At 38.2% G+C, this 60,396-nt stretch overlaps 5 protein-coding genes across 5 annotated transcripts; 3 read left to right on the forward strand and 2 right to left on the reverse strand.

The window, feature by feature from the left end:
- Window positions 1-9,451: 9,451 nt before the first annotated feature.
- Window positions 9,452-10,252, reverse strand: LOC131018616 (uncharacterized). The gene has a single exon (XM_057947330.1). The coding sequence runs from the start codon at window positions 10,250-10,252 to the stop codon at window positions 9,452-9,454; it is 801 nt and encodes a 266-aa protein (XP_057803313.1).
- A 4,909-nt stretch (window positions 10,253-15,161) lies between these two features.
- LOC131014004 (uncharacterized) lies at window positions 15,162-25,186 on the forward strand. The gene is made up of 4 exons (XM_057941940.1): window positions 15,162-15,689; window positions 15,849-16,185; window positions 23,106-23,645; window positions 24,772-25,186. Exons 1-4 carry the CDS (start codon window positions 15,229-15,231, stop codon window positions 24,865-24,867), a joined length of 1,434 nt encoding a protein of 477 aa, XP_057797923.1. The 5' UTR covers window positions 15,162-15,228; the 3' UTR covers window positions 24,868-25,186.
- Window positions 25,187-38,171: 12,985 nt separating this feature from the next.
- Window positions 38,172-39,320, forward strand: LOC131018617 (uncharacterized). The gene has a single exon (XM_057947331.1). It carries the CDS (start codon window positions 38,172-38,174, stop codon window positions 39,318-39,320), a length of 1,149 nt encoding a protein of 382 aa, XP_057803314.1.
- Window positions 39,321-40,092: 772 nt separating this feature from the next.
- Window positions 40,093-45,106, forward strand: LOC131018618 (uncharacterized). The gene is made up of 2 exons (XM_057947332.1): window positions 40,093-43,846; window positions 43,983-45,106. The coding sequence occupies exons 1-2, from the start codon at window positions 40,093-40,095 to the stop codon at window positions 45,104-45,106; spliced, it is 4,878 nt and encodes a 1,625-aa protein (XP_057803315.1).
- Window positions 45,107-51,841: 6,735 nt separating this feature from the next.
- LOC131014005 (protein RETICULATA-RELATED 4, chloroplastic-like) lies at window positions 51,842-56,705 on the reverse strand. Its single transcript, XM_057941941.1, has 8 exons — window positions 55,940-56,705; window positions 55,684-55,752; window positions 53,847-53,978; window positions 53,711-53,764; window positions 53,577-53,621; window positions 52,962-53,101; window positions 52,660-52,785; window positions 51,842-52,201 (listed from the first exon to the last, which is right to left on the reverse strand). The coding sequence occupies exons 1-8, from the start codon at window positions 56,507-56,509 to the stop codon at window positions 52,165-52,167; spliced, it is 1,173 nt and encodes a 390-aa protein (XP_057797924.1). The 5' UTR covers window positions 56,510-56,705; the 3' UTR covers window positions 51,842-52,164.
- Window positions 56,706-60,396: the final 3,691 nt, after the last annotated feature.

Genomic DNA, 60,396 nt, shown 5'->3' on the forward strand with positions numbered 1-60,396 from the left:
AAATACTGATTAACGGTAAAGGGAAACCTAAGACCAACTACGTGCTCAACCGAGGCTATTGCGAAACTAAGTTTAATTTTCGCTGCTTATGATATCAGTCTGACTGATCTATCTTTTGATAGTCAGGAAGAGTGTTATCATATATGTTTTAGCAAACTCGACTGAAGCCCATAAGTGCATCAGTTAAGTTCCAGTAACTTAACTGATAACTCCTTACTGAAGAGCTTTCAGTATCAGTCGTCAACCCTGTTTGGTCAAAACTGTTTTCAGTCAACAGGTGTCTGTGTTTGCGTGTAAAGTTTCGTTTAGATCTCTATCTTGAGATCTCTCTGATTGAGGAATTTGTAAAAATAGCCCATAGGTGTATTCCCCCCCCCCCCTTTACACCTATTCGAGACCCCCGGGACCTAACAACCCTAAAATAAAAATCAGTCACTACAAGAAAAATGGATTCTTTAGCAGTAATCGAGCAAAATTAGATACATTCGTCACACAATATAAAGATCACATCATTATGAACACGGTATAACGCGATTTGCAAATTTCTGATTTTTACAAGTTCTAGAAATCACAATTTATTCATGGGCAAATAATTTCAAAAAAAACACAAGGCTATAGAAAGAACCACAATATCAACGCTCATGTGGTCGGAATCGAATTTCTGAGAAGAAAGTATGGAAGAAGAAATTTCTATAGCATAAAATTCGTACCTGCTTGACGGAACCCTTCCTCCAGAAAGACGAAGAGAATGGCTGATTGTCATTCCCATTAATATTTTAGAATCCCAAATTAAATTTTGGGAGGGCAAGTTGGAATTTGAATTTTTTAGTAGCACCAGATTAAAGTTAATCGGCACCAATCGCTGGTTTATTAAACGAGACGAAACCCAAATTTGGATGCGGGCCTGTGGGCTGCCATGGGCCACAATAATTATTTGCCAAACCTACCAAACACCGAGTAGATGCCAGAACAATAAACAAACTAATGTAACCAAGGCTGCCTTATTTTTTTATGTGGGCTGCGAATTTTTTTCAAAAAATGCCTCTTATTAATTTAATTTGGGTTGCCTCACTTAATTAAATTTGGGCTTTCTTAATTATTTAATTGGACTATAAATTACTTTAATTATTTATTTTTGATGAATGATTGTATATTATTATTATTTTATGTATAATTATGTATTATATGGTTAAACAAGAAATGAATTTGCATTTGCATTATGCAATAAAAGTATTTATGATTTAATTGATTCTATTTATAGATTCAAAATTGAGTGAGGATATTGTTGATGTCTTTAGCTCAAATATTTTTGTTTTTAATTTTTATGATTAAATTTTGGAAACCCGGCGTGTTGAATCAAAAATGTTTATCACTTTCACTATGACTTAAAATTAGCTTCACATGACCTATTAAAAATTGAATTTCTTGTAGACTTTGTAGATTAGGAGGATTGTCACTGTTATTCCAAGACATGTTATGATTAAACTACAGGTTTTGCCTAATTAGATGAACTTACTTTCCAAATGTGTGAATGAGTTATATTAACTCTAAATATTTCACAAAATGCAAATTGTTTATCAAATAATATTAGTACTGATAATATCCTAAATTGTCTTGTCACATATATCTAAATCATCTGTTTCGTGATTCCAATCCATTAATTAGAATTCCTCGCCCATTTTTTTAATAAAAAAATTGCAAGAGAAGATATGCTTAGTCAACGCATTTGACAATATCATTCCGGAATATACTGTATCAATATAGTACAAAGGCGGCAAAGTTTAATTGCATACAGAAAAGTCAGCAACAATATTTTACATTAATATTCTGTATAGGCTTCCCAATTACTCAAAGATCAGATGACCATGTGCATAATGGTTGAGTTATCACGTTAATCACATGTTATCGTAATCTATTGAGTTAAGCTACCTCCATCTCACGAAGCACAAATAGTTGCCATTAGGTATTTGCATATACTCTAGAGAAAGATTTCGTCATTGAGAATTCTCAATGATAAATCGGTTGAAAATTCAGAATTCGTTTAAATATTAGCAAACCAGTCAATAATTCTGATAAATAAATCATTAATTTTTATAAACAAGCATTTTTGTATGAATTAAAATTCTAAAGATGACGAGATTTTCACCATATATATTAAATAAATACGTTTGTTCATGTAACACCCCGTACTTTTCCTTATGTTGGAAAATAGTGTTTTAACACTATTGAGAATATTGAGATGACGAGATGCGAGATTATTTTTCTTTTATGACCAGATAACACAGATTTTCTTTTAAATAGAGTTATGAGGGGACAAACCAATGATGAAGTTAGAGTGATGAGATTTGAGAAACGAGTCGAGTTAGAGATGCCGATTGAATTGAGTCGAGATTTTATTTTACTTCCGACTACCGGGAATAGAATTTCCGGATACCGAGTTATCAGAGATTGACTGTCCTATTAAGAAAATAGGAATAATGAGTTTGACATAGAGTCGAGGAAGAGAGGGAGAGAACCCTTGAGTTATCAATGGATGGTAATATGAGTAAAATAGAGACGTTTATAGAATTGAAAATGATGATAGAGCTGAGATGAAGATGTAAATTGATTTCTGATGTTGAGGTGAAAGATGAGAGTTAGAGTCGAGGTAGTGTTTGAGAGTCGCTATAAAGAGGATTAAGCTAGAGTGATGATTAGATAAATGACGAGTGATGATCCGTCTTTAATGTGACAACTTTGTGGGCTTTTTAATTGACGTTATGTGATTTACCTCATATGTGTGTACTTATAATTGAGTAATTGTGGTAGTACACGATTTAATTCCCGCAACACATTCCTACACTCACTCCCATTATTTTAATCTTTCTCACATGTGTGATTTGACAAGTGGCCAAGTGGGGAGACAAAGTACTATTTGAGTATTTAATGCTTTCTAGATTAGAGTGTAAGAATTGTGATTAAAACAAGAGACTTTCTCTCTCTTTCCGTCACTTTCATTTTTTTCGGCCCTTCACCTTCTTCTCTCCCTCTCACGTCATTCCTTCTCTCCTCCATTGGAGACTAAGCTCAAGCTTCTCAAGACGTATCTATGGTGAAATTCTCCACTAAATCTAGTCCTTAAACACTTTCTACTCTTGATTTAAGAAGATTAGTGGAGTTTGATGCTTGAAGAATAGAGAGAAGATTTCCTTTTTCTTGAAACTACTTGAGTAAGTGTTTCAATCTTTTGGATCTAGACTTTATTATGTGAGATATGTGTATAGAAGGATGATTGAAGCATGAGAAACTCCCCCTCCGCCTGTTTCGTCATTTTCGAAAATTAGGGTTCATGCCCTTTGAAAATCTTTCTGGTTCTTTTCTTAAATTGGGGTGAGAAATGTGTCTTATGTGATCATTTGAAGTGATTAAGGTGTGTTTTGCAAAGCTTAGTCTTGAGATCTGAGTTTTTACAAAATTTAGTTTGATGTAAGAAATTGGGAAAAATCTGTAGGTTATGTTTTGAACGATGTTTTGATGATGAGCATGAATATATGAAATGATTAACGTGATGTTTGATGAATGTAGTGTTTAGATGAGTTTTTGAGTTGGCTATGATGTTGAGTGATAGTACTTTTTGATGTTTGGTAGTGTTTGATGATTTTCGGGAATAAAAAGTTGATGAGTTTTCGAGTTTGCTTTTGTCCGCACTGTTTTGTCTTGAGTCTTGCACTACTTAGCCGAGAGTTCATTCCGCTGTAATGCCAGCGAGTTCATTTCTCCGCTGTAATGCCAGCAAGTTCATTTCACCGCCCTAACCCGAGAAGTCATTCCTCTGGTATGACAGAGAGTTTGTGATTCCTCTAAAGTTTGATTCCTCTGACGTTTGATTCCTCTGACGTTTGATTCCTCTAACGAGTGATTCCTCTGCTAGTGATTTCTCTGCCCTGGCGTGAATTTTCCTCTACTGGCGAGCATTCCTCTGCTCTGGCGAGTATTTCTTCTCTGCTCTGCCGAGCTAGTCTGCTCCGCTCTGCTGAGTTTTTCCACTCTGACCATCGAGCATTTCTCTGCTCTGGTCACCGAGTCAAACTTATGTCTGTTTGTTTGTATGTTTATATGTGAGTTGTATGCTTATGTGTTGTACATGCCTATGTGCTTGTCTGCTATGAGTATAGTCAGAGTTGAGAGTTAAATCGAGAATAGGACGTGTGAATCCTTAGAGGTTGAGTATACCTAGGGATTTAGTTTTATTGGGAAAATAGACGTTGAGTGAGAAGTTATTGTTGAGATGAGATTGAATTTTAGTAATGAGTTCTAACTAAGGTTTGTTTTATCACATGAACTTTCGTGATGATGTTGATGATTTATGAAGACCCGAGCAAGACGAAGAAGTAAGTCACCTATTCCTATCCGAGCTTAAGCGAAGGACTACAGGTGGGCAATATTTTGAGTATACGTTTATCGTATGAGCTTTCTAAAATGATTGATGATGATATTTATGAGTTTATCAAATATTGAGTTTAATGATGTTTAAGAACTGTTTGACTTGCCAATTTTCGATGTTGAGCTTGTATGTTACCCTCTACTGATGAGACGAATTCGGATCCTGCCACAAGCGGGGTTGTGTACACAGAGGTGACCGTGAGCCGTCTTCGGGTCGGCCGGTCACGGTACTTGAGAGGGAGGCCTACTTCTCAGTACCTTTAATGATGATGAGTTGTAGATGTGGTACATACATGATGAGTATTTTGATAGCGCTATCGTTTCTTTATGATGTTATGATTATTAAAACTGCATGCACAAATTCATTTATGCTGACGTATTTCTGTGTATTGCTGATGATGTGGCAAGTTTCAAACATATAGCTCTAAGAGCGCCTTTCATGTTTTTCGGCGTTTGCCCACTGAGTATTATTGCTCACGCCCTGCATATATTTCTAAATGTGCAGGCTAAGCAATGGAGCGAGATTGGACTGGTGCTAGTGGGGATTGTTTCATCGATGAAGTTTCTTTGTTGTTTTCCCTCGATGTTAGAGTTTTAAGGATGATGTACTTTGCTTTCCTTCTGATATTGATAAAACCTTAGCGAGATGATACCTTATTCCTTCTTAATCAAGTAATATACTCGCGGTTATATTTCTTCATACATATAACTATTACGCCTTTTGCTGTGATACTCTTGATTTTATGCTTCTTTATGGAAAATAAGTTGTACCTGCTTTGCTTTTCTTCTTGAAATTCCTAATATTCAAGAAGTTATAACGATGTCGACGTATATACCTTTGAGCCGAGTTATAATACTTTACCTTCGTATGTTTTGATGTAAGCTTCCGCCCGATGTTTAGTTTAGTTCTATTGTTCTTTATTCATTTATATTAGTCGTATCGATACTCGTACCCCGCTATCACTAGCGTTTGGGAATCGGGCTGCGACAGTTCATCACTTATATTACTTTATTCGTAGAATTTATTGATATGTTCATTTTTCATTTCTCACGAAAAATAAAATTTTCAATAAAACCACAAATAAGTAGATATTCATTATTTTCATTTCTCATTAAATTTCTCACTAAAATGTGAGATATTAAAATCTTATGACTGATATTTACTTAGAGGGGGCTAAAATTTCACCTAGGTTAATTTGAATCTTCGATGGAGTGAAAATATCACCACATTGACTGAATACGTTATTCGTGTATTACAAGCAGGTTATTCGTAAATTTATATTGACTTATTCTTTATTCTCATTTTTTAAGTAGGTTATTTTTTTTCGCAGGTTACAATGAGTTTATTTTTCAAGCAGATTACAAGCAGATTAATTTTTTTTCCGCATTTACTCTCTTTCTCTAGAGTTATAGTGAAAATGATTATTTTCATGAGAAATGAGAATAATAAATAAATTAATATAAATCTATGAATAATATTGTCGTATTCGTTATTCACATTTCGCACAATAAATTTGAATAAATATCGGCATATGATTTGGATATCTGACGTTCCAGATTTATTTTCATTCTTACCACATTTAGACTTCTCTCTCTCTCTCTCTCAATATATATATATATATAGGGGAGAGTTCAACAAGAACATAAATATTTGCAAAGTCTAGAGTCATAATCTCGTTCGTTAGATCGATATTAATCAAGGGCTGAGATTAAAAGCTAATATAATTAATATAATAATTTTTTAAAATAAAATTGGTAAGATCCTTTAAATTACTCACTTCCCTCTCTCCTATCTCCTCTCTCATCTCTCTCTCTTCCGTCACTTTTTCCCACTTCCCTCTCTCCTCTCTCCTCTCTCATCTCTCTCTCTCTCCCGTCCCTTTTTCCCTATCTCTCTCGTCTCTCACACAGAACACACACACACCGGCAGAACACACACACACACACACACACACACAGAACACACACAAAAGGTGGCGCTGCCTCCTTCCTCGGCGCCGCCCAAGTTCAGCCCACAAGTTCAGAGCCACCGCCGCCCTCAAGTTCAGAGCCACCGCCGCCTTCGAACGCCCTCAAGTTCAACCACCGCCACCCAAGTTCAGCCACCGCCGCCTTCGAACGCCCTCAAGTTCAGCCACCACCGCCGCCTTCGAACGCCCCAAGTTCAGCCCACAAGTTCAGAGCCACCGCCGCCCTCAAGTTCAGAGCCACCTCCGCCTTCGAACCCCATCAAGTTCAGCCACTGCCGCCCAAGTTCAGCCACCGCCGCATTCGAACGCCCTCAAGTTCAGCCACCACCGCCGCCTTCGAACGCCCCAAGTTCAGCCACCACCGCCGCCTTCTGAACTCCGGCCGCCGCCCCCTTCTCCATGCATTGAACATTCGCCGGAGAAGAGGAAGGGGGCGGCAGATTTTGTAAATAATTTTATTGAACTTATACGTATAATTCTGTGAACTTTTGAATTTGTGGTCTTGAACTTCTGAACTTGTGTTGAACTTGTGTTGAACTTGTCTTGAATGGTGTTGAAGTTTTCTGGTGTTTAATGGGGGAAAATCGTGAGAGAGAAAGAGGTAGATGGGAGAGTAGGATTGAACTTGCAGATATAGTTTTATGAACTTGCAAATACAGTTTTACGAACTTTCAGATATAGTTTTATGAACTTAATTATGTATTTTGATTTTAAGAGAGAGAGAGAGAGAGAGGAGAGAGGGGACGAGAGAGAAAGAGGAGAGAGGTGAGGGGTGACGGGAGATAGAGAGAGGAGAGAGAAAGGAGTAAATTAAGGGATATTATGAATCTTACCAATTTTAATTATATTAACTTCTAATCTCAGCCTTTGATCAAGATTGATCTGACGAACCAAATTGCGACTCCATTCTCCATCTAATATTGTGTTTCCGTAGAATGCAACCCTATATATATATATATATATATATATATATATAGGGGAGAGCTAGAATAAAAATAATTTTTTTTGTATAAACTATAAAATAGGAACAATTTTCAACCCTTAGATTATCAAGATCTACGGTTGATTCATCACCTTATTGGATGAATTCAGGTCCTGAGTTCGAATCCCAAAAGTAGCGAAAAATAATTCATACAGTTATACAGCCAATTCATATGTGTTCTACATAAAATTCGTACATTTTAATTTGTATATAGTTTATAGAAAAATATGTGTTTTTATTCTAAACTACCCCTATATATATATATATATATATATATATATATATATATATATATAGTGAGAGAGAGAGAGAGAGAAATGTTATGCTACATACCTTATGTGAGCACCACTCATGTTTAGCGCTCGTTAGCTTTATCTTTTGTGTTTTAGGCATTTATTTTTATTCTAATACTTTATATATTGTTATTCAGATCATTAATTTTATAAATTACATAAAAATTAAAGTTTGATTTGTTCATATTTATTCATATTTTATACTCCAATAGTTGTTTTTAGCCTACTCCTCTCTCTCTCTCTCACACACACACACACACACACACACATAAATGTTCCATGGAGAATGTGCTAAATATTTAGACAATGCAGAATGCGTGAGAAAATGGGGAAAAAAGTCAATAATTTCTATGAATAAATCAATCTACTGTATGAACAATAATTTTGGTTTGGATTTAAATCCTAGAGGGGGCAAAATTTTTACCATATTTACTAGATACATTTGTTAATGAGTTATGTTGGTTTGTTCGTAGAATTTATTGATTTGTTTGTTTTTCTCCATTTTCTCTAAAAATATAATTATTCATAGAACCTAACCCTATATATATATATATATATATATATATATATATATATATATATATATATATATATATAACCCTTCCCTTATGTCGTATATAGGTCCAGTCTGGACCACAAATTGAGTAAATTCAGACTTTACGGACGATTGAGACATGGAGCGCACATTAAAGACGCAGTTTTTCAAAAAAAAAAATACGAAGGGCATAAAGTTCATTTGACAAATACAGTAACTTTATACCTGCAAATTGTAACACATAATAATGTATATTTTTAATATGAACCATGCATATGTCAGCACAGAAAGATGCATAATGTGAAAAGGCAATCATAAAGAATTAAAATAGAACAATGCAAATATTAAAAAGGAACCCTGCAAATGTTAATACTGAATAATGCATATTTTGTATATGAACCATGCAAATGTATATGAGGAACATTGCATAATGTGACAAGGAAATCATCATGAATCAGAACAGAACAATGAAAATCTTAAAAAAGAATCCTACAAATGTTAACATGGAACGATGCATATTGTGTACATGAAATATCTAACAACACAAAATTAACTCTGGATTCGATAAAACATACAAATCAACTCTATACACATTCTAAAAATATAATTAATTGTTATATACAACTAAAACAACAAGAAATATAAAATTGTTACTCAAATCAAATGAAACAAATGGTTATAAAAAATAATACTAATCTGATACAGGTTCTTCATCACAGTTATGCATATCATGATGTCGCATTTGTTTACATTTGCTGCGTTTTCTCAATGGCTTATCAGCTTTCTTCATCTCCTTCTCTTTTATTGGACTTGATTCTTTTTCCACTTCCTTTATCCTTCACAACATCAGACAACTAACATCAAGATCCCCAGGAACTGAGCCTCCATAAAATTCATCAAACATTTCATTGTTTGACCTGCCATCATTGGAAACTCTACATGAATCATGCAGCTCTTCAAAAGCCTGCAATAATTCCTCCATCTTAACACAATCACCATGAACCAAAGTAATGCAATTGTTAGCCTTAGCATAAAATATTACAATATGCAGGGTTCTGTTAAACAAGATGCATGTTTCATTAAAATAATATTTAATTAAAACATATGCATGGTTCATTAAAACAATGCAAGGTTAGTTGAAAAAATATGCAGGGTTAAGTTTTACATGTATGCATGGTTCATATTTTTTTTTTTATCAGAAAAATTGAAGCTTAAATAAAACGGTACCAGAGGTACCAAGGCAAAAGCCTTAAAGCAGTTTACAAATCAAGTCATTGGAGCACCACGCATCCAAATCCATCGCATCATCAACAATCTCAAAAATCCTATTCCAAGACCAAAGCCTAATCTTGATCTTCAAAACAAAGTTTTTGCTATCCCACTCTATACCACTGAAGCGTCTCTCATTTCTTTTCTTCCACAGGATCCAAATACAACCCACCCAAGTAGTCAAGAGAAGGTTTCTAATCTTCTTTTCTTTTCCAAAAGTAGTGAACATACCTAAGTGTTTTCCAAAATGGTTTGGGCGTGCTGTTGCAATACCCAGCCACTTCTGCAATTCACTCCACACCTCATCCGTCTGCGGGCAAAGAAGAAAAAAATGGTTGGTCGATTCTTCCTGCAACCCGCATTCACAGCATTTGGTCACTTCATCGCTCATCAAAATCTTCATTTTCCTCAAGTTATCGCACATCGGAAGTCGATTTTTCAGCATTCTCCACGCTGTCATGGTTGCTTTGTGAGGTGTTTTTGCCTTCCAAATCAAGTTAAGAAACTCTGCATCGACATTCGGTCTTGGAAGATCAATGCTGCAATCTTTGAGTTTTGAATATGCCGACTTTGTGGAAAATTTTCCATCCGGAGAGGCCATCCAAATCCAGCAATCTTCTCTATCTGCACAAGGAGAACACTGAGAAATAAAATTAGTTAGCCGATCCACCGCCTCCTGTTCACTCGCCCTTATCTCCCTCCGCCATTTGAACTCCCATTTCCATTCCCCATCAACCCATTTCCCCCATTCACCCACGGTTGCCTCTTTATTAGTATGCATGGTTCATATTAAAACATTGGATTAGTAATATCTCAATTGATCAATCCAAAAACACATACAATTGATCAAACGAAAAACACATACAAATTGAAACATAAATCAAACAAAAAACACATACAAATTGATAGCTCAAACTCAATTGATTTGAATTCCAAGTTATGTGTAGTACCAAATTATGTGCAGTACCGGGGCGCCAAATTTCATTAATTTCACCCATTGGAACGATACTGTCTCAAGTGAATTAATAAGAATTACAGAGAAAAAGAATAAGGAAAAAGTAATCACGTATATATTGCAAGAATAATGGAGAAGGAAAAAGAATCTCACGAATAAAGGAAACAAAATCTAAAAATCTATTAAAAAGGAACTCAGCGCGCAACACACGAGAATTAGAATTACAAAAGGAAATGACTGAATTACCTGTACTAAAGATTCAACGAATAAAAACGGTTAAAAAAAGGGGCCAATATCACCCATTAGATCAAATTGATGGATGAATGAGATTGAGTTCAATATACTATCTGAGGAAATTGGTTCTATATGATCATATATATATATATAGGGGAGGGTTAAGGTATAAACACTTAACATATAAAATACGAACTTGCTAAAATTTATGATTTATATGTAGAACATGTATGAATTGCGAAAAATAATTTTTTTTGCTACTTATGGGTTTCGAATTCGAGACTATGAATTCATCCAACAAGATGATGAATCAACCGTAGATCTTGATGATCTAAGGGCTCAAAATGGTTCCAATTTTATATTCTAAGAGGTGTTTTTATTTTAATTAGCCCACCTCTATATGTGTGTGTATATATATATATATATATATATATATATATATATATAGTTGGTTCTAGTGAGATTATATTAATTAATGCCACCGCTGTTAAAATTAATGTACTAGAAAAAAAATTATTCCCCCTAAATTTAATTCAAACCCAAGTTATGCATTCATCAAATAACATGATACATCCAACGTAAATCTTGATGATCGAAGATCTGAAAATGATTCTCCATTTTTATTTTATTTAATGATTATTACTTGGATATATATATATATATATATATATATATATATATCTATGTGTGTGTGTGTATGTGTGTGTGTGATTCTAGAGAGAACTACATTATTTGTGTGAACGTGAGAACCATCAAATCTAATGCATCCACTGTAAAAATTAATGCATTCACTGTTAAAATTAATGTACTAAAAAAAATTGTTATATATGGGAGGGCTACAGTATAAACACTTCTTAATATATAAAATACGAACTACCTAAAATGTATGAATTATGTATATAACACGTATGAATTCATAGTGTAAATGTATAAATTGCGAAAATTAATTTTTTTTGCTATTTATGGGATTCGAACTCGGGATCATGAATTCATCCAACAAGGTGATGAATCAACCGCGGATCTTGATGATCTAAGGGCTGAAAGTAATTCATATTTTATATTCTAAAAGGTGTTTTTATTTTAGCTCACATATAATAGGGGTATGTTCCAGTGAGATTGCTATTTTTCGTGAAATCGTGAGACTAGTGAATAATGCAATATATAGTGTTGAATAACGATATTAAAAAAAATAGTAAAATTTTCTTTCCCTCCATGATTCGAACCTATGTAAATATTTTTTCTCTCCAGATAAATATCAGTCATAAAATATATTAAATCAACACTTACAAATCAATCTAAGATCTCACCACATGTAATTCATTTTAAATAATGATTCTCATTTGAACTTAATCTCATATATACATATGCAGAATTGATATATCAAAACACTCTCATTTTACAATTATAAACATAAAAATAACCCCAAAGAAAAAAGATTTAAAATATTTACTCCCACTATCTCATAAGACTGTTCGTGCCCTTATTTTTATTTTGGGACGTCCTATAAGAGTATGCATTTGCCATTTTTGGACATTATCTCATCACTAACTCCTTATCTCTTACTCTAATTTTATATATAATAAAGTGAATCACTTCTTCAACTCCCAATACACTCATATAACATTTTATTAAAACTCATGCCACCAAAAGTGATGCACACTCTTGTGGAATGAAGAGAGTATTTTTTACTTAAAATAATATTTTATCCTTATTTCAAATTAATTATCTTTAATTCATGAATGAAAACCTTGTGATTAAGGATTGTATGCAAAATTAATAGAATCAATTTACATGTCGGAAGTCATATGATTGTGAATTATAGTGAAAATATGATCAATTTACTATTAAGAAGCTTTGTCAATAAATTACGGTCAATTTATTACTAATAATTATTGTGTTCGTGAATAATAAATAAAATATAGTCAATTCACGACTAAAAATTATTTTAATCAAAAATTGTATATAAATTATGGTCATTGCACAACTAAAAACTTTTTTGATGATGAATATTGTAGGTAAAATAAGGTCAATTTAACGACTAAAGAGCTTTGTCGCTGTGAATTATTATAAGGGTTAATAGCCGGAAAATACACGAACTATCACCGAAATTGTATATTGCACATGACCTTCAAAAATAGCTCCACAATACACCACCTTTTGATTTAATTGCAATTTGCACATGCGTTGACCATCCCTAAAATCTTAGATGACGTGTCTCCCGGAATTTGCAGACGTGGACGCACCGGCGATCATGTAAAACGACGTCGTTTTGTCAAGCTTTTTTAAATAAAAAAAATTAAAAAAGAAAAAATTGTTGTTGCTTTACGCCCCCGCCCCCGCCGCCAGCTGCAGGTGTGCCGGGTGGTCACGAATCTCCGGCCATCACAACATCACCGCCGCAACACCACCACAGATCTGCAAACCAAAATGGAAATCCCCAAATCCTCAACCACACAAAAAAACCCTAGATATGCAAATCTACAAACATCAAATCCACCCAAAAATTCAGAGATTGGAGATTTGAAGGTGGAGAAACAGATTAGAGAGAGAGAAGAGGACGTCTATGACACTGGGATAGGGAGAGGTAACCGGCGGCCTCGTCGCCGCCGGAAGATAAGAGAGGCCGAGGGAGATGGAGCTTTCGCGGCGGCGGACTCTTAATGGGAAGAGCCGAGAGAGGGATGAACAGATTTGCAGGGAGCAGCGGCGGCGCTGACCTGGCCGAGAAAGAGAGGAGGGAGAGATGAGGCGGCTGGGAGGCGCCAGATCTGGAAAAGAGAAGAGCGGCTGCGGCGGTGGCTGTTAGGCTGCTGTTCCGGCCGAAAGATGGGAGACGATCGCTGGCGAAGGGAAGCAGACGGCTTGGAGGGGAGGAACTCCGGCGTGGGTGTGAGGATGTGAGAGGGTGTGCGTGTATGTGAGTGTGTGCGTGAGATTTGAGAGAAGAGAGAGAACAGAGATTTGAGAGAAGATGGAAGAAACAGAGATAAGAAAAGAAAATTCAGTTTCTGGGCAAAACGACGTCGTTTTGCCCACGTGGCTGCCATGTAATGTTAAATAATGTCCACATCATCGCCGGTCAAACTTAAGGGTAATCGAAACTTTCGCCGTGTGCAAATCACGAATAAATTAAAAGGTGATGTATTATGGAGCTATTTTTGAAGGTCATGTGCAATATGCAATTTCGGTGATAGTTCGTGTATTTTTCGGCTATTAACCCTTATTATAATAAGAGTAAAATTGAAAGTGTAGTTTTTAATTTTAATTTTATTTTTATTTTTGGAAGGGTTAAGTACCAAATACCCCCCAACGTTGGGGCCCTATCGCGTATAGGACCCTATAGTCAGGGTAGGCGCTGTTTACTACCTCAACGTGGCTAAACCTAAGCAAATCCCCTCCTGTGTTTTAACACCGTTAAGTCACCGTTAAAAAATTTATTTTTTTTTTAATTTTTAATTAAGATGCTCTCTCTCTCTCTCTCTCTCTCTCTCCAGTACACGAACAATCATTTCCGAAGATCTCTCACAGATTAAACATAAGCACAGCTTCACCATCAAAGCAGAATAGACATAGCTACACCAGATTAAACATAAGCATAGCTTCACCATCAAAACCTTAATTTTACAGTATTTAAATAGGAAAGCAGATCAATAACAAAAGAAAGGTAAAAAAAATAGAGTCTTGAGCAGTAGACGGGCTGCCTCGCCGGAGACGTCTGAGCCATCGATTCCTGAAGTAAGAAATAATTAGAGATTTATTAATTTGAGCAGTAAACGGGGTGCTCGATGGCCGCCGATAGCAGAGAGAGAGGGAGATTGAGGGAGTGAAGTAGAGAGGAGACAGAGAGATAGAGATTGAGCGAGAGAGAAAATGACAGAGCGAGATAGAGGAAGAGAGAAGAGAGCAGGGCGGCGACCGCCAGCACTGCATGCGCAGCGGCGCGACATCATGAGAGAGTGAGGAAGGGAGCTTACCTGAGACAGAAAAGGTGGCGGCGCGACAAGCAGCAGCAGCGGCGGCGTTATTCGCTGGAGAACAAGAATTGTGGAGAGGAAAACCATAGATCTATTTCTGATTTGAGGAAAAGGGGAAGAAAAGGAAGGAAAAGAGGGGAAAGAAGGGAGGCGCCGGCCTTGCCACGCCAGAGGCGGCGAGAACCGGCGACGCTCACTGGAGAAGGAGGGAGAGAGACGGTATAGCAAAGAGGGAAAGAGAACGCAGAGGAGAGTAGAGAGGATGCTCGATGGGGGGGAGAGACCATCTTAATTAAAAATTTAAAAAAAATAAATTTTTTGACGGTGACTTAACGGTGTTAAAACGCAGGGGGATTTGCTAATTAGGTTTAGCCATGTTGAGGTAGTAAACAGCGCCTACCCTGACTATAGGGTCCTATACGCGATAGGAGCCCCAACGTTGGGGGTATTTGGTACTTAACCCTTTTTGGAATAACAAAATAAATATTTTAATAGTTCATTATACATGTATATACACACATGGACACATATAAATTGAAGGTAATCCCAGCTCTCATGATTTAGTCAAGCACCAATTTTTGTCAAAGGAAAAAAATGTCGTCGTCTCCAAAAATGGATGTTTCCGGCGGCCCATGCAAAACCCTTGCAATTCTGTTTGTAGTCTTTTACTTCATCTTCGTGGCCTTCTCCAATCAGTACCCCAACTGCCCAGCCTCCGCCGACTTCTTCTCTCCTTTCCTCAAACGGCAACCATTCTCACCCTCTACGGAGAAGGAAACACAATCCTCGGCAACTCCGACCACGCTCGAGCACCTCGTATTCGGCCTCGTCGGGTCGGAGCGGGCGTGGCACCACCGGAAGGCATACATCGAATCATGGTGGCGCCCGAATGTCACGCGCGGCTTTCTGTTCCTCGACACCGCCCCCACCGGGGATCTCCTTCCGTGGTCGCCGGCGTCGCCTCCTTACAGAATCTCCGACGACATCACCAAGCTGCTCCACAAGACCAACGTGGTGGCGCAGCGGATTATACACGCCATCATGGAGGTGTACAGGTACCCATAAAAGATTCTCAATGGATTGGGGCAAATTTTGATTTCCAATTTTTTACAAAACATCTTTTCTATAATTTGATACGAACTATCAATAATTTGGTGGTATTTTAAAAAAATGAAATTGCTTCCTCTCCTCTTACTGTTGCTGTGTCCGTACAGGGAAGACCACGAGAATCTCCGGTGGCTGGTGATGGGCGACGACGACTCCATATTCGTCGTAGATAATATCGTTCACATCCTTGCAGGGTACGATCACACAAAGTATTACTACTTTGGTGGGCAGTCGGAGTTTATTTTGTCGAATTATTGGTTCTCATTCAGCCAGGGATTCGGCGGCGCCGGATTTATTATGAGCTACCCTTTGGCCAAACTTGTGGCCGCGGACATGGAGAAATGCCTGCTCAGATATCGCCATCTTAATGCTGCTGATCGCACTACTATGTCGTGTATTGCGGATATTGGAGTAAACCTCACGCCCCTCAAAGGAATTCATCAGGTAATTAATTTCATGCATATTCACTTAATATATTAGAATACTCATTTTCGTCAAAATTAAAAAATAATCATAAAGAATAGAAGAAAGTGATAAAAAAAAAATTGGTTAATTTTAGGCTTAAACTAATTTTTTGCCCTTGATGAATTCACAGCCAAAATTATTGTTGATTGTTAATTGTCTATATAAAGGATAATTCACAACTAAGTGTATTTTTTTTTTTTGATAAATTTACAATATTAAATAATAAATAAAGAAATTAAATGACCGCACCACAAGGGACTCAAACCCAATACCTTTGGCCTTAGGCATTAACCCTTTACCGCTTGGCCAACACACGCACACTTAACTAAGTGTATTCTTGATTGTGCATTAAGGGGTGAAATAGTAGAAGCAGCTTTTACCCTTTTATATTAATAGGTAATCTTTATTTTTATTATTTTATATTTTCCTGATCTGTCTTATTATTATTGTCTCAAAATTTTGAACATGAGACTTAAGAAGAAGGGATAAATTGGTAGGACTCACACTTTTTATAAGAATTGAACAATAATAATGGGATAACTCAAAATGATAATTGTGACAACAATAATGAGACGTAGAGAGGAATAGCTATTTTACGAGTCCACCAGTGTAATTAAGTCTTGGTTTGCATCGACATTTCTTATTTTGTGATAAACAAAATTAAGCTAGTCATAAGGGTTTAAATTTGAATTAATTTATTAATTAATCAGAGTGCATATAGAGTAGTGCACATTTGTTATAACATCTGAAAGTCGAAGAAATTCGGAGTTATGTATATATATATATAAAATGATCAAATTACATGTGCTACTTAACTTTTTTAATAATAGGACGTAAATCGTAGTGCTGATTTAATAAATTACGGTACAAGTAACAAGTTTTTTTTTTTTTTTAGTACGTTACCCTAGCTACATGCCTGTTGCATTGATGTACCACTTGCACGAAGACCTAGATTAATTATTTATTGTTAAGCTAACTATTAATTACTTCCAAGCTAAATTGCATTAGGCGTGCGTGGAAGTACTCACACCTAGTATGTAGAATAAACATTATTAACTACTTCCCCACATTTGGATATTAATTGACAAATATTAGATTTATTTTACTAAAATTTGTCTAAAATTGATACATATATTAGTTTCGAGAACATATATATTTATAATTTTATTAATGTTTGAATTCAGTATATATATTGTTTTACAAATTGTGATCCGTTGTGACTAGTGAAATTATCTCAGACAAATATCAAATCTAATGAAGCATTAAATTAAATAAGATGGTTGACTTTTTTAAAGGAGATCTCATTTTTCAATTTCGAAAGGCTTAATCTTTTTTTCCCTCATTATGAAAGCCTTGTTTTTCTAAAGCGATAAGTGCTAGTTAATTATGTAGGATATAGACCGTATGTGTAGGATATTCAAGGTTGGCTAGTTACACAACTGTCCAAAAAACACACTTATAACTAGGGGTAAACAAACCAAGCCGCTCGCGAAGTATTCGGAGCTCGGCTCGAAAAAAACTCATTCAAGTTCGTTTAGAGAAGCTCGATAAATAAACAAATCAAACTTGAGTTTAGTAGTATTCGGTTCGATCGTTAGCTCGTGAACATGTTCGTCAAGTGATTCAGCTTGAAAAATATAAATTATTAGTATATACAACTTATATTTATCCACTAAAATTAATAATAATAATTGTATTAAATCTCTAATTAATTTTATTTGTCATAAGAAAATAATTAATACATTTATTATTTTAAATAAATAATTTATTTTTAAAATATAATAATCAATATTTTGAATATAAATATAAATTAAAAAAGTTCGTATAGGCTCGATTAGGCTAGTGAGCCACTCGCGAGCCTCAAAGTATTCGGTAAGTAAAGTTCGGGATTCGATTCGATACTAAACAAACCAAATTTGAGCACACCACTATTTGGTTCGGCTCGGTTCGATTATACCCCTACTTATAACTTATATAATTATTTTTAATTATGCATATAAGGGTTGATACCAATTCTCACTATGATAATTGGAAAGTTTAGTTCAGCCCAACATTAATATCGAAAAATTCAAGAATATATTATTGAGATACCTTATTCTACAGGAATTGAAGCCAAAACGCTAGACCTAAATTTATTCTAGTTTGTCGACTAATATAAGTAGTAGAATACTCTAAATAGTACTCCAATTCCTTTTAAATAGGGGTGGAAAATCGGGTACCCGCGGGTACCCTACCCGCAAAATGCGGGTACCCGCGGGACGAAAACTGCCGAAAACGGCACCCTCACCCGACCCTCTTTCCCGATGCGGGTACCCGAATACCCGCAGCGGATACCCGCTGCGGGTATGAGGGTACCCTCACAGTCCCGCAATTTTTTTTTTTTAATTGTAATTTTGCGGGTTTTTGGTCCCGCTGGAGGGTATTTCGTCCCGCGAGAGGGTATTTCGTCCCGCGAGAGGGTATTTTGTCCCGCATTTCACAAAAAAAATTGAAAATATCCTTTCTATTTCATCGATTATCCATAAAACCTGTGACGAATAAAATTCCTAATATTATTAAATAAAATTATTTAATTTAATTTTTAAATTTTGGTTAATTGGTTTAATTCCTAATATTATTAAATAAAATTCCTAATATTATTGGTTTAATTCCTAATATTATTGGTTTAATTCATAATATTTATTGGTTTAATTCCTAATATTTATTGGTTTAATTCCTAATTGGTTTAATTCCTAATATTATTAAATAAAATTCCTAATATTTATTGGTTTAATTCCTAATATTATTGGTTTAATTTCTAATATTTATTGGTTTAATTCCTAATATTTATTGATTTAATTCCTAATAAAATTGGTTTAATTCCTAATATTTACTTTTGGTTAATTGGTTTAATTCCTAATATTATTAAATAAAATTATTTAATTTTATTTTTTTGAATATTTATTGCGGGTATGCGGGTACCCGCGGGTATACCCGCGGGTACCCTCTACCCGCGATTTTTGAGGATGCGATACCCGCACCCGACCCTCCACCCGAATTTTGCGGGTATCGGGTACCCGATACCCGCGCGGGTATCGGGACGGGTGAGGGTATACCCGATACCCGCAACCCGATTTTCCACCCCTACTTTTAAACATGAAATTTAAGAAATTGGTATTTTGTACTGTTTTAAATGTATTTGATAATAAAGTGAATAGAGTGAATAAAAAGTCACAAATATATTTTCTAATTTGTTACATATAAAAAAATTGATCAATTTAATTGAAAATGCTCAAATATATATATATATATATATATAGGGGAGGGCTAGAATAAAAATACTCTTAAGTGTATAAAATATAAATGATTTTCAGCCCTTAGATCATCAAGATCTACGGTTAATTCGTAACCCTTTTGGATGAATTCGTGGTCCTGGGTTCGAATCCCAAATGTAACAAAAATTTATTTTTCACAATTCGTAACCATGTTGGATGAATTCGTAACCCTGTTGGATAAAATTCGTACATTAAAAAACGTTTATATTTATATTTTAAGAAATGTTTTTACTGTAGCCCTCCCCTATATATATATATAGGGGAGAGCTAGAATAAAAACACTCTTATATATATATATATATACATACAATCAAATTAACTGTGACGGAGGAACACTACCTTTTGAGGGTCTAAGTATGTTGAATTTTCTAGGGTTAATTCTCTCTAAATCCTTAAACTATAATCATTTTTCGTTTTTTCCCTCAATCTTTGAACTTCCCACAAAAAACCCCCTACTTTCAATTTTTCCTAATTTTCCCATGACGGGTTTTCCGGCCAAATCCGAAGTCGGAATTTTCCTATGTGGCGTTATTCATGCCAAATCACCCTATACGTGGCAAATCACACCCACCCTCCCCCTCACATGTCACTCTCCCCCTCCCACGTCACTCTCTTTCTCTCTTCCCCCTCTTCCCCCGTCTGGCTCCCCCCCTCTCTCTCACCGCCACAACCGCCCAGATTCTGGGGACGGCGGTTTCCAGGAGATTGGCACAAGTCGAAAAGCGGTGTCGACTCTGCCGGAATTTCAGAGGCGGCGAGCGAGCTCAGGCGGCGCCGGTTTGAGGGCCGACGTTTTCTAGGACTCCGTCGACTCTCCCCCTTCCCCCATCCCCCACCGCCGCCACTTCCTCTCCCCTCCCCCTCCCTCTCTCCTCCACTCGATTCCCGACGCCGATTGAAAACCCACGTTTGAAAACCCACTTCGCCCCTCCTCCTCCTCCCTCTCTCCTCCACTCAGATACCAAATTTGAAGAGGCTCGGGGTGTTAGGCGGCATGACTGGGAGGAGGCAGGTCAGGGCGGCGCTGCTATTTACGGTGCAAACCCTAGGCTGTGCGAAGAGGGGGCAAAACCCTAGCTGCAACTCTGAAAACGTGGGTCAGAGAGAAGGGTTCTCAGGTCGGATCTTGGGAGCGCGGAGCCTTTGAGGAGAGTGGTCGTCAGGGCAATCTGTAACAGACAGGGATGAAGGCGGTAGTCTGCCGGTTTTTTGGAGGAGATGAGCGGCAGCGATCGGACTTTTAGAAGAAGGTGGTGGATGTGGCAGAACGGCGACAAATTGAAGAATAACAAGCACAAAACGACGTCATTTATGTATAATAGATACTACGTCGTTTTATTAACAATCCGACGTGTCCACGTTACTTAATTCCGATTCCACGTGTGATCGAATTTAGCTGGAAAACCCGTCATGGAAAAATTAGGAAAAATCAATAGTTGGTAATTTTTTATGGGAAGTTCAAAGATTGAGAGAAAAAACGGAAAATGACTATAGTTTAAGGATTTAGAGAGAATTAACCCAATTTTCTACTATTCGATCGGCTCCCCAAACTTACAAAATAAAACTCGTTCACCAAATCTTGTTTTGATGTCTAATGGGTCTAAAAGTTAGAAAATAAAAAATCTTCCACAAAACTTTATATCTGATTGTCTAATGGATCAAGGATATTTTAATTAGATATGGATTCTTCACACTTAATCAAACCAAGCACAAAAGTGGTGATATTTCTGTAATTATTGAAAATTAAATCTTGGGTTTGGATAAAAACCGTTTTGATTTAATTACGAAAATTATTAATTTAAAATTAAAGAGTATTAGTTTCTTTGAATTATATGTGTCAACGTCTCTTCCGCAAAAGTATGTGGTGTCAATGACAATGTGTCATACTATTACTATCATTTTCGTAATTATTGGAATCAGAGAAAGTTATCACATTTTATATTCAAAAGCAATAGTTAAATATTCAAAAGCATTTGTTTAATTATTTTCGTACAAAAAAAGATAATAATTTATTCGTAATTATTGTACGGAAAATAATATTAGTTGTGTTGGAAACTTTTAGTTTTATTTGCAAATTATTAGTTTATCATATAGAAAATATTAATTATTATATATTCACACAAAGAAACTGTTGGATGGGGGACATTTACTTTGAAATGTTAGCCTTGATAGATAAAAATAATAAAACTAATTCTTTGTTTATTTTGATAGATTGAAATTTTAAGATATCCCAATGCCTTTGATTATTTTTATGATTTAAGCTAGTTTTATTTGATTCTTATCCCATTAAAAGAATGAAATTAGAAAAATCATACTTCTAAAGATAAAAATACTCAATCATGCATCTTATCAATCATGAAAAGTTTTCTAAAAATCAAAAAATCATGAAAAGTAAGTTCCCCTTCCAAATTTGTAATTACTCAAAATTGTGTTAGGCTCGAATTTGGGTATGAATGGGATTTGTCCGTTGATAGCCTGAGAGGATTGTGTCCGGCCCATACTCTATTATTACAATTAATTAATCCATTTAATTTATTAAAGTATGGAGAAAAGGTAGGACGTACGAAAAAATTAATGAGAATTATTCTCAATCAATAATAATTAACCATTAGTGCCACACAAAGAAGTTTAACAATTAGTAACTAAAAACTTCAAGAGGAAAAAGTAACCAAAAGCTGAAAAATAAATATTAATCAAATAGGAAAATAATGTATTTTATAGTATCGGTCTTGAAAAGAAAACTTAACATGAAACGTGAGAAAACATGATTTTAGAGAGTTTAATTACTCCTTTAATTTGTCCAGGTAATTAATAAAGATTATTAGAACTATATATCCTGCATAATCCAATACGTCACGTGACATTCATTCCATATTGTATTAATGCTGATCAACAAATAAGAAAAAAAATAATGTTACCAAATATTGCTGGAGAAGTAATCGACGAACCTACTTACATATAGATATAGTTTGTGTGGTACAAATTAATAAAATATCAATTTTATTAATGTAAATACTAAATATGATCAATTTTATTAATGTAAATATAAAAAATAATCACTTTTAAAGTTGTACTATATTATTATAATAATATATTCACAACTACGGAAGTAATTAATACTCCCTCCGTCCCAAACGAAATGTTCTGTTTCTTTTTTTGGCAATACACTTTCTTTCTATACTTAATATTTAAATAATTTCCACAAACCCACTTTATCTACTTTATACACATTTCTTAATCTCCGTGCCGAAAAGAAATGAGACTTTTCGTTTGGGACGGAGGGAGTAGTAAATTAATTAACCTATACAATTCATACATAAATCATCTTAATAATAGATTCTATTTTAATTTGCCTACAATTTACAACCACACGAAACTTCATAATTAGGCTCTGAATTGATGATACTTTTTCTAAATTTCACGATTGCAAAACCTTTTGATCGTGAACCAAAATTAATTCGGGTGAATTATGGCCTAAAGAATAATTCAAGACTGAAAAATGACTGTATTTTAGCTTCTATGTGATTATAACAATATGGATATTTTGATATATTAACTCTTGTCCAATATCTACTATTATAACAGATTGATCTGCGAGGAGACATATCCGGTTTCCTATCATCGCACCCCAAATACCCTCTAATGTCCCTCCACCACTTCGACATGGTGCAGCCAATATTCCCTAAAATGAACCGCCCGGATTCCACGCGCCACCTCATGAAGGCGGTGGCCGCCGACAACTCCCGCATGCTGCAGCAGACCATCTGTTACCACCGGCCGACCAACTGGTCGTTTTCCATTGCATGGGGCTATTCCGCCCACATCTACGAGAACATTCTGCCGCGGAGCCACCTGCAGTACCCCATCGAGACGTTCAAGACGTGGCAGCGCAGCCCCCGCCCGCCGCATTACATGTTCAACACGCGCCTCCCGTCGCGGGACCCTTGTGAGGCCCCCCATATGTTCTTCTATCACACCGTCGGAACCACGGCGGATGATCAGATCTTGACGGAGTTTTCTCGGGCGTGGGGCCGGGGCTTGCCGGCTTGCCCGTTTTCCGGCAACCACTCCGCCGATTCGATTTCCAGGATCCAGGTCTTTTCACCGGCAACGAAACGGTTTCAGGTAATCTTTGAATTAATCACCCCGTATAAATTAGTCCCTCCTTACTTTTTACATGGATTTCGAAAATGAATTTACTTTCTTTCACAAATATAATTATTTGTGTTAATACCTTTAAATAACTTAGATGCATTTCTTATGTTTTATGATAAGTGAAATAGAGTTTTAGAGGGAACAACAATAGCCAAAGACATATAGTAATAGAAAATTACAGCCATGATAACAAAAATATAAAAATAGTAGTCATTTTCGTGTTAAATGTACTCTTAGATGAAAGAAATTAATGATTACATAAAAAATTTCATGTATTCACCAATTATAATAATTTGCATGTCTTTACGCGATTAATTAATTAATACTGTAATTCGTGTAATAGCAATATTTAAACATGTTAAATGATTTTTTTGTGTAAGCAAAGTTCTTGTAAAACGTGTAAAATAATAAGGATAAAATAGTAACATAGATTATTATTTTCACTTTTTATTTATGTGGCTAAAATATCCTTTTACTAAGTGGCGTGGGTTAGAATGGCCCATTAACTCAAAGGTTTAATAAGATTTTAATTAAGAAAGTCTAATTAAATATATTATCGAACATTTAAAAAGGAATGGATTAATTTAGTGAGACAGGAGAGAGATTTTATTTAATGCTGGTGAATCATTCCATTAATTTGCAATGAGAAATAGGTGAATTGGGCTAACTGTTGGTGAGGCTTTGCAGCCCAACTAAATTATTGGGGTTAAAATTGGGAGAAAAAACAAAACTTAAGTATCATTTTCCATTATACTTTTATATAGTGCATGAAAAGAGCAAAGTTTTGAAGTGCATGAAAATTATAACTTTCATAAAATATATTCATTAATTTTATAATTCTAAATTGATAACATAACAGGAAAAGGAAGAGACATGACATGAACATGAAAATGATCGAATACCTCGACATGCATATATATTCAGTTTTTGCTTTCTTAATTGTGAAACAGAGTTTGCTGTTACATCTTTTACTAAAACCAACTATTCTGAAGGCATATTAATCTTGTTTTCTAATATATATTCAATGATTAGTAGTTACCACTTCTGAACTGATATCTAAATTTCTAAGTTGTTTTTTTCGTAAATTTTGTTTCAGATTGATAGAAGTGAATGCTGTGACGTTGTTCGCGTAGATGGAGAAGAAGCAGAGATTAAATTTCGGGAATGCGCTGCACAAGAGATTATTGCGTAATTATCAAAAACTTGTCTTATTTAATTAAAAGAAGAAGAAGAAGATCAAGAAGAAGAGGAAGAGAAATATCATCCATTGGATGAGATTTATTTGGATAAATGCACCAGAAATAGGCTTTACTAAACTGTTGAAATTAAGACAGTATCTTAATTCGGTGTGTCTTATCTCACACTATTGATTTTCTTTTTTTGTTTTTTCAATTTTTATTTGAAAGGATTGTTGCTCTACCAGACATTTCACAATATTGTAAACTAGTACGTGAGTCTTTACCACTTTGATCTAATTTCATTGATTAATTAAACAATAATTTATATTACAATAATGGAGTGAGATTAGATAAGATAGGATTGGATTCGATAATCCTATCCAATACAACCAGATGTTTACTTCTAAGATTATGATAATTCATAACTAATGCCAAAAGGTCATAGAAAAATTAGAGGAAATAAAAAAAACGAAAGTTACATATTCGGCTTCAAGTTGGTGTGCCAATGTGATGTGGTGCAAATCGTAGAGAAAGAGAGAGAGTCTTGTGTCGTAGTTGACTTTTCTTTAATAGATGTTGACTCGTGGTGACATTCTTTCGAATATAAAACCTCAGCATCAGTAGGTCAGACACGAATCAACTTTAGCATGATCCGCTTCTTAGCATAGCTAAGTCAATCAGAAGAATAAATCTTCACTAATCTAGACAATCTATACACTTCTATCTTTTAAGTGTGTGTTTTCTCTTGTTGTAAATTTATCATGAAAAAAGGAGGGATAAACAAAATTTAACCCTTTAAATCATTTATTTCTTTTCTCACATTTACCCTTACTCATTCCCCATTTACACTACGAATGAGGGATAATATTATCCCTCCAAAAATAGTGTGATAATATTATCCCTCATTTGTAGTGTAAATGAGAAATGAGTAAGGGTCAAGTAGGAAATGTGAAAAAAAAAGGATTTAAAGGTTTAAATTTTATTTATCCTTCATTTTTCCATGATAAATTTACAACAAAAGAGAACACACCCTAAGTTGAAATCTTGTAAAAAGAAGAAGCACGCTCCTAAAAAGTAAAGAAGAGAATAAAGAAATGAGAATCGATGTTGGACTTCTCTCCACGAGTGCTTTGCGCCTCATGATTTGTAGCTTCGCGTTTCTCAGTTTTGCATGTTTTTGTTCTTTGTGATTTTTTCGTTTTCAATTTTTGGGTTATTTTTTTTATTCTTGTTTCATTTGAGTCTTGTCTTGTCCGGTAATGGTGGATCCGCCGCCAAGTTTGGAGAGGGCGAGTCGTGGTCGAAAAAGTAAGTCGAGAGGGGCGTCACCTCCTCTTGCATCCAAATTTTACAAAGTGTCTGAGGAGGTTTTGATACCAAAGGGAGTCAATGGTCTTCTTTGTAATGCGAACAAGGGAAAGCATGAAGGAGTTTTAGAGTTACCGAAACACTATCGCACAACTTCGGAGAGGAAAGGCAAAGTCTCCTCGATGATGAAACGAAAGCTCGTGATAAGAACTCTCAGGCTGATGTTACAGGTGCAATCACACCATGACACTTTCCATCGGTCACCATTCCCCTCAACAACTATGTTGTTGTTTCTTTTCCTTCACTCATACGCATACTCGAAGGCAGTCAGCCCATGCATCTGCAATCTCTTTATCTCACTAGCCAAAATCCTCCTTTCATTACACAAACAATTTTCCAATGAAGAAGTTCAAAGCAAAAAACTCCTTGCCCATGGAGATCCAACAACACAGCAGAACCTCATCTTAAAGGTTTTACCTCCAACACTTGTAGCTAGGGCTGTAAACAAACCAAGCCGCTCGCGAACTATTCGGAGCTCGGCTCGAAAAAAGCTCGTTCAAGTTTGTTTAGAGAAGCTCAATAAATAAACAAACCAAACTTGAGCTTAGTAGTATTCGGCTCGTTAGCTCGTGAACATGTTCGTCAAGTGATTCAACTTGAAAAATATAAATTATTAGTAGATACAACTTATATTTATCCATTAAAATTAATAATAATTGTATTAAATCTGTAATTAATTTTGTTAGTTATAAGAAAATAATTATTATAATTATTATTTTGAATAAAATAATTTATTTTTAAAATAAAATAATCAATATTTTGAATATAAATATAAATTTAGAAAGTTTGTATAGGCTCGATTGAGCTCGTGAACTGCTTGTGAGCCTCAAAGTATTCGGTAAGTAAAGTTCGGGATTCGATTCGATACTAAACAAACCAAACTTGAGCACACCACTATTCGGTTCGGCTCGGTTCGATTACACCCCTACTTGTAGCTATTACCAACTCTTTTGTGTTTTAATCAAGCCTAAAGTAAGAAGCATAATAGATTTATTTCAATATTTCAGTAAATCGACTGTTACACCAACATAATGAAGGAACCATATTTTGATACATGATTCACGTGCCCATGGCCAATTCTGGATACCAAACGAATACATACAAAAATCATCGTGCCTATTACAAGAGAACGAATCTTACTTACAAATCCGACGATGAGCGACTCCAGAGTGAATCTTCCGACTTGTTTAATTTCCCACGGCAAGACTTGACGCTGGATGGCAACGATCTTCAAGTCCTCTCCCTCTCCAGTTGGCGTCTCTCTCTCTCCTTTCTGTTCTCACAGAAGTCTCTTTTTCTGGTCTCACGCTAATGCAGAAGTAATTAGGTTTCACTACAAGAAAACATGCGTTTAACGATCGAAAAATTCGGTCGTTAATTTTGCGGCCTTAACGACCGATTTACGACCGTTTCACGATCAATTTTTTTTTTAATTTTTTAACGATTGAAAATTCGGTCGCTAATTATTTTTTTAATATTCTATTTTTTTTAACGACCGAATTTTCGATCGTTAAAATATTTTTTTTAACGACCGAAAATTCAATCGTTAATATATTTTTTAAATTTTTTAGTTTTTTTTTTTAAATGGTTAAGTACCAAATATCCCCCTATCGATGACGTCCCTATCACGCTTAGGACCCTATACTCGGGATAAGCGCTGTTTGCTACCTCAACGTGGCAAAATCGAACCAATTTCTCCTCCGCCACTTAACGGATGCTAACGCCGTTGAGAAAAAGCATTTTTTTATTTTTTTTATTCAGGTGGGCGTAGCCCAGCTCTCTCTCCCCTTCATCCACTGTTTCTGCCGCCGCCTTCTCTCTGCCGCTGTTGTCTCGACGGTGGCGCTGTCGGTGTGGCTGCCTCCGTCCCTAACTGCTTCTCTTCCCTCAGTTGCCTTCTTCTCTGTCCGTCCGAATCTCACCAAATTCCTCCATCGCCATCGCCGGTCTTCTTCAAGTCATACAGATTCCTCCCCCAAAACCTCCAATTTCAGAAAAACTCCATCACCATCGCCGGTTTTTTTAATGCAACACATTGACGCCGCTCGATTTTGGCGAACGCGCCCTCGTGCCGCTTGACCTGCCTCGGCCCCTGTCCTCTCAGATCTAGGCAGACGCCACCGCCACCGCTCTGCCTCACCTCCAAATACCCACACTCAGTCATAAAACTCACGGCTGTAAAGGCCATCTCTCTTCCCTCGGCACACACACAACACGACAAACAACACCAAAATCCACGACTCACGGACGCAAGGTCCGCCACCTCTCCTTCCCCAGCGACGAACCGTTCTCATTGGGATTTGGAGAAGGGCTGACTGGAATTGGGGGTAGGGTAGCAGAGGCGGCGCGAGGGCGCTTCGCCGGAGTGGTGTCTGGGGGTTGGGGACTAGGGTGCTTAAGAGGGAGGCGGCGGCGCCTTTGTCCTCGCCAAGGGAGGAGGCAGCGATGCGGTTGCCGAAGTTTCAGAGGCGGTGGCGCCGTCTGATGTGAGTGTGTGTGTGAGTTTCCGATGGGTAGTAGTGTAGTGAGAGAGAAAACCACGTTGGAGTGGGGCCCACCTGAATTAAAAATTAAAAAAAATAATTTTTCTTAACGGCGTTAGCATCCGTTAAGTGGCGGGGAGGAAATTGGTTCGATTTTGCCACGTTGAGGTAGCAAACAACGCTTATCCTGACTATAGGGTTCTGAACGCGATAGGGACACCATCGATATAGGGGCATTTGGTACTTAACCCTTTTAAAAAAATATTAATTTTTTTTATTTATTTTGTTTTAACGACCGAATTATTAATTCGGTCGTTAATATTATTATTATTATTATTATTATTTATTTATTATTTTTTTAATATTTTTTTAATATTTTTATTTTTATTTTTTTAAAGATCGAATTTTTCGGTCGTCAAAATTATTTTAATTTTTTATTTAATTTTTATTTATTTTAAATTTTTTATTAATTTTTTTATTTATTTAATTTATTAACGACCGAATAATCGGTCGTTAATATTATTTTTTCCATTTTTAAAATTTTTAAATTTCATTTTTATTTTTATAATTATTTATTTTTATTTTTTTGATTATATATATATAAATAATTAATTATTTTTAATTAATTTTCTATTTAATTCTTATTTTTAAAATATAGAGAATATTTTAAAAATGATTGTTATTTTCATAATATTATTCTAAAACATTCGATAAGATTGATTATTAATAAAAATATGATATTATTTGCAAATAATAATAAATTACTAGATTTATTATAATAAATTATTAGACTTATTAGATTTACTAAATTATTTTCATTATTTTCAAAATATTAATAATTTTATTACTTTAATATAATAAAATTATTTTTTAAATATTAATTTTATTAATATTGATTATTTGATTTAATATATTTTCATAATAAATTATTAGATTTATTAGATTTACTAAATTATTAGATTCATTATTTTCAAAATATTAATAATTTTATTATTTTAAAAAAATAAAATTATTTTTCAAATATTAATTTTATTAATATTGATTATTTGAATAAATTTATTTTCATAATAAATTATTTGACTTATTAGATTTATTATAATAAATTATTAGACTTATTAGATTTACTAAATTATTTTCATTATTTTCGAAATATTAATAATTTTATTATTTTAAAATAATAAAATTATTTTTCAAATATTAATTTAATTAATATTGATTATTTGATTTAATTTATTTTCATAATAAATTATTTGATTTATTAGATTTATTATAACAAATTATTAGACTTATTAGATTTACTAAATTATTGTTAGGTCCGTAGGGTCTCGACTAGGTGTATAGGAGGGATACACCTATGGGCTATTATTCGATCTTAACACAGAGATCAAAACGAAACTTTAAATACAAACTCAGACACCTGTTTACTAAAAAGAGTTTTGACCAAAACAGGGTTGACGACTGATACTGAAAGCTCTTCAGTAAGGAGTAATCAGTTAAGTCACAAGAACTTAACTGATGCACGTAAGGCTTCAGTCGAGTTTGATAAAACAGAGATGTTATTAATCTTACTGACTATCAGAAGATAGATCAGTCAGATTGATAACACACGCAGCGAAAAACTTTTATTTCGCAATAGCCTTTGAGTTGAGCACGTTGTTAGTCTTAAGTTTCTCTTTGCAATTAATCAGTTTTCAGTTTATGAAAGGAAGAGCACAAGTAAGAAAGTAAATACTGAAAGATGTAAATAACATAGAGATTTTTACGTGGTTCGAAAAACACTTCCTACATCCACGGTCGGTTGATCAGACCAACAACTTCACTCTGCAAGTGCTTACGGGTGCACTGCAAACCGATGCTCATGCTTATGGGTGCACAACAAACCTGAACGTGTGCTTGCGGGTGCACACAACCGAAACAACTGAAGATCCAATCTTCAGTACCAACACACCTTGTTGGATTTCTCACTCCTAGCACGCACTGGGCACTAGGATCTCACGGAGACAGAGTACCTTCCTAAACTCCTTTACAACTCAAACACTCGATTCTATCGGTCGAAGGGAGGTTTGAAAAACTTGCCAACTAAACTTCAAAGAACAAGTTATTTGTAGTTAGTTTGACCTAGGCTTTGGATAAACGAGGTTCGCCTAAGGTCTAAGAGAATTTATGTAATCAGCAGTGACTGATTTTTGGCTTTGGGATTCTCTTCTTCGATTCAAACTTTGCAAAGGCTGGGCTTTGGCTGAGAAACAATTTTGGCAGAGTTTCAGCTTATGTCGTTGAATCGGTGAAGATTGAAGTGATCCTCGAGCGCTATTTATAGGAGAAGTCTTGAATAGATCCGTTGGAGGAGAAGGTCTTGAAGATTTCTTCCGTTAGAGAGTAATTTGAACTTGGCTGAGGCTTCAATCTTCGAGGTTCCTTGTTTGGTGAGAACGGCTATCTTGAAGAGCAGGAGATGCGACATCTCTGAAAAAGTGATCACCAAAGAGGAGTGACCTCTGCAGAGAAAGGACAATCCTGAGATCTCTGCATTTAATGCGGCTGTACTTCTGGAGTGCGTGGCTTTCTTTGAACGTTGGAGGTTCAGTCCGAGGAAGAATGTTTAACTGATACTTGACTTTAGTATCAGTCCGCTGAATCCACGTGGCACGCATTAAATAATCAATTCAAAGACTGATTCTTTGACTATTGCTTCAGTCGGCAATTTCAGTCTTCAGTCTTCAGTCCTTCGTCCTTCAGTCTTCAGTCTTCAGAACTGCAACTAAACTAGAAAAAGAACTCTAATACTTGAGTTCAAACAGTTCTAGTCTATTACAAAAGAAACCTATTGATTTTGGTATCATCAAAATAAGGATTAGGATATTTCATTAAGTTCTCAACAAGTTCCCCCTTTTTGATGATGCCAAAACCACACAACAGTTCTAAGAAAGAAAAAGACTGAACTCAGAGAACAAGTTCTAAAACAGGGTAAATACTATTCTCCCTTAACAATAGAAGCACAGAATGCCCAGAGCCAGAGCTGAGACATCTCCAGAGCTAGAGCTGAGATATTTCCAGAGCCAGAGCACAGAATGCCCAGAGCCAGAGCTGAAACATCTCTAGAGCCAGAGCTGAGATATTTCCAGAGCCAGAGCTGAAACATCTCCAGAGCCAGAGCACAGAATGCCCAGAGCCAGAGCTGAGACAGCTCCAGACTGCCCAGAGCCAGAGCCGAAGCCCAGAGTGCTCAGAATCAGAGCCGAAGCCCAGACTGCTCAGAATCAGTAGCTCGGAAGCCAGAGTGCAGCAGTTCGCGAACCAGAGTGCAGCATAGCCTGAAACCTGTTCATCCACTCCAAAAACCTGTTCTTCATTCTCCGTCTGATCGTCGTCGTCTTCGTCTTGTTTTACCATAATTACATATTACAGCCGAAAAACAAAAACAACAACTGAAGTCTTAATCTAACCATGAATTTTCTCGTGGTGGAAAAATGATTACAACATCAAAACGACGTACCCCATGAATCAACAGACCACGAAGAACAGCAGCAGTAGCAAACCAAACTCAACGCATATTATTAATCGTACGCGAATTAACTGACAGAGCCGAGAAAAGCAATCCAGGCTCTGATACCAAATGAAGGATTTTAGCCCCAATAGGATCGTTTCTCGGATATCTTAATTCACCATACAATGATTAATTCCTAACATGCTCCTATGAAGTTAAGTGCTGCACATTGGAGTTAGAAACACTTACTTGTGAATTGTATGCAGAGGCTGTCAATGGTTGAATTAAAAGACTCCAGTTCTGACCTTCTGAACTGTATCCCGCTCAACTCCCAACGTTGGATGGACAACGAGCTGTGAGAATTCCCAAGGAGAAAAATTGGCCTTCTCAAAGTTGGCGCCCCTTTGCTGCTCTCTAAAACCCTAATATTGTGTGTGTATTATTCTGAGAGCATACATTTGTATTTATAGACAAATTACAGTCCTAGGGTTCCCATAACTATGAGGGACGATTTTTACTCCTACTGGGCTCAGGAGACTTTGGGCCAGTCCAGAGATCAGATACAAGGAATAAAGATGGGCCTCTAATAAATTAATTTCTATGATCAGCCCAGATCATAATTAATTCATAAGTATTAATTCATTCCACTAAAGAATCAATAATGACTTACCCCTTTATTGCCGGTGATGAGTAGGGGCTTGTATTTAGACTTATTAAATCTCCGTATTTAAAATATCCGACATCCATTAATTAATTAGAGCTCTGACAGCTTAAATTAATTAATCTCTTTGTAATCCTTAAGCAGTACCACTCAAACCTTATTATTGTGCCCGAACTTAATCAACCTGCAGGGTTTAACGCAATAAACCTTATTGATCTCCTTAATGGGATGTCATTATCCTATACCGGATACGGGTACTAATACAGATAACCAAATACTCCCTCCGTCCACGAAATGAGTACCCATTTGTGGACGGCACGGGTTTTAAGAAATATATGGAGTATAGTGTGAATAGTTTAAGGGTCCCACTTTTTGAGTGTATTAATTAAAGAGATGTGTGGGGTACACTTGCCAAAAAGGGAAATGAGTACTCATTTCGTGGACGGACGAAAAAGGAAATATGGGTACTCATTTCGTGGACGGAGGGAGTATCATATATTGACCGCTATCACCCAAGATACAGAGTACTCAAGTTAATATATAACTCTCACCCATAGTAAGTCAAAGTGATACACGAATCAACATATATATTTGAGATCTTATTAGTATTAAGATTCTATTAAGTCACCGAGATCTTGATTCTTCACTTATGTCAGATAGAAGAATACATCTCACTGTGATCCTATCAATACGTTATGACGTATCGGTATAGACAAGTAGTTAAAACAAACTCCTTCCATCTTTACTGCAGCCTAAACCAACGACTCGTCCTGTGATCAGTTTATATCTCTTAAGGTTATTCCAATTACATGGTCTTTTGTGATCTACAACACACCAATTAATCTACTTATATAGAGATAAGGAACATACATGTGCAATCATGAACACAATCAGATAGGAGATTAGATAGTCGTAACAGGAAACATTGTATACAAGCATAAAACGTTCTTGCTTTACAGTATACAAATCCAACACCTTAGTGGCTACTCAGTCGCGCTGCAGATGGAAATGAGCCTTAGTGGCAACTCAGCTGCGCTGCAGAGGGGAAAGCCTTAAGTGGAATCTAGGTCTTCTCAGCGCAGTCAGGGCAGCTATCTTAGTTATCTCAGATCAGCTTCTCAGCGCGGTTAGTGCAGTTATCTCAGTTATCTCAGCGTAGTCAGGGCAGCTATCTCAGTAGTTTCCAGCGCAGAATGTCTGAGCCATTGTCAGTTCAGAATGTCTATGCTCCGCGCATGAATATCGTAAGCCGCAAAAGTTAGACAGGGGATGAGCCTTAAGTGGCAACTCAGCCGTTCTGCGGATATTTAAGCCTTAAGTGGAAACTTGGCCGCTCTGCGGATATTTGAGCCTTAAGTGGCAACTCAGCTGCTCTGCGGATATTTGAGCCTTAAGTGGCAACTCAGCCGCTCTGCGGATATTTGAACCTTAAGTGGCAACTCAGCCGCTCTGCGGATATTTGAGCCTTAAGTGGCAACTCAGCCCCTCTGCGGATATTTGAGCCTTAAATGGCAACTCAGCCGCTCTGCGGATATTTGAGCCTTAAGTGGCAACTCAGCCGCTCTGCGAATATTTGAGCCTTAAGTGGAAACCCAGCCGCTCTGCAGACATTTGAGCCTTAAGTGGCAACTCAGCGCTGTGCGGATATTTGAGCCTTAAGTCGGTCATATTTGATGATATTGAAAGAATCAAAAGAAAAATTACTATCTCTTTTATCTTAGTTCATTTGCAGCGCTAAAATACTTTGTCTCCATTTGATTTGCAAAAATTGACAGTTCTTATCTACTAAATTGTAGGAAATCATGTATGCTTAATTGACATGGGAAAGAAGCTCAGCGCTGACTTTACACCACATACCACTGGTTGAACAAAGAGAACACTGTTCAACCAGACTAAGGGGGGAGTAGCTGATGAGGACTGGAATACTCATCAGCTGAGCTTAGTAATTCAAGTCTATTTTACTTAATTGACATTATTATTATTATTATTATTATTATTATTATTATTATTATTATTATTGTTATCATTATTAAGTAAAATAACCAACGCAGGTTTAACTAAAGACTTGAGATAATAAAATGAATACGAAGGGCCTGCGCAGCCGAGAAGTGCCTGCGTAGTCAAAGATACCCGAAGCACCTGCGCAGTCAAAGATACCCAAAGCACCTACGCAGTCAAAGATATCCGAAGCACCTGCATAGCTCAGAGAATCTGAAGCTCTGTGCTGGGAACTTCGTTATCTTGTGGCTACACAGAGCTTCAGATTCTCTGAGCTACACAGAGCTTGAAGGAAGGGGCAGACCGGGGACCGGTGGTGGCAGTCTTCACTGCTGCTCGCTGGGGAATTAAGGGTGGCCAGAGGCGGCGTCACATGTGACGGAGCGATCGCCAGGAATTGGTGGATTTGGGGAAAAAGGCTAGGGCTCGATTTTGGAAGAGAAAGAGAGTGAGGGGATAGATGAGGGAGGCTAGGGAATGGTGGTGGCTCTACCGCTGCTGCCCGGTCGAGGATGGGCGAAGAGAGGAAGACGAGACGGCGACTTGGTGGCTACAGTCGTTGGAGGGCAGATAGAGATGAGGAAGGGGCGGGTTCTGTGTGTGCGTGAGTGATCTGGTGTGTGTGCGTGTGATATGGGTAGAAGAAGGGGGATATGGTTGGGCCTTATTGTTGGGCCAATTTTTAATTAAATGAATTGGGCTGAAATGTTTTAAGTTATGGGCCACTGATTCCTTTGTAGTTGGGGTGCCCTATTTTCTTTTAAATGATTGGGCTGAATTTTATTATTTGGGCTATGTTGGGAAATGAAAGATATATCCAACCCTTGTGTTTTAATGATATCAAACACTGTTAGAAGGCACATTCTAGCTAGAGGTTATCTTTCTGGACTTATATGTTTTAGTCCCTCTAGTAGCTAGATCAAAGACTGAGGTCTTGAAGACTGAAGACGACAACTCAACTGAAGAACAATTCGACTGAAAGCTCCTTAGAAGTCCTGAAGGCTTCGGAATTGTAGATTCAACTAATGACCTGACTGATGCAATATACACTGGAAACACCTGAAGAATCCACAAGTCATAGCAAACAGTTCAAGTGAAGACTGAAGACTTAGAAGATTAAAGCTCGTCTGAAGACTGAACAACTGAAGGAAGATGTTGGTGATACGAAGGACAACTAGAAATAGAGACATTCAGTTAACAAGAAGACAACTTAACTAAAGTCAATGATTGGTCAAGCAAAGGACGAAAGCTCTAGCTGATTCTCCAATTAAACTTAAAGTATCACGTGCAAACACGTGTAAACAACGGAGCATTAAATGCAACAGATTTGAAGATCGTCCTTTCCAGTACAAAAACTTTCCTTGTTCGTGCTAAAATTCAGACACACACTGCTCCAAGGATAAAAATGATTCAAACCTTCAACCAATCAGGAGCCAAGAAGATTAAAGCCTCAGCCCAAAGAACGGGATGTCTCACAACGGCAGAAATCCTGAAGACTATCTCTCCAACAAATATATTCGGGACTTCACCTATAAGTAGAGCTCGGGGAACACCTTCAATCTTGGGGGAGCGATTCAAGACATACGCTGAAGCTCTGTCAAAATCACAAGCCAGCCCTATCTTAGACATAACCTTGAATCGAAGAAGAGAGTACCCAAATTTTGTAAAATCAATCTAGCTGATTACCTAAACTCTCTTAAAAATCTAGGCAACCCCTATTTTATCTTAAGCCTAGAATAGATTACTTGAGAGCATGTTCTCAGTAGTCTTAGTTGGAAGAGCTCGAACCCCTTTTCAACCGAGCGAAAAGAGTGTTTGAGTTTAGCGAAGTTCAGACCAGGGCTCTGACTCTAGAGATCTTAGCGAAGCGCTACGAGGGCACGAGTGTGTCTTAACGTGCTAAGAGCGAGCCAGAAATCCAACCCAGGGTGTTGGTAGGTTTGCTGTGCACTTTTAAGCATTAGCCCAGAGTGTTTGTCAGACTAATCATCTGGCCGTGGATTAGAAACATTGTGTCCGGACCACGTAAAAATCCTTGTGTTCTTTATCTGCTTTCAGTTATTCCTTATCTGTGCTAAATCTATTTTTCAACTGAACTGGATTAACTGAAAAGTGTAACTAAGGATTTTATAAGTGACAAACCTTTTCAAAAGGTTATTGGTGTTAAGTTTAAATTTCCGCTGCTGAGTTATAAGTCTAACTGACCAATCAATTGACAGTCAGTAAGATCAATAACTCTACTTTTTTTTGCAAAGTCTAGACTGAAGCCTTACGTGGATATTAGTTAAGCTCTGTGCTCGACTGCTATCAAATTACTGAAGTCACTTCAGTATCATTCTTCGACCATCTTTCTAACTGAAATTTGGTTAGTTTGTTTTACGCCGCAAAAATAGCATTAAGGTGTATTCTCCCCCCCATACACCTGTTCAATTAATCCTCCGGGACCCAACAAAAAGGTCCGGGATCACAGCAAGTAACGAAAAGGGAGTGTGACATGTGCGCACAATGAAAGAAATTATTTTAATATTCTTAGAAGTTCTTTCTATTTAAAACTTTCTAAGTTATGTCAATTATGATTGGATAAACTGTTTTTACGAAAAATATGAAATATTTTAGAAAATGCATGCCCACTGAGTACATTAGTACTTAGCCCAAATACTTTCAAATATTTTTAGGTTGGCTGGCTGGTGATGATGGGACTGAGCTGAGGCTAGGGTTCAATTTCCTATTTAGACTTCCGCTGTAGTAACAACTTTTATTTGTCTTTTGTTTTCCTAACTTAAGACTCTCATGTTAGATTTAGAATGTCATCTCTGATCGAGCTTAAACACTTAACTTCTAGTTTTACGCTAATGAATACTGGTTATCAGAAGCATGATACAAAATTTGTGATCAAAAGGGGCCTAACCCGACTTGTTATCTTATTATTCGGGTTTCAACAAGGATTTTTCCTTGTGTTATTTCTATGAATTGGTTGCACCTCGATATTAATTATTCCTTCAAGAATTGGGGTGTGACAGTATCACTTTTGCCCGTTTATGTGTTGAGATTGATATATCTAAGCCTGTTATTAGTGAGATAGTCTTGCATGTGGGGGGTAGAGATGTTGTTCAAAAGGTTGTCTGGGATAAAATCTCATTTTATTCCTTTGAGTGTAGATGATTTATGCTTAATTGTTAGTATTTTAGGGGTTTGCATGTGATTATTTTAAGTTAAATATTCTGGAAATTGGTGCGTTTATGGGTTTGTTTTATGCTTTGCAGGATATTCTGATTTTATAGAGGTCTCCCGCTAGGGTTGCGTCTGAACCCTAGCCTCCTGATGTCTGCGCCGCCGTCCACCCGCCCTCCGGCTGGTAACAGTCGTCGGAGCACAACCTCTTTGAGTGCCCCGCCTAAGTCTAATGTGCAACAGACCACTTCCAATCCCTCGACAGAAACACGCATGGTAAACCCTACCCTCAACAACATTCAAACCTTCGAGAATGATGGCGTCCCAAACAACAGTTCCACATCAAACATGGACCCTCTGGCACCTGGTAACAGGCTGTCAAACCCTAGCAACGAAACTTCTCTAAAAGAAACGGGAGAGACGGCTGCAAAACCCTCTTTTGCGGCGGTCACGGCACCAAAATATGTCAGGAAGCCTGATATTATTGCTCACAGGTATAATCGGTTCCAGCCAGAACGTACGGGGGATACTTACACTATCACTATCCCAATGGATTTTTACGAACAGCAAGTTCAAAATTTCAAACATGCTGTCATCGCTCGCCTCCTTTTACGTAAGGGAGACAAACCAAGATCTACGGAGGATCTTAAACAGGAGCTTCAACTTCTTTGGAATGTGAAGGGGCAGTGGACTCTAATTCCCATGGGGAAAGGCTTTTTCACGCTAAAATTCTCTACATCGGAAGACAAGGTTGCGGCAAAACGTCATGCTGTTTGGGATCTATCTCGTGGTTCAATCCGCATTCGGGAATGGATTAGAAACTTCGACCCCTACAAAGAAGTCTCTTCGCTTTGTCAAGTCTGGGTGAGAATCTATAATTTACCGGTGGAATACTGGCATGCAGAGGTGATTTCAGCCATCGGTAGAACTCTTGGATCGCCGATCAGAATTGATAGTCTTTCAGCACATGGGGAAAAAGGGAATTTCGCTCGTATCCTTGTTGAATTAGATCTTGCGATCCCGCTACAGGAATCGGTTACCATCGATTGTGGTATTGCCTCTTTCTATGTGGAGTTCGTGTATGAACGTCTCCCTCTCTATTGTTCTCAATGCAGGCTCACAGGTCACACCGTTGAAAAATGTAAGAAACTTTTAGCACGTCAAGAAAATAAGATCGCGGAAGAAGCTAAAGGGAAACAAGTGGATAATGCTGAGACAGTGGGAGATGGGTTCACTACAGTTAAGAACAAAAAGTCTTGGAAACCGAGATATGAAGGTGAAGCCTCGGGCTTGGGATAAAAAACGAATAATGGCGACATGGCTAATACTTTTGAGGCCCTAGCTTCCACGGAACAGAATGCTTCTTCTGATAAAGATGGATTGGTGGCAGAATGTTTCTCCACGGAACAGAATCCTGATAAAGAAGGACTGGTGGCAGAAGATGTGGAAAGTGAGGAGGAGCTCTATGGCCCTGACCTTCCGGAAGAGGTTCTTAAAACGTCGGATGAGGCTGAAGTTGCTGCTACAGAGGCGGAAGTCGCTGCTATAGAGGCAGTTGCGGAACAAGACAGAGAGCGAGAAGAAGTGGAGACTCAAGTTCCGGCGCCTCAGCCACAGGTGACAGAACAGGCGCAAGCTCAGCACGTGGTCGAAGCCATTACTCAAAAAGATGCAGCTGCTAAACGGAGGGGAAGGCCGCCTGGGTCTGCTGCCCGAAAGAACTTGATCATTCATGACGACAACATCAAATCGCGCCTCCGGAAATCGGATTATATACGCGCGGCGCCGGATGACAAAGCTGAGGAATTCATTAACAAAAGAATGACTGCTGCGGTGGAAGCTGGGCACAAACCAAGAGATTACACCATTGATAAAACCACTTCTTCAAGTGGGCGGTTCATGGAAAATGTAGCTGCTGGCAGCTGGGCGAAAGAGGTGGAGGCGAGAGACGCTCGTCGCCCCACCCAACACAAATAGTTCTCCCATGAATATACTCGCTTGGAATGTCCGTGGCCTCACGGACGAAACCAAACGAGTCCTAAAGGAACACTGCTGTTCCTTTAATCCGGTGATGGTTGGTATTATTGAGCCTAAGTCTGCTTTCAATCGTGCTTCGGTTCCGTACTGGAGGGCCATCAACTTGGTTCCGATTCATCAAAACCAAAGAACAGATATGTGCTCTAACATCTGGATTTTTGCAAATCCTAATCTCACTTTTCAAATCATTTTTTCCTCTGATCAAACTGTTATCATCGACTGCATTTGGCAGGGTTTTGATTACAGGGTGGCGTTCGTTCACGGTGCTAATTCTCATCAGATGAGACGTCAAATGTGGATTGATCTTCTCGGCTACTTGAATGAGTATTATGTCATCATTGGAGACTTCAATGCTGTTAAAGGGGCGCATGAACGTATAAGTACCTGCATGCCTGCAGCTGCGGCCTGCAAAGACTTTTGTGATTTCATTGACTACTCTGGTCTTGTGGAATCGCCAACTACGGGTCTTAGATTCACTTGGTCTGGAAGACGTTTTATGCCGTCGCACGTTGAGTCGATTCTTGATCGGGCTTTTTATACGGCTTCTTTTGCAGATCATTGGCAAAGTGTTCATACTCATGTCTTCCCCAGGATCACGTCGGATCACTCCCCGATTGCTCTGATGTGCCAACAAACTAACAATATTCAAAGGCGGTTTTTCAAATTTCTGAACATGTGGACCGAGCATCCAGAGTTCAGCGATCTGGTAACTAGCTCTTGGACGGGGACGACAGCTGCTTCGTGCCCCATTTATACTGTCATGTCTAAGCTTAAGCGCCTTCGGAAAGACATTACGGCTTGGAATAGAACGGTCTTTGGCAATGTGGATAGATTGGTGATGGAAACGCAGCAGGAACTCCTGCTTATTCAAGAACAAATTGCTCAAGATGGCTATACGGAGGAGTTGTTTAATCGAGAAGTGGCTGCTCAAGCTACTGTTAATGTGCATCTTTCTCGAAAAAATTCTCTCCTGCAACAAAAGAGTCGCGTCAAATGGCTGCATGATGGAGACCGTAATACTGCTTTCTTTCATAACATGCTTCGGTACAAGCAGAGACGGCAGGAGATCTTACATTTGCAGGTCAACGGCACTATGAGTTATGATCAGCAGATGATTGAAGATCACATTGTGGATTTCTTCTCTATTCTTTTTAATGCGCCTGACTCTGATGTGGGAGATATCACGGCGATTGAGGCGGTCATTGATCATATGGTATCTGATGATCAAAATTTGATGCTTGTTAGAATTCCTGACGATGAGGAAATTACTGCGGCTGTTTTTGACCTTGATGCAAATAGCGCTGCGGGACCTGACGGCTTTACTGGAAAAAATTTTCACGTTTGCTGGCAAACTATTAAGGTCGACATCTGGAAAGCTGCTCGCGCTTTCTTCACGCGTTCTTACCTGCCGAATGGTTGTAATTCTAACACTCTCATCATGATTCCAAAGAAAGAGGACGTGACCTCGGTTACTGATCTCCGTCCAATTGTCTTGTCGAATTTTTTCTTCAAGATCATTTCCAAAATTCTTGCCAGGAGACTCAATATCGTTGCTGAAAAATGTGTTTCTCCGAACCAGTTTGGTTTTATTAGTGGCCGGGCTATCCATGACTGCATTATGCTCGGCTCGGAGGGCGTCAATTGTATGAATCGTTCCAATGGCGGAAGGAATATGACTTGCAAAATTGATATCTCGAAAGCCTTTGATACCCTTCGTTGGGACTTTTTGTTGGATGTTTTGAGAGTCGGCGGTTATGATAGTAAATTCATTAGATGGATTGAAGTGATCCTACACTCGGCAAAGTTATCTATCCTTGTAAATGGGAAACTTTGTGGGTATTTCAGCTGCTCGAGAGGAGTCAGACAGGGTGATCCCCTCTTCCCCATTTTATTTGGGATTGCAGAGGATGTTCTCAGCGCTTTATTCCACAACTGTGTTTCTTCTGATCATTTGCATCCCATGAAATACAATCGACGGCAGAGCTTCCCCACTCATCTGCTCTATGCCGATGACATATTAGTTTTCTGCAAGGCGTCTGTGCAGAACGCTAAGACTCTGAAGAAAATCCTGGACTTCTATAGTTCCATATCTGGGCAACAAGTTTCGTTGGCCAAATCTCATGTTTTCTATGCGAACAAAGTGGATCTAAGGCTTCAGAGGAAAATTAATCGTCAACTTGGTTTTGCTATTGGCACGATGCCTTTCACCTATCTTGGTGTTCCTATCTTTGTTGGTAGAGTCAAAGCTTCGTACTTAAGAGCGATTCATGATCGCATTGCGGCCAAATTTTCAAGATGGAAAGGTTTGCAACTTTCTATGGCTGGTAGGTTGTGCCTCATCAAATCTGTTATTCAGAGCTCGGCAACTCATTCTATGCTTGTTTACAGATGGCCAAGATCGCTTATTCACAATCTTGATAAGCTTTGCAGGAACTTCCTTTGGTCTGGAGATGTTAATAAACGGGGCAGCTGCCCTGTTAACTGGGAAAGAGTTTGTTCCATCAAAGAGGAAGGCGGGCTTGGTTTAAAGTCTTTTGCTTTGATGAATAAGTGCTATCTTATGAAAATGGCATGGAACATCATACGGGGCAAGGATTTTGGTTACTCGTTACTCAAGGTGCGTTACCTGGATAATTTCTCTCACGCTCGACCAAATGTCAGCTCCTCTATTTGGCTTGGAATTCACGATGAGATTTCACCCCTTGTGGAGGACTCGTACAGCTTTATTGGAAATGGGGAAAGCACCAATTTTTGGAAAGATGATTGGATTGGCTATAAACTTGCTGACAGGTGCGCCGTTCCTGTTCTCTTCCTGGATTCGCTCAACTTCACTGTGGCTGATTATTTTTATGACGGTGTCTGGCACTTCACCCAGAATTTCGTCAACAATTTTCCTGAAGTCGTCTGCGATATTCTTCTTCTGCCAATTGGGACAGATTCGGACACTAGGTTTTGGAAGAATTCGGTTCATGGTCAAGTTACCTCTGCTCTTGCCTTTGCGAATAACTGTCACCGATTTCCACAAGTCACCTGGGGTACTTGGATATGGGAAAGATTTATTCCCATGCGTAGATCGATGGTTGTGTGGCGGGTTCTGCACAATCGCCTGCCTACTTATGACAGCTTAATTAGGCACGGCCTAATTAAGCCTAATCATTGCCCTTTCTGCTTCCGCAATAATGAATCCATTGATCACATTTTTTGGAGCTGCATGTTGGTTCGTGAGACTTGGATTGAGTTCTTAGATTGGTTTAATTTTGGTCAGAGTGATCACATACCGGGTATTCACAATTTTTTGGCCATCGCCTGGAATCTCAAACATAGCTCACAAGTGAATTCTTTTTGGAAGGCTGGAATTATCACGTTTATTTGGATGATTTGGGTTATACGTAATGATTGTGTGTTTGAGAATCATACTTTCTCCAAATTTCGCTTGCTCAGGATGGTTAAAGTGACTTTTAAAGAGGTGGATATGTTTCAGAATCTTGGGCACATGCACAATTCCTGGAGTGACTATTTAACTCTGCGTCACATTGGAGTTAAGTCTAGAGCTGCGGCTCCGCCTTTATTCAGATCTGTACATTGGTGGCCGCCTGTTTCCCCATGGATCAAAGTTAACACCGATGGGTCGGCACAGGGCAGTCCGGGCAATATCGCTGCGGGCGGAGTTTTTCGAGATCACTTTGCTTGGGTTCGAGGGTGTTTTCACTATAAGGCGGGTGTTGGTTACGCCTTTGAAGCTGAGCTTCTCGCGGTCATTATCGCCGTCCAAATCGCCCATAGCAAGGGTTGGCGTCATCTTTGGATCGAAGCGGACTCTACTTACGTGATTCATACTTTAGAATCGCGTTCCACTACGGTTCCTTGGAGATTTTATGCCTCTTGGCAACACACTCTTAATTTGCTTCACGATTTTCAAATCAGGATCTCTCATATTTACCGGGAAGGTAATAAACCTGCGGACATCATGGCAAATCCTACTAGGTCTGAAGGCTGGTGGCCTTATGAGGTCGAGGACATCAAAAAGGCTGTTCGGCTTGATATGGGATCTCACAGCCACACACGCATTATTCATGGCAAATGATCTACAGGAGGTTTTATGGTGTTGTTTGGCTCGGGCCTCTTTTCAAACACCTGCAAGATGGGGTTTAAGAAGCTGTTTTTTTGGAGCTGGGGATGGCGGTGTTCAGGGCAGTTCGGCGCTGACTGTTGCCGTTTGGATCTTGTTGGATCTCCGAGGTTGGCGTCAAAGCATGCGCCGCGTTGAGTCTCTCTGGGATTCAGTTGTTTCTGTCATCGACATTCTGTTTTTTGGAGTTTTGTCTCCGATTGTTTGTTTTCTTCAAAGAATTCTTACGTTCAGTTGGCACCTCTCTGTCAATTGGTTTTGGTTCAGGTCTTTTCACAAACACCTGCTAGGTGATGCTTGTCAGCAGACGAACCGATCTTTTTGGAGCAGAAGAGGGGTGAAGCGCTGCAGTTGGTGGGTGAGCAATGCGGAGGAGAATGGCGTCGTGTGGGATTGGGGTGTCGGCGGTGCTCTTTCAGTGCCCGGGTGCGCTCGGCGCTGGGGCGTCGTTGGTCGGACCTCGTTGGATCTCCGCGTTTGGCTCCTGAGGAAGCCTCGCGTTGAGTCTACTTGCGAATCAGTTGCTCCAGTCATTGACGTGCTGATTCTTGGAGTTTTAGCTCCAGTTCTTTGGTCTTCGTATATGTTAAGCTGGCAACCCCCAGCCTTTGGGCTTTACTGGTTTGGGATCTTCTACAAACAGCTGCTGGGCATTCTCGTTGAGGGGCAGCAGGTGGCCTGGTCTCGCCACCTTTGGGGTTTTTGTTTTGGTCAACGCTCTTGCTTGTCGGGCTGTTCGGATATGGGGATGGGTGATGTGCCACATTGGTGGGTGAAGCAGTTCGTTGGCGTTTGGTGTCGGGATGGGATGGGGTGTCGGCGGTGCTTTTTCAGTGCTCGGGTGCGCTCGGCACTGGGGCATCGCTGGTCGGGCTCCTTTGGTTTTCTGCGTTTGGTTTTTTGGACTTTCTCGCAGTGATTTTCTTTTGGGAATCAGTAGCTTTTGTCGTCGACGCACTGATTCTTGGAGTTTTACCTCCGTCTGTTTTTTTCCTTTTCCCGTTTTTTGGCTTTTGTTTCTTGTTGGTCCGTTTTGTTTTTTTAGTTCGGCGTCACTGTGTTTGGAAGCCGAGCAACTTAGGGACGATGGTTAGGCCGGAGTCTCTGAAGTTGTTTCACTCCCGCTTTCACACAGTTCTCTAGACGAGTACTCTTTTTCCCTTTTAAGAATTTTCCCTCTCGGGTTTGTCTTAAAAGGGTTTTAACGAGGCTCGGCCCTTAGTTTGCTTCTTTGTGCTCTCAAGGGTTTTTTAGGTGCGTTTTTTTCTTTCTTTCTTTTAATAAAATCTTATTAAATAAAAAAAATTCTGATTTTATAGATGAAGAGTGCGATTTTGGAGATTTTGGAGTAGAATGGCGTATTCTGGCGCAAACCAGAGCAGAACTGAAAAGCCCGTGCCAGAGCAGAGCTGAGAAGCCCGTGCCAGAGCAGAGCTGAAATATCGCGCTAGAACTGATCACACGCGACAGAGATGAAATGACAGAGCAGAGCTGACCATCTCCAGAGTAGAACAAACTTGTCAGAGCAGAGCTAAACTTGACAAAGCAGAGCTAAATCGACAGAGCTGACTTATGCGCCAGAGTAAACACATTCCAGAGCTGGGAATAATCGACAGAGCTTACTATTCTCCAGAGTCAACATATTTTGCCAGAGTCAACGTTTCCAGAGCTGACTTCCAGCTCTGTTATACTATCCAGAGCTGACTTCCAGCTCTGTCATACCTTTCCAGAGCCGAACTTCTAGAGTTAGCCAATCTTCGCCAGAGTTGAGATTACTTGCAGAGCACGATACAGCTGGACTTACCTTTGAATGCACGATTCTATTTCCTTAAGAGTCCAGTTTTGCAAGGCGAGTTTGATGATGATTAGGATTGGATTGAAGTCTATAAAAGGGGGCTTGAACGTGAATCAAGAGGACAATATCCTGCCTTCGGCACTTAGTTAGATTAAATCTTTGCCCTAATCTTTAGTTTCCGCCTAGGTAGCCAAAGTTTAGGTTTACATGCTTTCTTAGTTCTTTAAGTTTTAGTTACTTGTTCTAGTTTATTTTCAAGTTTAGTTTACTTTAGTTTTGTTTCGAAGATTGGGACTGAGTGACAGCAATTTCATCTTTGCGACGTTTACGGTATTTCGGTATTTATTTTAATTTACTTGCTTTGTTTAAATTATGCGTTTCTTTAAATTATGCAATTTCAATTCTGCACTTTAAATTATGCAATTTCAATTATGCGTTTTCTTTATATTTAAGCTTTCCTTTAAATTATGCAATTTAGTTTCATGCCTAGTTTAGAAGTTTTAGTTTACAAGTCTTTAAATTCTTTATGTTCGTTTAATCTTGCCTAGGTTTTTATAATTTCTTTATGCTTGCGTTTTTAGTTTTATTCTTTGCATGCCTAGTTAATTCACTAGTTTAAATTCAAGTTAAGTTTAAGTTTTTACGTTAAGTTTACTTTAAAAGTTTTAGCTTAATAATCAAGTTTACCGCTTTCGTGACATAGTTAAAAGCCCTTTAAGATCTTCCTTGAGAGACGACATTGGGTTAGCTTACAATTGCTAGAGTGTCCTTGTTCTATTGCAAGTCAATCTAGAGGTGTTTCTAGTTGAGTCAGTAGACATGTGGGGCATTTATCCGTTTCGTGTTATGTTTTTGGTAAGAGGCCCCCTCCACCCAAGCGGAATTACTCGCATCCTGTGCGGCCTCCTGGCCTACAATCTCAGGCTCCATCAACAACCACCGGTCCTCCTGAGACACCTTCAGTCCCTCCACCCTCACAGGGTACCCACACAGTGACTGCTGGTCATGCTCAGGATCAGCTAGATAGTGAGAGTTTTCAGAGAAAAAACTGTTCTCGCCGTCAGCGGAGAGGGTGCAAAGCTTCATCGCACCGCCACTAGAGACTGAGACAAGATCAAATTCGAGACTGTGTTGCTGGTGCACTTCCTTCTCATGAGCCTACTATAGGTGCTGAGCCCTAGACCAGCGGGCGGTTCCGTCTGACCCTCCACCTGAGGAGGTGCGACATAGAGTTGCGAACTCTACAAATACTATGGTTACGCATGTTAATTCTTTTTCCATATTGAGTGCGAAAGAGGGTGAAGATGGGGATTTTTCTCACGACACTGATATTGAGATTACTGATGAGGGAGCTGTGATTATTACCAAAGATGTTGTTATGTCCGAGGGCCCGCCCCCTGTTCACGGGTCTGTTCCTCCTCCTCATAGTTCGAATTTTCTGACTAAGAATAGTGGATGTATTAGTAAGGGGCTTTCCGCCTCTCGTTCCACCTGATTTCATCTCTCATGTCTGTCCAACTCTTAATATGGAATGCGTAGGGCATCGCCAACCTTGGCACCTAGAGGCATCTTCATTATCTGATTGGGCTACATCATTTGAGTATCGTTGTTGTTATTGAGCCCCAAACTGAGCCTGACACTGAGTTTCTTAGCCGCAGATTTGGTTTGATATTTTTTGCTGTTGAAACATGAGCGGTAAGATCTGGTTCTTTGCCCATAGGGACTTTCTGGTAGAGGTGATGGATGACTCTAAGAAAATTCTTCATGTTCGGGTGTCTGTTGCTCTTTTCCCCACTCCAATCTTTGTCACTCTGGTTTATACCAAGTGCAACAGAGAAGAGCGTTATCCGTTATGGGAAAAGTTGTGTGAGTTGTCTATGCTTATGGATGGACAGTCGTGGCTTGTTGGAGGATTCTTCAACATTTTCCTTATTGATGATGAAAGAGAGGGTAGCACGACCAACCGACATTAGGAGATGATTGACTTTGCTGGTGCTATTTTTAACTATCAGTGATTTGATCCAGGGATCGACGGCTCGGTATTCACCTGGGAGCGCAGTGGGCTTCGGGAACGGTCAGATAGGGTCCTCTTGGCTAAGTTATGGACCTCCGTGTTTGCAGTGAGTCATGTTTCTCTTCTAACCATAGACCTCTTTTAGTGAGTTGTAGATTTTCTACTGATACTGTCCGATCCTCATTCCGGTTTCAGAATATGTGGGTCAGACATCACACTTTCAAGCATGAGGTTGCTCATATTTGGGCTGAGGGCATTGGGTTCAATGGCATGTTGAACCTTTAGCTCAATCTCACTCGGGTTAAGCACTTCCTTAAAGGCTGGAACCGTGCGGTGTTTGGCAATATCTTCGACCGGTTGAGACAGGCTGAGGAAATTGTTAGTACTGCACAATTGGCTTATGATGAGGACCCGTCCCTTGTTCATAGGACTTGTCTGAGGAAGTCTATTGTCGAGTATGTGCTTCATTATCTTATGGAGGCTGATTTCTGGAAACGAAAGTCGACTATCAGATGGATCACTGAGGGTGAGAGGAAATCCAGGTTTTTCCAGGGTTGGATGAAGCAGAAGAGGATGAAGACCATGATTCATGCTATTTCTAATGGGGGTCGGAGTTTGACTGATGAGATAGATATCCGCACTTCTGCAGTGGATCAGCTTCTTCCCCCTGACCTTGATGTGATCGATGTTCTTCCAGATGATGTTGAATTGTTGATAGGGATGGTTTTTGCACTATTCCTGATGCTCCTGAGATTCGCGAGACTGTATTTAGGATTAGTGGTGATAGCACCTCGGACCCTGATGGTTTCTCTTCTCTATTTTATCAGCATTGTCGGGATGTTGTGGGGAGTGATTTGATTGTTGCGGTCCAGGACTTCTGCACTGGAGGTTTTATGCCTCATAGCTTTACTGCCACTACTATCGTCTTGCTCTCTAAGAAGACGAACCCGGTTCGACTATCGCCCTATGAGCCTTTGTAACGTTACCAATAAGATCATCTCTAAGATCTTGACCTCGAGTTTGGCACCTATACTTCCTTTGGTATTGGCTCCAAATCAGAGTGGTTTCGTGGAAGGTAGATTGTTGAGCGATAATGTTCTGCTGGCCCAAGAGATGATTCATGACTTAGATAAGTGTGTCCTCACCCCGAATGTTGCGCTCAAGCTTGATATGGCTAAAGCATATGATCAGGTGCAATGGCCGTTTTTGCTTCAGGTTCTTTAGAGGATGGGATTTTCTTAGGATTGGTTAAGTCTTATCCAGCGGTGTATCAGTCGTTGCTGTTTTTTTTTTTTTTTTTCCTGCTGTAACATCGTTGCACATTATCCACACTCAGTCACGCCTCTGCATGACAAATTCAACATATGATGGCGAGGGCGGCGAGATCTGCACCCAAATCTTCTAACCATCTTCTCGAGCCAACACATATGCGTTGAGATCAAGGCCAACGAGGAGGGGGAGACACGGTGGACGGCTGCGACGCTCCACCTCATTCTCCACTGCGGCAGCTCCGGTAGCTTCAGGCGAGTACCTTTCGTTAGTTCTTGGCCAATGGGTGGTGTGGTATAGGTAATTGAAATTCCAGACTTTACAATGAAATTCAGGGGTGATTTTGTAAACCTAAATTCTAATCAACAACACTGTAGCATTCTGTCATACACAACCAATGGGGGTCGCCGGATGGGGAAGATGGGTGTAACAGTGATTTTCGCTTGGGCCACCCCTAATATACGGGCCCAGCGTGTTGCAGAACAAAGCTACCAAACAAAGAGTTAAGGTCGTTCACCTTTGCTAATACGGCTTCAACCAACGCACCAAACACACCCTAAAATAACTACCAATCCAGCCTCTGTGTCTTGCCTTTGTCTGATTTGGCTCGTAGGTTGATTTTCATTTAAATCTCTTTGACTTAGGGCTTACGTAGCATAGTATCAATTAGGGTTTCATCGTATCTTACATGAATTCATTACTTATAATTTTTATAAAATTAAATATTATTACCCCTCCGTCTCAATTCAATAGGCCACGTTTTCTTATGTGGACGTATCATTTCAATAGGTCATTTCTAAAATGGTAAGTAATAAATATCCTCGTATAACTTCTTATTTACACCAAATGTCATTATACCTACATATAATTAGCTCAAATTTATTTCTCTCTTACTTTTTGGATAAATATATCCTCAAAAAAAAAGTAATTTTCCCTCTCTTATTTTACTGTAAACTATTTGTTTATTAACATCCATGTCCAAACTGCTTAAAAAAGAAAAAAAAAAAATCCGTGTCCAACCCCTGTGGCCTATTGAATTAGGATAAAGGACGTATAATATTATGAATTACACTTGTACTATATCATAACATTTGAAAGAAATTAGTGCCCCAAATTACCAACAAAGTATAACTGTGTAAATAAAAGAGTAATGTTGGGAAGAATGTTATCAACAGAATGTTAATAACATTGACACCAATACGCAGCGGAAAAGAATAACACATGAATACTTTTTCACGGGTTATATAAATACAACCCGTGAGTGCCTCATGGCTAAATTCACTATGATCATCAACAAAATAAAGTACAGATTTGAGATCTCTTGGAGATCTATCTTTATAGAATGGCTGCCTAAGATAAATCAACCTATCTACTCACTGCACTAGAATGTTGAATCAACACAGAACCAGAACACCCTGCTATGCTCCAATGGCCTTGTACTTCAATTCTTGCCCTTGACATCCCGTCAATACAAAGTGAGACTTTACAGATTAGCTGCCTAAGCCCCCTTTGTCAAAGCAATCCTTGAAGAACCGATATCACGTTTGCAGCAGGAATGTTGAAACAACACAGCCGAATAACTCGGACAAAACAGTCTGCTACGCTCCGATGTCCTCGATCTTCAACCCTTACCCTTGACCTCCCGTCAATACAGAGTGAGCCTTTACAGATGGGCTGCCTAAGACTCCTCCGTCAAAGCAAGGTTTGAAGAACTGGTGTCATGTTTGCAGCAAGACAAAATGACGAGTTGGTTGTGAGCGAATGTTAGGTCGGTGAAAACGCACTCCCAAAACGTAAGGATGAATGAGGCTTCTTGCTGCTTTTATAGACCTTCATGTCGTGGTTAGTTTCCTCCACTTCCTACTTCCAGAAGCTTCTTATAACCGCCGCAATCCACCTCCGAAAACTGCCAGTCGACCAGTCTGGAATGTTGGTTGAGAGATCATGGGTACTGAAAAATAGGAACTAACAGCCCACTACTTTGGACCATGATAAACCACCTTTTCCACTTATTAAAAACGTGGTCAACAAGCATAAAACATTTATTCCACAACCAAAGAATAATAAAACGTGAAAGGGAGGTAAAAATTAAATATATACAATTATCAATGGAGAGTCAAAGGATGGAGTCAAGACAAATATTGGTTGAAACCTAGAAATGTTGACACCATGAATGTTATCAACATTTCACCCAACATTGAAAACACGAATGTTATCAACATTGGTCCCAACATTGTCAGATTCAACATTGACTCTAAGAACATTGAGGTAAAAAAAATAAAAAATAATCTTATACACTAGTTTTGGATTTATCAAAAACCCTAATAAATAATATTTAAATTATAAGGTAAAATAAATGATACAAAAATTATGTATCCAAATTGAATGGAACAAACTCTAGTTTATATTTATAAAATTAAACTATAGCATATAAATTAAAATTAATGAAAAAATAAAATAAAATAAAAATAAATCTCGAATTAGATTTCAAGTGGTAGATCTCCATCCCATCTCTAATTTTTGGATTATTGTGACATTATCAAGGGAAAAAAAGGACTGAAAAGTAACACGGTTGCTGAATAGATACACAAATATTTTATTTTTTTCATGTACTAGTGTCTGCTCATACTCTGAATTGGCTGAGAAAATAAAATCTATCTAGCAATTTATAATGGAATATTTAGATAAAAAGACATGATCTCCTCTTGCAAATTTCAAATTTGCACACGCCAACCATACATATTTCATTTATCTTGAAAATTAACTACACCAAGTCCTTGTATTCTCAGCCACCAAACAAGTGGTGTTTATGATCACAAGTCCCACATTCAACCACTGCACATCAGAATGGAGGCAAAGGCATGTATTTTCTGCCTGCGATTCTTGATACTGACTGAGCCTATTGTATTCCAATAAAACGAGCATAATCCACCCACCTGCATAACGATTTCCATAGTTTCTAGTTATTCGGTAACCGACAAGAAAATGGGAGGTAAAAGGGTGTTTGGCTAAGCTTATAATATTTCAAGAGCTTATAAGAACTAATGTCTCAAGATCTTATAAGTTGTCAAAATGTTTGGATAATTGAATTTATAAGTTAAAGAGAGAACAAAAAACCTAGTTGGAGAGAGCAAATTGAGGAATGAGGTTGGAAGGTAACATGATAGAAATAACAAACCATAGTACTGTTATTTTTGTAGAATGACCGTTGCTTGTAAGATTATGAGAAAATAAGTTGGGGTTAAAAAACTTATTTTTAAAGGAGCTTATTAAGTTATTGATGCTTATTTTGCAGCTTTTCTTTAGAAGAGAATATTTTGACAAACACTTCTCAAGAACTAATATAAGCTCAGCCATATACCCTCTAAACATAACGAAACAACAAAATACTTACAGTAGTGAGCCTAAGAACGTGTTGCCTGTTCGCACAGCGAAGCAAATTGCACTCAAGAACAACTTGTGTTGGTGAAGCAATGGTTCTAAGCAGCGTTGCTCGATAACACCAGCCAGAATCTGGTATCTGTTGGAGAAAAAGGTGTTCAACACATAAAGATAGTGGTCATGAAGTGTTCCGGTAAACCTCAAGGGTTTATTTGAAACGATCGCATAGTTTAGTTGTGAATGATATATATAAACTTTAAGATTATAAAACAGGAAAGGAGACATTAGAAAAGAGAGTGTTTTCTCATGACATACCGAAGATTGCTTGATACAGACATGTAAACACCATAAGCTACGCTTGTTTTTATGACCGGAACGTTCTCCACATCATCTCGATCTGAGTCCTTGACAGCTTTACGAGCATTTATCAATGCATTTGTCACGACTGTACCAACCTATACATGAATAAGTCATTGTTAGGTTCTGTTTTCTCCAACTTCTGCTCAATTCAGTCAAATTTAATAAAACATAGAGGTGACAGGAAAATACGGAAATACAAAACTTGTTAAAAAGCTTTTTCGCTGGTACCCTTACAGTAAATAATTTTAACAGATAAGAGATCACTGATGCTTAAGCAACGTATAGAAGCCAGCCAACGAAGGTACGTAGCCAAACTTATCACAAAAATCCATAACATATTTTTTGGGATAGTTATACGCGCGCATAGAAAATAAGACAACAACCTATATTCTTCACTTGATACATGTAACTATTTAAAATGTAAGGAATTTAACTAGGCTCAGAGATAGAGCATACAATGCTAAGCATGTAAGTAAAAACAAGGAAACCTGTCTATCACATCAATGGATCGTAAATTTATAAGAATTTCAACTAATCAAAACTAAGGGTATCAAGAACCTTGAAACTTACCAGAGACGAAGTAGTGCCAACAGCAAACAGCTTTGCACCATTCCGCTGAAAAAAAGTTTGACAGAACATAAGATCGAATCTAAAGTCGTTTGGCTTGAATTTCATTCTACAGCACGTCACACAGGGATCCTTACCACTACGCCACCTATCCTCTGCATCAATGAAAATGAGGATCCAGGCAAAGCAATCTGCAAACAAGATTTAACCGAGGTGTTACCAATCACTTCAGATCGGAGAAATCTGTATAGACGCAATAAAAAGTTATGTCACCTGAAACGCATTAGCTGGGCAGCTGTAAAAGAACTTAGCAATGCGTCCAGCATTCAGAGCAAGAGGAGGACGCAGAGAGACAGTAGGAGCCGGAAGATAGACAAGCATAAAATCTGCTATTATAGCCATCACCTGAGATCAAGACAATTTGACAACATAAGGTTGAGTCTCATTAAATCTGTGTGGATTTTAGTGCATGTGGATACTGGATAGTAAGCCTCTATCAACACAATCAAAGGAATGCTTGAGGCAAGTGAACAACCAACAATTATCGGTTTCCATTAATTAATAGCACACCACATAAGAACCAAATTGGTTAGTACACTAACAAAATTGCTTTTCATGGGCAATCTCGGGTGCTTTACACCATGCACATTTTACCTTTTTAACTTGAAATGTGAATAACAGTCAATGTCTTAAGCCATGGAAAAAAAAATAAAAAAATCTATGTATCAGTCTTTAGGGATCTGATGTGCTGCTACATCATTCGCCTAGCTAATGGAGAAACAAGGGCATGTTTGACCTTATGGAATGATGAGGTGCAGCATAGAGTTTTACAAGTGCATATCCAATTAAATTGGGAAGAAATAAAAAAGGGTTAATTGTTGCTTTTACCCATTCTCAAAATATATATATATATATATATATATATATATATACTCACTACAAAAGAAAACTATAGAAACTACTCATTTTGAGCTTGAAAGGACAAAGTTGTCCTTACTTAATAGATTCGAAACTTCATTTTGTTCTTCTATGTTACTCAAATCATGAACTTTCCTCAACAATAGCAAGTCGAGCATGTCAAGCAATAGAAGTAAATACACTAATGATGAACCATTGCGAATTGAGCATTAGTGCATTTGTGGTAAATGCTCGACCTCTACGAGTCGAACATTAGTGATAAATACACTAATGCTCGACCACTGTGAGTCGAACAATCAAGCATTCTTAGGAATGCATAATGCTTGACATACTCGACCACTGCGAGTCAATCGAGCATTAGTGCAAAATGGCAAAAGGGTAAAAAAATTCCTAATTGGGTATAATTTTATATACGGAGTACTTTGTAAGAGGTGGGTGGGTGTATATTTTAAGTTTTGTCTTTCGAAATGGGTAGAGATAGACTCCATTTTCACCCAATAAAAAATGCATCGCAGAATTTTGTTAGCAATGCGATGAATAAAAAGTGAATCATGGACTACAGATTGAAAATTGTTAGTCTGGATCAACGACTTAAGATTGAAGTCAAAGTTATTAACTAAATGCATTATAACTTGATATGCAATTAGCCCATCACAATTTTTAGGCCAAAGACTATACATCACTGCCAGAGCAGAGGACCAATGCCGGCGGCAAACTTGTTCTGATACTTTTACACAGTCAATATGCTGCTTGCTAAACTACTTCTTATAGAATTATTGTTACAAAATCATCACAGGCAAATAAACTCCATGGTAGTAGCTACATACAGTAAATCAAGATAGAAAAAATCTTAAAACCATACACTCCCTTGGTCCAGGAAAATTGTAATCTTATTACTAGTTTGATCCGTCCACAAAAACTGTAGTTTTTCAATTTTTGGCAACCACCCCTTATATTTTAAACCTCATTCACACTTAAAATTTACAAAAGTTTCAACTTTCAACCATTTAACACATGAATTTTAGTGGATCTCTTAGTTCACTTTCTTCACTCAACTTTGGTGAATCATTTCTCCACTTTATACACATCTATCAACTAATATGATATCATACGCATTATCACATAGGGTTAATCGAAGTAGTATAAGCAGAGAAAACAAATTACGAATATCCATGATGTGAAACCACCATACCACATCAGCAAATACAACTTCCAGCTCATTGAAAAAGTTTTCCTTGCGACGCTGGTATTCTGCAGCAGTCTGCAGAAATAAAAATAAAACATAAAAGAAAACAGAAATAATCTCAGAAACCAACATAAAAAAAAATGCATAATGCCAACACTACTCTACAGCCAAGAAAATGACAAAAATGAAAAAAGAAAACACACACACAGAGTCACGCAAATAATGGCAGCATTTGACTGTGCTGTCAACTTCATCAAAATACCTTGGTGAATAATCCAACGCCACACTCAATGCCAACTTTAGCCAAGAAGAGATCGTCAGCCAACAACCTCTCCTTGAATCCGCCGAACTTCATTAACCATGATAGAAATCCAGAGCTTTCGAGATCGAAATACCTCAAAATAATCGATCCAGGCACTCTGCCGTCTTCCACCGCAGCTTTCAAGTCGTTGGGCAAGCTCTCGAGGCTCCTTCCCGCCTCAGCCAAGGCCATCAGCGCTTCCTTCCTGTTCCTCCTCTTGTTGTTATCGCCTTCACTCCCATAACTGTCATCTCCGCCTCCGCCTCCGCCGCCCCCTCCGACTCCGTCTCCGTTGTCTCCGCCGCCCCCTTCGGTGACCAATTTGACATTGATCTCGCTGTTGGTTGAGGCGGCATTTGGGGACAGGGTCGTGAACAGGGAATGCTTGTTAGGGTATAGGATGAGAGAGAGGGATTTCGGATTTTTCGAGCTGAAGAAGACGAAGGAAGTTGGTGATGAGAAAGGGTTGGGATTGGAGAAGGAAGGCGGCGGTGGTGATGATGTGAACCGGAGGGTGGCGGGAATCGACATTGCAGCGGTGAGGGAGGTGGCTGCGGGTAGCCTCTCTGTCTCTCTGAAGCTTGGTTTTGCCTCTTCTGTACGTGTGAGAGCGTTGTGTTGATTTGTGTGATATTTATTGGGGAATAGGAGGAGGTGGTGGTGGCCGAGGTGGTGGCAGCGGCGGAGTCTTCATTGTTGTGATTTGACTAGCGTTAGTTTAGGTTGGGTAGGTTCAAAAGTTAGCAAATATTTGTAGCGTGTGCAAAGGTGCACCTGAGCCTCCCACTCCAAATTATTGCTTATTCTTTTTTAATCATTTTAACAAAAATAAAAAGAGTAGTGCTAATTGAAAACTATTTGTCCAATAAAAAAATGTTAAATATTTAAAAATGTTGATTCAGATTTAAGAAGAATTTAGTTAATTTTATTGTTTTCTCCACATTGTAGTTTTTTTTTTTATAATTTTAACAATTTTTTTAATTATTATATTTTGTAGTTTTTGTACTTCAAAAACAATAAAATTAAAAAATAATTATAAAATTAAAAAAAAAAACTACAATGTGGAGAAAACAATAAAACTAATTATTTTTTTTTTGAACCAAAAGTTTTAAATAAATACTCCCTCCGTCCACGAAAGAACTTCCTATCTTTCCTTTTTGAGACGTCCACAAAAAAACTTCCTACCTATTTTTGGACTATACCTCATCACTTATAATCCTTTTACTTTTCACTTTTCACAACTCCCAATATTAATTATAACACATTTTCATCACTCTCAATACACTCAACTACCTTTTATCCACTCTCAATATAACACATGCCACTCCCTCCTAGAAAGTTCTTTCATGGACAGAGGGAGTACATTTTTAAAGTATTTAACAATATTTTGTTCGGACATATTTTTGTCCAAATAGCATTATTAAAATAAAAAATATATTCCCTCACTCGACAAGAGCATTCACTATGGGGAGTATTAGTCTAGGTGGAAAGGTCGCACCATATTGGAGATGAAGAAATGGGGTAATAAATTCGGTCTGATAGCAAGATTGCTACCAAGATAGCAAACTGACGTGGTGGGCCTTACACAAGATTAGGCAACGCAGATAGGTGCCCCCTGGCACTCACAGCTGGAGCGTGTGTAGTGCACGCGCCCGCTGTGCAGTTGGGCAGTGTCTGTTGTAGGTCCCATAGTATGACGACCCGACTTATCTAAGGGTTGCTACGTGGGTTGTGGGCACTTATCTGAACTAGGTTTATTAGCGGAAATAATAAATCTATCTATCTTTGTTAAAAGCTTGCTAAATTAGCAGAATTTATTAATCGATTCTTAGACTGTTTGCTCAATGGAATTCAGCTCGACACGGAGTATGATGACACCCGTCAAGTTTCATTTATTCGTAAAAGGAAGGTTGAGTGCACGAAGGCAACTCAATTGTTCAGTTTGTTAAAGCAAGTAAAACTTCATAAGCGCCACGCAAGGCATAACCATAATGAATGAGTTTATTAAAATAAAGTTTGGGGGAAGGGTTTGTTGAGGGATTCCTTGACCTTCTTAAACTGCTCCAAACCCACACCACATCCTGACCTCCATTGCGCCTGACTCCTCTCATCTGCAAAAGATTTTAAAAACTTTGGGCTGAGTACTAATGCACTTAGTGAAGTTAATGCCATTTTCTTTAAAACATGTTATAAAGAATTTTCCTTGCTTAGTGAAATGCATGTTAACATGAAGATATAACAACACTCTAATTAAAACAGTTACTATAAAATTCAAACATAACTTTTGAGCCGGAGTTCCTTTAACTTGCGTGCTTTTCTGGTTTGGTGTTGGTGTTATCTTTCGTTATGCTAGGTATGAGAGACTCGACCGAATCAAATCTCATACATAGACTTCTTTTTATGTGTATACTACCCTAGCCCCCATCAGGGACAGAGCCGATCGTCTTAGTTTTAGGACTCGACCCTTTTGCGGGCACCCTCAACTATTTTGGGGACGACCTCGTTTGTAAACACCGCATAATTTTTTTTCCGTGCATTCACAATTAAAACATATTTGCTTTAATTTAAAAGAGTGGGCTTACTAACCCAAACATACTTCGCAAATATAACACACCTGATCTTTGGTGCGTGAGAGAGACGATCTTAAGCTGTGACATCGTCATGTGGATCAATTCCTACAAGACGAATTCTTAACACTTAGCTCATGCAGTAGATAACAAAAATCGTTGTCTATCTAGTCTCTAGGTCAACCTATTCTCGGACTTTATAACACATAATCAAGGCTATAGACTATGTTTCTCATCTTGGTTAACTTACTCATTTATATCAAAACATTGCATAAAACATGTTTTTCACTCATCATGCATATGCACTTAACTTTCATCTGTTATGCCGAAAAATATCAGTTCTAAGGGAATACTAAAAGAACGTGAATATAGTGCAAAAATATGAAAAATTTGTATTGACTTTTGTTAGGTCTGGAGGGTCTCGAATAGGTGTATGGGGGGGAGAATACACCTATAGGCTATTTTTTTATCTTTACAAGAGATCAAAATGAAACTTCAAACACAAACTCAAACACATGCTCACTGAAAAGAGTTTTGACCAAAATAGGGTTGACGACTGACACTGAATACTCTTTAGTAAGGAGTTATCAGTTAAGTCAAAAGACCTTAATTGATGCACTTAAGGCTTCAGTCGAGTTTGATAAAAAGAGTTGTTATGAATCTTACTGACTATCAAAGGATAGATCAGTCAGACTGATAACATACGCAGCGGAAAACTTTTGTTTCGCAATAGCCTATGAGTTGAGCACGTTGTTAGTCTTTAAGTTTCTGTTTGTTATTAATCAGTTTTCAGTTAACGAAAGGAAGAACACAAGTACGAAAGTAAATACTGAAAGCTGTAAATAACACAGAGATTTTTACGTGGTTCGGAAAAATACTTCCTACATCCACGGTCAGTTGATCAGACCAACAACTTCACTGGGCAAGTGCTTACGGGTGCACTGCAAATCTGAACATGTGCTTACGGGTGCACACAACCGAAACAACCGGAAATCCAATCTTCAGTACCAACATACCTTGTTGGATTTCTCACTCCTAGCACGCACTGGGCACTAGGATCTCACGGAGACAGAACACCTTTCTGAACTCCTTAGCAACACAAACACTCAATTCAGTCGGTTGAAAGGAGGTTTGAAAACTTGCCAACTAAACTTCAAAGAACAAGTTCTTTGGAGTTAGTTTGACCTAGGCTTTGGATAAACAAGGTTTGCCTAAGGTCTAAGAGAATGTGTGTAATCAGCAGTGACTGATTTTTAACTTTGGAATTCTCTTCTTCGGTTCAAACTTGGGAGAGTCTCGCTTTAGCTGAGAAACTATTTTGGTAGAGTTTCAGCTTATGTCGTTGAATTGGTGAAGATTGAAGTGATCCTCGATCGCTATTTATAGGAGAAGTCTTGAATAAATCCATTGGCGGAGAAGGTCTTCAAGATTTCTTCCGTTAGAGAGTAATTTGAACTTGGGTTGAGGCTTCAATCTTTGAGGTTCCTTGTTTGGTGAGAACGGCTATGTTGAAGAGCAGGAGATGCGACATCTCTGAAAAGGTAATCACCAAAGAGGGTTGACCTCTGCAGAGAAAGGACGATCCTGAGATCTCTGCATTTAAAGCGGCTGTACTTCTGGAGTGCGTGGCTTCCTTTGAATGTTGGAGGTTCAGTCCGAGGAAGAATGATTAACTGATACTTAACTTTAGTATCAGTTCGCTGATTCCACGTGGCTCGCATTAAGGTAATCAGTTAAAAACTAATTCTTCGACTGATGCTTCAGTTGGCAACTTTAGTCTTCAGTCTTCAGTCCTTCGTTCTTTAGTCTTCAGTCTTCAGAGCTGCATCTAAACTAGAAAAAGAACTCTAA

Source organism: Salvia miltiorrhiza, chromosome 3, assembly GCF_028751815.1.
Source record: "Salvia miltiorrhiza cultivar Shanhuang (shh) chromosome 3, IMPLAD_Smil_shh, whole genome shotgun sequence".
Lineage (NCBI taxonomy): Eukaryota > Viridiplantae > Streptophyta > Magnoliopsida > Lamiales > Lamiaceae > Salvia > Salvia miltiorrhiza.

What these genes read in the sequence shown, in the direction of transcription:
- LOC131014005 (XM_057941941.1), bottom strand. Translation starts at nt 56,509, where the DNA reads ATGTCGATTCCCGCCACCCTCCGGTTCACATCATCACCACCGCCGCCT. An exon ending in GCCCAGCTAATGCGTTTCAG is followed by an intron (nt 53,765 to 53,846) that starts GTGACATAACTT and finishes TCTTGTTTGCAG; the next exon opens with ATTGCTTTGCCTGGATCCTC. An exon ending in AGAGGATAGGTGGCGTAGTG is followed by an intron (nt 53,622 to 53,710) that starts GTAAGGATCCCT and finishes ACTTTTTTTCAG; the next exon opens with CGGAATGGTGCAAAGCTGTT.
- LOC131018616 (XM_057947330.1), bottom strand. Translation starts at nt 10,252, where the DNA reads ATGCATACTAATAAAGAGGCAACCGTGGGTGAATGGGGGAAATGGGTT.
- LOC131018618 (XM_057947332.1), top strand. Translation starts at nt 40,093, where the DNA reads ATGGTTGGTATTATTGAGCCTAAGTCTGCTTTCAATCGTGCTTCGGTT. An exon ending in CCAAATCGCCCATAGCAAGG is followed by an intron (nt 43,847 to 43,982) that starts GTTGGCGTCATC and finishes TTTTCAAATCAG; the next exon opens with GATCTCTCATATTTACCGGG.
- LOC131014004 (XM_057941940.1), top strand. Translation starts at nt 15,229, where the DNA reads ATGTCGTCGTCTCCAAAAATGGATGTTTCCGGCGGCCCATGCAAAACC. An exon ending in CCCTCAAAGGAATTCATCAG is followed by an intron (nt 16,186 to 23,105) that starts GTAATTAATTTC and finishes CTATTATAACAG; the next exon opens with ATTGATCTGCGAGGAGACAT. An exon ending in CGGCAACGAAACGGTTTCAG is followed by an intron (nt 23,646 to 24,771) that starts GTAATCTTTGAA and finishes ATTTTGTTTCAG; the next exon opens with ATTGATAGAAGTGAATGCTG.
- LOC131018617 (XM_057947331.1), top strand. Translation starts at nt 38,172, where the DNA reads ATGTCTGCGCCGCCGTCCACCCGCCCTCCGGCTGGTAACAGTCGTCGG.